We start from the raw sequence: 70,344 nt of genomic DNA, 5'->3' as shown, positions 1-70,344 counted from the left end.
CATGAGAGATGGTGGGGACACGGCTGGGGAGCTCTGGGCCACCACGCTGGGGCACTGAATCTGGGGAGGAGAGCCTCATGCATCATGAAGTCATGGGAGTGGAGGGCATGGGCAATAGGAAGGGGGGACAAAGAGCTACAAGGACTCCCCCTGGGGCTGCAGGCTCATATAAGTGAGCCCCGAGTCCTATTTCTGTCTGCCTCTGTCTCATTCTGTGACCTTGAATAAGACATCTCCTGCTCCAGGCCTCAGTTTCCCCATCTAACCTTTATTCTGCCATGTGAATCAGATCTGTGCCACAAGTGAATTCATTGAAAGCAAGATGTGGAGCTTCCAGACTCTCTAGTCACTGGCCTGCCGAGGCCAGCTGCGGGCCAGGGTCTCTGTTCTGGGTCTCAGGCCAGCCTGTACTTTTAGGCCCCAAATACTGGGAGGTTCTGGGCTGGCAGGGAAAGCCTTGCTCAAACTAGTGGTGGGCAGAGCTGTGCCCGGGCCGCTGGTCAGTGGGGAGCAGCATGTGTGTCTCTGGGGCAGTGCCTCCCCCCACTGTCCACCTGCTGCTGCCACCTGGGCGTTGGGGGGAGGCAGGAAGCACCAAAGAGGGACAGAGTGGGGTCAGGCTGACCAGCAAACTAGGCTGAGAGCCCCATGTCTGGTAAGAAACTGAGCAGACTGACCCACTCCCTCATTCATTCAGTCCCTCATTCATTCCTCTGTCATTCAGCCAGCCCTGGGCGCTGGCCTTCCACAGCTGGTGCCTTCCTGATGAAAGCACTGATGATGGTGTGGTCACCGTCTCAGGACCCTTGCTGAATGAGTGGACACCACATGGCTCCCAACCCATGCTGCAAGCTGACTACACCCAGCCCTGCCCTCACGCAGCTCCTGGCAGTGACCAGACCACAATGGATCCCCAGCATATTTGCCAGGAGCCAGGCGCTGTCCTCAGGCCCTTGAACAAGTTGTCATTTAAGTCCCTGTGCAACACCCTTGTGGTAAAGCCATCATCTCCGTTTACAGGTCACACTGCTCCAGTAGTTTGGCTGCAGAGCAGGAGCCGAAGCCTGGTGTCCTGCTCCCAGCTCTGGGTTCCTTCCCCAAACCATGTGGCCTCTCATCTTTGTTATGCAGTCCCCTTCTAGAATTCAGACTTGGTGCACTGCAACCCTCTGCCCCCCTTCTCAAAATGTTTGACTAATATCTGAGGACGCATGTCTGGTGTGCAGAAGAGGAACTTGCAGCAACCAGGGGATCTGCGTTCCAGCCCTTACTCTGCTGTCAAGATGCTGTGTGACTTGAGCAAGTCTCCCAACCTCTCTGGTTTCGGCTTCTTCATCCGTCAGGCAGAGGGCTGGATCGGGTACTTTTGAAGGGCCGCTGGCAGGGCTGTGTCTCAGGGCAGCTCTGGAGAGTGTGGGGTGGGTTAGGGTGGGCTCCCTGGGGGAGGTATGGGTGGAACCAGGCTTGGGGAAGGGCAGCTGCAGCCTATGGGTCATTTTCCAGGAGACACTGGAGACTTGTCCCCCTCCCCACCAGTTCTGGCTGGCTTATCATTCTCCTGTCTCGAGTGGCTCTTCCGAGTGGCAACTCAGATTTCAGCCTGGAGTCTGTGATAGTGAAATCGTGGGAGACCTGGGGGCAGGTGGGTGGCCCCGCTGCTAGTAGGGCTCCGGGCACCCCATCTTCCCCAGGTTATCTCTGGTCTGGGACGGGCTGGGAAAGTGAGAAGCTGCGTTATCTCCTCCACTTCCCTCCGGAGATAAGGCTGCCTCAAAGCCCTCTTGTTCTGCCCCCCTCCCACCCTTGGGCCCCCTGGGCAGTTGGGGGAGGTCCACAGCGGCACCGAGGCCATGGTCGGGGGGCAAGAAGTGAGCCTGAGTGGACTGAAGCCCAGGCAGGGAGTGAGGGGCTGCGAGGCTTTTCATACTTGTTGAGTACCTACTATGTGCCAGAGCATGGGAGAGATTAGAAATCGTTCCCAGTGTGGCCCAGGCAGCAGCTAATCAGGTGACCAGAGAGGGCAGGTCCAAGGACCCACTAGTTACTAGCTCATGAGGTGGTCAGGGGGAGGGTCTGAGCAGCGTTGGGGGACATTTGAAGGCCTGACGCCGAGACTGGTTACCTTTGGTTTGGTGTATTTCAGGATTTTAGCAAACTGTAAGGCCTCCCGGTGACTCCCAGTCTACAGTGTCAAGGTGAGCATCCCAGGGCAGAGACACCTGGGCACTAATGTACCACCTTTGTGGCCTCAAGTTCTGTAAAATGGGTCTGGGGGTGGCTTGTTCTCCACAGACAGCGGAGGTGGAAGCAAGGCTCTCTGTGCCTGCGGCCACAAACTGTGCCAGCGCAAATTAGGGAGACCTGATGAAATTCCTATTTGGCCATTTTTGACAAAAACAGCCATTTCCTGTGCTCAGGCTGTTGTGAGTGCTGGTGAACGTACAGATTCAGGTTTCCCAGGCCTCATTTCAGGTACTGGGGACACAGCAGTGAGCGAGCCGGCCGGGCCCTGCACTCAGGAGCCCAAGGCCAGTGGGCAGACAGGTAACTGCGGGTGTGAAGCGGCTGGCAGCTCCCAGGAAGGCGTGGCAGACAGAGTGACAGCCCCACGGCAAGGATCACCACATCCTAAACCCTGGAATTTTGCCTAATGGGAGAAGAAGGATTTCGCAATTGTGATTAAGTTAAGGCTCTTGAGATGGGAGATTCGCCTGGATCACCCACAAGGGCCCTGGATTTTTATGGGAGATGGGTTGTGATCAGTAATGTCTGTACTTTATCAGAGGGAGACAAACTGAGCTGAACACTTCAAAGTGGTTAAAATGACAAATGTTATGTTAGATATATTTTACAGCTATTTTAGAAAATCAATAATGTAATCAACTCCAAATTATGGAATTATATACTTAAAATGGATGAATTGTATGGTTTACAAATTGCATCTCAATAAAGCTGCTTTTAAAAACCCAAATGGAGGGACATTCTACAAGATACCCAAGCAGCATTCTTCAAAAGTGTCAAGGTCAGGGAAGTCTGAGGAGCATCCCAGCTGGGAGGGAGGAAGGAGACATGAAGCCCAAACGCCACATGGTACCCTGGACGGATTCTGTAGCAGGGAAAGGACATGGGTGGCAGAGCTGGTGACATTTGAATAAACACTGTAGCTCACAGGGCTGTGTCAATGTCAACGTCTGCACTTTGCGAGGAGCAGCACAGCCCCATCAGATGTTAGCACTGCGGGAATTGGGGTGAGGAGTGTGTGGGAGCTCACTGAATTTCCTTTACAACTTCTATAAAGCTAAAATGAGTTTTAAATAAAAAGTTAAAAAAAAAAAAACCGAGGGAGGGAAGTGGGTCACAGAGAGGAGATGTGATAACAGAAGCAGAGATGAGAAGATGCTGTTGTTGGCTTTGAACGTGGAGTTAGGGGTCACAAGCCACGGAACAAGGACAGTCTCTAGAAGCTGCAAAAGGCAGGGAAACAGATTCTACCATAGAGCCTCCAGAAGAAACAGCCCTGCCGACATCTGGGTCTCCCAAACTGTCAGATAAAAAAATCTATGTTGTTTTAAGTCACCATGTTAGTGGTCATTTGTTACAGCAGCTGCAGGAAGCTCATACAGGAGGTCAGGAGGAGTGATGGTGGCCACAATGATGAGTGCTTAGAAAAGACCCAGCTCTGGTCTTAAAGCCTTTTATGAGCATTAACTTAGTTAATGCTCAAATACTCCTCTGCAGAAGGACAATTAGTATGCCCATTTTACAGATGAGGAAGCTGAGGCACAGAGAGGTTAAGTAACCTGCCCAAGGCCACACAGCTGGAACAGTGGAGGGGGATTCTCCCCCAGGTAGGAGGCTTCACCTTGTGTGTGAATTCTGACCACACCTGCTCAGCTTTGAGCCCTTTACAGAAAGGATTTGGTTAGTTTCACAACTACCCTATGGGGTCGATGTTTTTGTCATTCTCCATTTTACAGATAAGGAAACCGAGGCCCAGTGAGATGGAGCCCCTTGCCCAAGTCACAAGGACAAAGCTAGGGAGCGTTACTCAGACGCTGCTGCCTCCAGCTGGAGCCTGGAGCCCCCTCCTTTCCCCATCTCCACATTCCCTGTGCCCCTGAATGGGAATGGCATCCTAGTCAGATGTCCCCACACCCCTGCATGCCAGAGACTGAGGGACATCCCGGCCCCATTGTTCAGGCCAGGAAGCCACCTCCTCCCTCGATGGCCATGGGAGGCGGTCTCTTGGGGGAAGAATTCCTTCCCAGAGAGGTGGACGCTCAGGGAGCAGGCGCTGGTTGGGCCCAGGACAGAAGGCACACACTGGCCCTTTAAGTGCAGGGCTGGGGTCACTGAGTCTCTTCTTATCATAAACCTTTTCTGGGGGTACCCAGGGCCAAGGGCAGTTGGTGACAACTGGGGTGGGGGTAAGAGGCTCTTGTTGAAGGCATGGCCTCCTTCCTCCCTGAGCTCAGTTTCGTCAGCTATAAAATGGGAGAGTGGGGCTGGGGCTCTGTCAGCCCCCGGTGTTCTGTGAGCCTGTGGCCCATGGGTGCCTGCTCCCCTGTTCATTCATAACAGCTGAGCGAACGCTTATCGGGGTGGCCACACCAGGCCTGTTCCAGTGAAGTCTCACCATGTCTGGGAGTGAAGCATTCCATCACAGTCTGTTTCAGAAGTGAGGAAACTGAGGCCAAGAGAGGCTCAAGGTCACCCAGCTGGTGAGCAGAAAGCTGGGCTCTGGGCTGGACCAGGGTTCAGGAGCCAGCTGCAAACCCTCTCCTGGGTCAGAGAGGGCTTCCTGGAGGAGGTGGCATCTCAGCTGAGCAAGAGTAAGCATTAAGCAAGTAAAGGAGTGGAGAGAGGGCATTCTGGGTAGTGGGAAACCCAGGTTCAAAGAAATAAGAGAACTCAAACCTGGCTATCAGTTCCCCTCCCAGGCTCGTCTTCCCAGGGCTACCTCCTGGCCCAGTGCTGTCCTGGAGACCCTTCTGAGCTTCCTCTGGCAGAGGCAGGGCAGTCCATCCAGCTGCGGGCCCTTGCAGTACCTGGCAGCTTCCGCACTGGACTGTCAGCCAGATGCGGTAGAGAACCTGGGCTCAGGAGCCCGACTGCCCCTTCAAATCCTGCCTCTGTCACTTGCAGCTCTGTCACCTGGCCTGAGTGATTTCACCTCCTTGTTACTTGTCTCAGTGTTACTGTCATTACTGTTCTCAGTACTGAGTCCCTCCAGCCTGGCTGATGTCACGAAAGGCCTGTGGACTGAATGTACGTGAGAAGCACAACCGAGGAGTGGAGCACATGCGGGGCAAGGAGACAGGCGCAGGCGCGGGTTCTGGGCAACAGAGGTCCTGGGGAGCAGCAGTCCCCAGCGACCATCTGGGAACCTGGTCCAGCCTGGTCAGGTCTGCAGAGTGTTCAGGAGATGCCAGAAGTCCAAGAAATCTCCCAATTTTTAAGGGGAGGCTAAATTTTAGGAAGCAGTTTGGTCAAGGACAACTAGGCTGGATTCTGCCCTCAGGGCTGCCAGATATCACCCTCTGCCTTCTTCTGCTCTGACTCTAACATACAAATGAACACCTTGATTTACTTATGCAAATGAGCACCTTGATTTGCATAGAGCCAAATGCCAAGGCAATCTTCCTGTTTGATCCTTCCCTCCGTGCCTTTGAGTTGGAGACATCTTGAGGGCAGAGGTTTTGCGCATTTTGCTCACTGCAGTATCTCTGGGACCTAGACCGGAGCCTGGCACACAGTATTTGCACCTTTTCTGTTGAATGAATGAATGAATGAATGAGTGAATGATTAGAGGAACGCATGATGGTGGAGGTAGATAAAGTACTGAGGAGGGATTGCAGGCACTGCTGACTGGCTGAGTGACTGTGGACAGTTCACATCACCTCTTGGGGCCTCCCTTTGCTCATCTGTAGAATGGGTGTGGCTCAGGGCCTTTGAAAATCAATTCGACCAAGAGTGCCAGAGACCTGTATGACTCACTGACCCAGTAATTCCATTCCAGCCAAGGAGATATCCCTAAATATGGAAAAAGAAAGCCTTTATGTCCAAAGATCTACCAAAATATATTATTTATAACGTCGAAAAACTGGAAATAACTGAGATGTCCAACAATAAGGGAATGGCTAAATAAACTATGGAACTTCCACTTGACAAAATACTAGGCAGCCAATAAAAATGAGGTTCAGAGAAGAGGAAAAAGAAACGAGGTTACAGAGAGTGAAATAACCAGAAAAGTGCCCATGATATAATGGCAAGCAAAAAGGCAGGATACCACCTTTTTGTTTTTTTCTTTTAATATGCAGTATGATCTCAGCCATGTTTAAAAAAAGGTCCCAAACAAAAAACTATGGAAGGAAATACATCAAACCTTAACAATGATTGTCTCTGGGTGGTGGGGCTGTGGGTGGTAATTTTTCTTCCTTATTTTGACTTTTCTGCATTTTTCAGATTTTCAGAAGTGAACATGCATTGTTACTTTTATAGTAAAGACATTAAAAATGAAAAAGAATTAGAATTCGGGAGTGGGAGTTGATGCTGTCTAAGATCTGCCCAGGTCTCTGAGAGAGAAGGTCAGTCTCACCTCTGGGGAGTCAGAGAATGTTCTGGGCTTGGGGTGGGCAACCTGAGTTCAGAACCAGGGCTGTCTGTGTGACCCGGGGCAAATGGCTCCACCCCTTTGGGCTTCAGTGGTATCCTCTGTCAAATGGGGTGTGGTCCCCTATTTCACAGGGGTGTAGGAAGAGCAGGACAAGGACATGCCTTTCTTAGGCCTTCCGGAACTCCGACCAAATGAATGAAGTGGCATCATTACTATGGGAAGGCCAGTTCTGCTTTCAGACATCTCAGTGTCCTTGTCAGGGAGTCCTTTGGAGTATTTTAGTCTCCTAAGGTACAGATGTTTCTGAGTCATTTTGGAAAGTAGAACTGGGGTGATTTCCAGAAATGCATCACTGAATGGAGTAGGAGCAGGACCAGGGGCTTAGACTCCTGGTTCCTGGTCCCAGCTCTTCCCTCACTGCTGTGTGACCTTGGGCGAGTCACTCAGCCTTCCTGACCTCAGCCTTCCTTTGCCCAGGGCTCTGAACACACAGATCACTAAGAATTCTTAACTCTCTCTGTTCCAATGAGGCCATCTCACTAAGGGCCGGGGACACAGGAGTATGAGAGGCAGCCCTTTACCGGCTGAGGTCCCCGGAACCTCCCACGTGTGGCCTGTGACCTCACGTCCAGTCCATCAATCCCTGGGAGAATGTGGGGATGGGGGGTGGTTTGGGGGACATGTCCTAGCGGGTCTCTGGAAGCTCATGATAGGATTTTCCCAACACCCACTGTCATATTTGGTCTCTGGGTCCAGCAGTGGGAGAAGGGCGGAGGCTGCGTTAGGGCGGCACTGTGTACATGAGAAAACTCCTGTGTGCACACAGCCAGCAGATAAGAGTGGTGCCTGGCTCATTTCCAGCCAGGGGTGACAGTGGTCCCCATCCCTGGTGCCACAAGGGACCTCAAAACCTCAGTCATGGACACACCCAGCTTCCTACTCTGACCCATCATAGATGTGTCCACACAAACCTGTCACATCCCTGTAGACGCCGATCAAGGACCTCAAACCTAACTATGGTCTAATTAACCTTATGGTTAATGTGTGTCCAGTGCTTCCCGCAGGAGCCATCCCAGTGAATCTTCAGACCCATTCTGTGACACAGAGCCTGAAGCTCTGCAGCACTTACAGATGGGGAACTGGGGGCTCAGAGGGGTTAAGAAACTCACCCATGGTCACACAGCTGGCCAGGGGACATGGCCAGGATTTGAGCCCGGGCTGCCTGGCTCGAGGCCACACTAGCGACCATGATGCTCTGAGATCATTGAGCCTCTTCCAGTTGCTGCTTTGGCAAATGAGGAGAACCTCAGCACAGGTCAGTAACTTCTCAAGGTCACAAAGCAAATGAGTGCAGAGCCCAGACCTGCTCCAGACCCCTGGCTTTGGGGAACTGGGTTTTCGTATGTGAATGTGCATGGGTCTGTCTGTCACAGTGATTCCTGATTTCTGTGCCCAGCACAGTGCTCAGCACGCAGGTCAGCAGAGAACGCGCCAAGTGGACCCGGATAACTTTCCTGTTTGTTCGTTCACATATTCATCTATCTACTAAGGTCTTTCTCAGTGTCGGGCCCTGTGCCCCACTTGACAAGACCCGTCTTCTGCTCAGAGCCTGGGGAAGATGACAGCTGAGGTTGGGTCAGAGGGAGGAGGGGAGAAAGGACATCCTGGGCCTAAGGAATGGCTGATGCCATTGAGGGTTGGAGGAGGCTGCCAGGGTCTGACATTGCTGGGGCCAGTGGGGGAGTGAGGGGTGAGAAGGTAGATGGCAGTCGGAAGGGAGCCACTGCCACCAGTCTGGAAGTCTGAGGTCCGCCCCTTGGCAGGGAGTGAGGCAGGGGAGATGTAGTTTGGGAAAGGATGCGGTTCCTGCCTTCCCGGGTCACAAATGGAAGGGGAAGTGGGGGCTGGGGGCTGCGGCTGGATGGGGCTGAAGTCACAAGGCAGGAGGGGCAGTGGTGGAGCAGCACCCGAGCTCAGGCCTCGGTGGGAGGGTGGGGGTGGGGGAGCAGTTCTGCAAGCGCTAGTCCAGCAGAGGAAGGAAGGGGAGAGGGAAGTGGACCCAGCACCCGGGCTCCTCTGACGGCATCTCCCGCTGCTGGCTTCCTTACTCACTTCCCCGCTGGCCTTGTTGCTGTTTCTCCAATGTATCCAGCTTGTTCTCACCTCAGGGCCTTTGCACATGCTGTCCTCTCTGCCTGAAATGGCTCTCTTCTTCTTTTTTTTTTCAGTGGAGGTATTCGGGATTCAACCCAGGACCTCATGTGTGCTAAGCATGAGCTCTGCCACTGAGCTATACCCACTCCACTGGCTCTCTTCTTTTAATCACTCACCTTTTACATGCCACCTGCTCAGAGAGGTCTCCCAACCCTTATAAACTGCACTGCCCCCTCCCTGCCCATCTTCCCTGTCCCAGCACCACTTGATTATTCATTACTGTCCTCATCACTGCCTGTCATTTAATCACCTATTTATTCACTTGTTCATCATCTATTCCCTGTCTTGGGACATACACCCCATAGGACAGGCACTGGGTCTGTTTTGTTCATCACTGACTCCCCAGCTCCAAGCACAGTGCCTGGCACAGAGTGGGCCCTCAACAACACACCACTGGGCACTCACAATGTGCGGGCACCATCCTGTGGGCAGTAACTATTTAATTCTGAAAATACCATGGGCAGGGGCCCAATCCTGGATTGGTGGGGTCTGAGGCTAAATCAATCTCAGGACCTTTAAGGAAAACATGATGATTAAGATTATGAAATAGGAATGGTGCCTCAGATGCGGCCCTGCAGGTGGGTGCCAGGGTTTTAAGTTCATTTGTTGCAGGGCAAATGTGTCCTGCCTCTGGGGTGGGGGATTATCCCTATGTTACAAGTGAGGAAACTGAGGCACAGAGAGGTGAAGTAACTTGCTCCTTAGGTTTGCAAGTGGCATCCCTGGGATTTGAACTCAGGACATCTCGACTCAGAAGACTGCAGTTGCTATAAAGCTTTTACATCTATTGATTATGTAAATGATTGATTGGACTTCAACCAATGATTTACCTTCTCAGGCTTCAGTTTCCTCATTGGGAGCATGAGGGTGTACCCTGGACAGGCAGGTGGGCAGCTCAACGCCCCTTCTTTCACCCTCTTATTTATCAGAGTTTCAGCTGAGTGGAAGGGTTCTGGAATCATTCATTCATTCATTAATTCATTCACTCTTTCACTCTTTCAATAGATACCGGAAGCTCTACTACATCCAGGCCCTGCCCCAGGCCCTAAGGATAAAGCAGCAAAAACAAAGTTGCTGTTGGCAGGGAGCTTGCATAATAATGAAGAAGGCACACGACAAAAAACTGAGATCTAATTTATCATCATCATTGGGAGGTGGAAATTCGATGGAGAAAAATAAAGCAGGGAGAGAATGGGGAGTTTGGGGGGCAGAGTGGTCAGGGAGGCTTCACTGAGTAGGTGGCATGGGGGCTGAGAGCTGACGCGGGTGAGGGAGCAAGCCAGGCAGACAGCTGGGAGGAACAGCAATCCTCGGAGGGAAGAACAGCACGGGCGATGGCTCTGAGGAAGGGATGTGCTTGATGAGTTTGGGGAAACGGCTGGAGTGGAGTAGGGGAGGGGAGAATGGGGAGAACTGAAGTCAGTGAGGTTGTGGGGGCAGACTGTGTGGGACCTGCAGGTCGCCGTCAGAACTCAAGGGAGATGGAGGCCACCAGAGGACTTTGAGCAGCGGTGTCTGCCCCACAGTTTCACTCTCGCTGCTGTATGGAGAACAGACTGCAGGGCTGAGGGCAGAAGCAGGGGGACTGGTCAGAAGGCTTCTGCAGTTGCCCAGGCAGGAGGTAATGATGGCCCAGATTAGGGTGATGGGTGGAGATGGGAGAAGTATTTGGATTCTGGATTATTTTGAACATCAATCCAACAGGATTTGCAAAGGGTTGTGTTCAAATTAGCTATGGCTACATGACAAACCAACCCCACACTTAGCTTTAAACAAGTATTTCACTCTTTCTCATAGTTTCTATAGATTATGGATTTGGGATGGGCTTGGCTGGGTGGTCTGGCTTGGGGTCTCTCATGCAGCTGCAGCCAGTGGCTGCCGTGTGTGCTGGCAGGGCGGCCTCCTCCACCTGTGCTCTCAGTGCCGTTCCTTCTGGTCTCTCCCTGTGGGCTGGCTGGGCTTCCGCACAGCATGGCCGTGGCTCAATGCTCCAGAGGTGAGCATCCCAAAAGAGCCAGGCAGAAGCTACAATGCATTTTCTGACCTAGCTCAGAAACCACAGAGCATTGCTTTTACAAATTCCAAGGCTATTCACATGGGAGGAGCCTATCTCCTAGCGGGGAGAAGGGTCAACTTCATGCTCTAAGAAGAGCAAGTGGGATGGAAGATGTGCTGTGGTCCTGTCTGGAAAGTGCAACCTGTCCCAGATCGAAGAGGCTGCACTTAAGTGCTTGTCACTGGGCGAGGAGACCAAATTGCTCAGCCTGTTTACGCCTGCCTCCTCCACTTCCTCATTTGTAAGGGGGAGCGGACACCAGCTACATCCTAAGGTCGGGATTCCATACGAGCCACGCCTCTCACAGGGCCCAGTGAACGAGAGCTTCCCCTCCCCATCCCTTACTGACCCTGTTCACTCCAGTCTGTGCAGCCTGGAGAGGTTCTCCGCAGAGAAGAGGGAAACAGGCAGGCTTTGAGTGACTGTGCTTCTTGGCAGCTGTTCACTCGGCGCCATCTGCCCTCCTCCTTGCGTGTGCACGCCCATGGGCCCACGCACACGCATGTGTACAGGTGTGCTTGTGCATGCACACCCACGTACACATGTGCCTGTGAGTGCATCTCTCTCCCAGGCAAGCCGGCAACGTCTCCTGAGCTCCTACTCTGTGCTGGCCACCTCAGCCTCAGGCCAGCTGCTCCAGCAGGAAACCTCGCCTCAACCACCACAGCCGGGTGCTCACCTGGTCCTGAGGGTTCTTCTCAAACTCAGTTCTCAGGGCGGCCTCAGCTCCTTTCCTGGACTAGGCCTGTCACTGTCACCTCCATCCTGCCAGGTCCCTTCATCTCCCTCAGCCCTCCTCTCTAGGGCCCACGCAGCAATCGCCTCACATGCGGACGTGATCACATCCCTCTCTTGCTTACATGGAATTCTAGAAGGTGCAACATTATAGAACTAGAAGGCAGCCCAGTGGTTGCGAGAGGCAAGGGGTGAGATTTACCAGGAAGGGTCCCGTGGGTCCCTCACCTTTATGGTGAGGAAGCGCTCTACGTCCCGAGGGCGGTGCTGGTTACACCACTGTATACATTTGATGTTTAACTGGTGACTTTCATTGTGTGTACATGACACCTTGATAGAGCTGACAACACCTAAACCACCCATTCACAGGCTTGTGGAGCACCTACTGGGTGCCTGGCACTGTCCTAGACACTGAGGCACAGCAGTGGACCAAACATAAAATCTTGGTCCTCTTGGGTGTGGGAAGATGCCAGATGAAATGACTCCAGGCACTAGAACAGGCAGTGTTGCTACCGGGAAAATCAAAGCAGCCTAGGGGACAGGAGAGACAAACCCATTTCCAGGCCTTCGGTGACCTGTCCCCTCTCCACCGCCCATCCCCGAGGTCTCCCTTTGGGGCCGTTGCCCAGTGGCCTGGGGTTAGGGCCAGGATCTGGGAGTGGGGTCCCTGATGGCCTGTGCTTGCCGGCCCAGCAGGAGGAGATGCCCGCAGGAGAAGACATGTGGACACACCCGTACGCCCACCTCAATGGCGGGGCGAGGGGACACAAGCTGTTTCAGCTCTTTGTGAGCATGCCCCAGGCACACACACACTTCTTGGACGCTGGTGCACACACACAAACACTGGACTCCGGCCTGTGTGCAAATCCACACCCCGATTTTGGTGCCCATTCTCTTTCACACATATCCGGGAGCACAACCTCCGGCACACACACAGGCTGGTGCACATGCGCACACAGTGCCTCTTGGCTCTGCCGCACAGGTGGTAAGAGCTACTGCTAATCAAGTGCTTACTCTTTATGTGTTTTTATCTCAGCCTTCCCAACTGTCCTTCGAGACAGGTACTCTCATGATCCCATTTTACAGATGTGGAAATGAAGGTGCCAAACAGGTAACTACCCTACCTAAAGTCTGAGCCTGACCGTGGAGAGCCGGGGCCTAAAGCTAAGCTGTCTAGCTCTGGGGTCTGCTGGTTGTGGCTCTTCACAGAGACCAGCGGGTGTTGGGGACACTGTTTCCAGTGCCTCCTGCCCATCCAGAGGCCACATGTGCAGCACCTCAGAGCTGACAAAGCCGTTTCCCACCCAGGATGGGAGTAGGGTGGATCTATTACCCCTGTGTTGCAGAAGAGGAAACTGAGGGAGAAAGGATGGCTATGGGTCTTGCTCAAGGTCGTGCGGGGGTTGGTGGCAGAACCAGGACTAGACCCCATGTCCTTGACTCCTGGTCCATTGGTCTTGCCCCTCCCTCCAGGGGTGTTGAGCTGCAAGTCACTGCTAAGTGCAGTGCCTTCCCACTGAACAGACGTGGGAATTTTATGAGAGCTGGGAGCAAAGGGAGGTGTGAGTGGGCTCAGGGCAGGAAGGGGAGACTTTTGGAGGGTGCAGAATGTCCAGCCTAGTCTTGAGGGGGCTCTAGGGTGGAGCGGGCATCTCAGCCAGCCCCCAAGAAGAGCCAGATGCCTGGGTCCCACAGCCACTCTTGGGACCGGCTCCTGCAGGGATCCAAGCACAGCAGGTGTGCCTTATCCAGGCCTATCTATTGGGGGTGGCTTGTCCTAGCCAGGGAACAGACTACAGAGGACTCTAGAATCCGGACCCCCTGAAGGACAGCAGGGTCAAGGCCAGAGGCGAAAGGAACATGAGCAAGCTCTGTGCCCCTGTCAGTGGGAGGACATAGTGCCCCCCACCTCCCCTACCCCTGGCACCTGTCTGGGGGTGAGGAGTGCTGGCCCAGGAAGTGTGGCTTCCAGCCCATCCTCGCTCTCCGTCCTCTGCAGGAGGCCATGCCCGGCCAGGCATTGTTACCAGGTTTAAAAATAAAGGCATCTTGGCCTGGGCCCTGCTGGCAGAGGGGAAGAGGGGGCGGCCCTGCCCCAGGGCTGAAGGGCGTCTGGCTGGAAAAGGAGGCCTCACCCAGCTCCACCACTGGCATGGCTGGGAGCATGGGGGGTCCCCAGAGAATCGCTGGCCCCTCAGCTTCTCCTGCTATGAGAGGAACAGGAGGGCAGATGTCTGGGTGCTGGCTGCCCTCTCCTCACTTCAGCCATCAAGTCTGCCTCTCACCTTCACCAGAAGCTTCCAGTAACAGGGCCACTGAAGGACACGAGCTCCCCCCAATACCCTCTTCCCCCCACCAGCTGATAACACTAACAATACAGCTATGTCTCAATAACCCTGGAAGGAAAGGTACTATTATTATCACCACTGGACAAGTAAGGCAATCAAGGCTCAGAGAGGTTTAGTAACTTGGCCAAGGCCACACAGCCGGTCAGTGGAAGAGCCAGGTCTCAACCGAGATCTGTCGGATCTTGAGTCAGGACCCTAACTAGGTACTCCACTGCCACATAAGGAGCGCTGGAGCGGGCCAGGCCCTGGGTGGGGCAGGGTCACCTTATTAAATTCTCACAGAAAGTCGTTGTACAGGTGGGATCATCTCCATTTTGTAGATGAGGAAACTGAGGCCCAGAGAGTCAATCATTGTCCAGATGTGATCTGAACCTAGATTAGCTTTGGTCCAAAGCTCTTTTCCTCACTCCCAATATCTGAAAGGTTAACAGGAATTTCACAGAGCACTACCTCCTTCGATTCCCAACACCCTCACCAGGGTTCTGTGTAAACCCAGAGGAGCTGAGGATGTGGGCCTAGAGGGCAGAGTATGACGGAGGCACTGTTGCTAGGGAACCAGCTTCCCCACTCCTGGAGGGACGGTGAGGAGAGAGAGCAGGTCAGCAGTTCAGGGAGCCCAGGGGGCAGCTCCAGGGCAGGATAGCCCCCACGTGAGAAGTGGCAGGCAGGACCCAGCCCTGGCTCCTGGCTGACAGCCTCCCCATTCCAGACAAGATCCGGTGATCACCCATCCATCCCTGAGGCCTCTACCAAGGTTGGCACACTGGTGCTGGCACCTGAAAGCGACATTCCAGAGGCCCCCCATGACTCCCTGCCAACCCCAGATTCTTGGCAGAGCAGGAGAGTGGGGGCTTCTGGGAAGGCAGGAGCACAGGGGAGAGGGTTGCAGTGGGGGAAGATAGTGGGAGCGGCCCAGCCGTCCCTCAGGGACCCTGTATCTCTAGTTTGCTCACTCCACCCCAACAGGAGCCTGGGCAGGGGCCATAGTATAGCCTACAGCCTGGAAGAACTGGGCTGAGGGCAGCATCTCAGGCAGGATTTTCTTGAAAAGACATACTCTTTTCAGGTGGCAAAGTACCTCCTACCACCTACTGTGAAAGGTTTTCCAGGCAGCACTCCAACTTGCTCTGTGACCTTGGGCAAGACACATACCCTCTCTGGGCCTCAGAGACCCAGGAGAGGACTAAAGCAGGTAAATCTTTTCTTTCTGTTTTTTTAAATAATTTTTTTGAGGTGGGGAAGTAATTAGGTTTGTTTGTTTGTTTGTTTGTTTGTTTGTTTATGGAGGAGGTACTGGGGATTGTACCCAGGCCCTTGTGTATGCTAAGCATACGCTCTACCACTTGAGCTATACCCTCCCCCACTAAAGCAGGTAAATCTTGAAGGTGCCCTCTAACAAAGGTTTTATTATGCCAAGATGTTATGGCTTTAGCCTCCTCCCTGGCCTCCTTGCTGTTCCATCTCTACACAGCAGCCAACAGAGCCTCTTAAATCTGAGTCAGGCGCGTGGCTCCTCTGCCCATCACCCTGGGCAGGGGTGGGGACCGCCTCTCACACAGAGAAGGCTACCTGTCTTCTTCCCCATCTGGCCCCCGCTGCCTCCTGATCCCCACCTGCCCTGCCCTCTCCCTCCTGGGACTGGTCTCCTGGCCTCCTAACTGCCCCAACCAGACAAGTTTCTTCTCTCCTGGACAGCTGCCATTGTCTTTCCTCTGCCCGAAGGGCTCAGCGCCACCCAGATCTTCTAATAGTTCTTCCTGGTCATCCAAGATTCAGCTCAAAAGTCACCTCTTGAGAGGCCTTCTCTGACCCCTTTCTCTAAACCAGGGTCCTCCACCCTCCCAGGTTTCGCGATCACATCTCTCCCATTTATTTCCTTCATAACATGTGTCATGACCAAGACAATCTTAGTCATATATTGTTTACTTGCTGATTGTCTTTCTTCCTCCGTCCTGTCTCCTCCAGGATGGCAGGGTTACATTCTTTCCCCGGCACTGGGCCCAGCACACAGCAGGCGCTCAATAAGTCTTTTTTGAATGGAAGACGGTGAGACTTTGTGTTTCTTCCAACATGTCCAGGCTCCTGGTTCTTCGACATGAGCCTCTTCCCTGGGTGCTCAGTGCTCCCTCCCTCTGTGACCTCCCCCAACCCAGGCTGGTGGTAAAGTTCCTGGGGACTCTGCTCTGGGCCAGGCAGCCAGAGGGGCTGGGCAGGATGAAAGGGAAGGAGGGAGGGAGGGAGGACCCATGACCCCTGGTCCCCTGGTCCCCTGACATCTTGTTCCCCAAGAGCAAGAGAGCAGCCCTGGCCCTGGAAACCCCCTGGGTCTGGCCGCTGGGGCAGGCGGTTCCGGGGTGACCTCATCGCCTTGAAAGGAGGGCAGCAGGGGCAGGAAGCAGAGGACGCATCAGATGAGCTAAATTTAGAGCGTTTGATTCAGCCTAGGCAGGACAATATTCCTGGAGTCCCCATTGTTTGTGAGGGGCCAGAGGGCAGGCTGTCCACTGAATGGCTGGGCCTGAGCCATGCCAAGCTGTCTCGGCATGCAGGGGTTGGGGGCGGCGGGTGGGGTAGCCCCCTCCCTACTGGGGCAGAAGCCAGGCTGAGGGTCAGCAGGGCAGAGCCAAGTGCGGTGCAGACACTGAGGGTGCTGCCCTTGGTATTAAGGCCAAAGGTGAGAAGGATGCTTCATAGATGATAAGCGGGTCTCTGGGTGGCCCTGATCACAACTGCTCAGCTGTGTGACCCTCAGGACAGCCATTAGTCCTCCCTACTACTCTGCCATTTTATAGCCAGGGGTGTGGCTCAGATCCAAGGAATGAGTTGCTGAAGGCCACACAGATGCCCTGTGGCCTGACTCCTGTCCTGGGTCCACAGCAATCCACTGTGTTCCTGGCCTGCAGCCCTCCCAACAGGACAAGTGCTGTGGGCCTGCACCCGGACACAGCCCACTCCCTAGCAGGCCAGGCAGCCACAGGGGGACAGGAGAGGGTGGCTTAATACGCAGACTCCAGAACCTGTTGCCATGGCAACATGGGGTCCAGGCCTGCCCTGCTCTGGAGCTAAGCCTGAAGCTGAGGATTTCCTTGGGTGAGCAGGCAGGGGGGTTAGGGCTGCCTTCTGACCCTAGCCTGCCAGGGCCTGGGACAGGGCCAGCAGCCCAGCCTAGCTGCCTGGGCTGGTCACACTGCCTAAGCCAATAATCCTTGAGGGTGTCCTGTTTCTGTACCCATGCCTCCTGTCCACACTGTGGCCAGGCAGCCAAAGGAGGGTGGGGATTGTCTCTGGTTCAGGGCCACCTTGGTGGGGGAAGGCTCAGCTGGCCAAGTGTCCAGGAACCTTGGGCTCCCATCTAAGCCCCCACTGCCCATCCTGCAAGTCCCATGAGGCCCAAAGAACTCCTTGGGCCACCTGTCTTGGAAACAGGGGGATGGGACCAGAAGTTCCAACAGACCTGCTCTTGCCACTGACTGGGACAGGTGAAGGGAGAGAGCCCAATTCTTAGATGCTCACAACTTGGCCCCTGCTCTCTGTCCTCTTCCCAGCTCAGGGAGGGCTTTGGGAAGGAAGCCCAGTCCACCCCACCCCATGTTCCGGGTGAGTGAACTGAGGGTCCGAGCTAGGAAAAGGCTTGCCTGAGACCACACATGGGACAACAGCTTTGCCGGTCCTCCTGGGCCCTGCCCATCGCGGGTCCCCAGGCACCAGATCTCCTCTGCCTGCAGCCCCACTGCCCTGCCCAGGGTGGCGGCCCAAGGCTGCTCACTGCTCCTCTTGATTTCACATCATGACTCATGTTATCATGTTCTCAGGAGCTGAGTAACCACCTGAGTTATTTATACCCTGGCTTAGCAGCCTTCCTTCCCTCCTCCCAGAACTCGGGCAGGGAGGATGGGTGGGGGTGGGGAGGAACCTGGGAGGGGGGGATGTGGACTGGGAAGAGGCAGTTGAGTGCCCCCCTATATCCCCTCCCCTGGAGTACCACCCCCATAAAGTGCCCAAAAATAGCGGTGACTATCCCAGCACAACAGGATGGGCCTGTATCTATGGCATCGATTTATAGGTATTATGATGGTTTGGGGAGGGGGGAATTCCTTTCCCGAGCGAGTCACCCGTCTGGAAAAATAAAGAAGGAAAAAGCTGAAATTTTTTCCTTCCATCAAAACAGGAAGGAGCTGGGGGAGGTGGGGGATGGACGGAGAGATGGTGGGCGGAGGCCGAGATGCATCCTCCCCCACGTGGTGGTCTTCAGGGACGGAAGCCCCCCAGCGCCTGTACATAGGGGCCCAGTGGCTCGGGGGCTGGTGCTGAGTGTCCCCTGTATGGGCCATCCCCGGCTACCTGGGGCATTTTCGTCCTTTCTTACTCCCAGGCCTGTGTGCTTCCATGGACACACACAGATGCCCGCATGCACGCAGCCCCATGTCCCCACCAGTTCCCTCTCACAGTTACGTCACACAGACACACACACCCATCTCCACACGACGCCACCAGATCCCACACAAGGAAAGATCTTACTCTGGGTGGGTGGGACTTGAGGAGGGGTCTGCCTTTCTGACATTTGCTTTTCCTTCCTCTTGAGCGCTGTCGTGGGAGTCCTGTGACTCAAGTTCAAATCTGACTCTGCTCCAACTCTAAACCACAGGGTGATCTTAGGAAAGTCAATTTCCCTCCCTGAGCCTCAGTCTTCTCAGCCGTAATAAGGGCTTGGTCGTTGCCATGGCGCTTCCCTCTGGGGCAAATTGCGGGGACCGCCTGGTCCAAGTGAAGGGAGTTGTAACCACGGCTCCCATTTACCGAGTGCGCTCTGTGTACTAAGCAGCTACATTCAGTCGCTAGATTAACCTCACGACCAAATGTGGGAGGTTCCAGAATTATCCTCATCTACGGCCCAGAGGGCAGGCACTGGCCCAGGGTCACACAGCTGGGTTGTAGGGGAGGCTGGTTATGAACTCTGGGCTCCTCAGCACTATTCACATCTAAGGAGGAATAAAGGCGATCCCGACAGAGCCCTGAAGAGGAGGAGGAAGGGGAGGAGTGCGGGAGGAGGGAGACCCAGCTTCCTTGGGCCTCGAGCTCCCACCTGGGTCCATCAATGACAACTCTGTGGCTTCAGCAGGGATGTGCCTGGGCCGCGCATCTGTGGCGAAGGAGCATTATGCCTGCTGCTGTGGTGGTTCCTATTAAGATGATTAGTCACTCCCGCTGGGCCGCCCTCTGTTTGCTTGACTTATATAAGCACCACCTGAGGGTGTTTGTACAGTTGTCTCAGTCTTTCTGTCTTCCACCTGTCTGCCTCAGCCTGTAAGCCCCTGAAGGGCAGGGGGCTCCAGAGAGGTGAGCTGGCACCACACAGGGCACATCTGCACATACTCCCCACAATCAGATTGTGTTGGGACCCCATTCTGCAGATGAGCACGCTGAGGACTGCTCTTCTCCAAGCCCAGCACCGGACTGGCCCAGGACAGCTATTCCAGCAAGTGTAGCTCTGATGCCGATGGCACTGGTTTACATGGCTTGGCCACTTCCTGATCATGTGAACTAGGGAAGTCATGTGATCACTCCAGGACTCAGTTTTCTTGTCTGTAGAATGGGAATAATGTACTTTGCTCCCCCTGGACTGTCAGGTGGTTCAGGGGTTAAGCCAGACAAACTCATGATGTTGGACCATTCTTGACCTAAGCTTTAGATCAGGGCTTCTCAAACTGTGCACAGGGGTCCCCTTAAAATGCAGATTCTGACTTGGCAGGTCTGGGGTAGGCCTGACACCATACACATCTAACAAGCCCCCAGGTGATACGGCTGCTGGTGGTGGGTGGACCGCACTCTGAGAAGTAACGGTGTCCATCTAGACCATGATGAGAAGATGTTAACTGCACTGTGTGTGGACCAAGTGCGCGGTGCCAGGGGATCACCAAGCAGGGTTCTCGTCCATCAACCCAAACCCTGCACAGGTTCGCAGTCCCTGCCTTTGAGACACTTACAGCCCTGGGGAGGACCTAAGATACACCCAGGACGTGGCAACACCCTCAAGTGGCCACCAGGCAGTGGTGTAAAAGGACAACATGCTGGCTCTGGGGACTCACCCCTAGGAAAAGCTCCCAGTGGGCAGGCAGGCCAGGTGAGGAAGGCAGTGATCCCTGGGCTGGAGAGGAGCAAGAAGGGTACTCTGGGAGCAGACAGCGCATGTAAAGATGTGGTTTGGGGTAAAAATAAGCCATCGGCTATTCCCCCCACCTCACCCAGTCCCTTCCCTCCTACTCATGGCTTCCCACCCTCTTCCACAGAACACTCTTCCAGAGTCACTGTCCCAGGGGCTTGCCCCACTGCAGAGGAAGGCCTGGGGTCCCTGGACTTAAAAGAACTGAGGGTCACCCACTTCTGTCCCTGACTCACTGTGTGAACTTGGGCAAGTCACATGATGTCTCTGAACCCCAGATGTCCCTTCTGAACGCCCTTGGCTTGTACTGCTGGGACAGGACCTTGAACATCGAAGCTGTGTCAGAACTTCTCCCAAAGGGGAGCTTTCTAATGGTGGTGGTGGGAGACGGGGGCTTGAGTGTAACCTGAGGCGAGGGAGAGAGGACCATGCATACCTCCCATCTGCGTTTCCTTTCTAGCAGACTCTGGGGTCCCCTGTCCAGCGTCAGCCTGGCCTGGTGGGGCACCACTCATTTCAGCGAGAGGAAGGTCCTTCAGCCAGGGGTCCAGACCAATGCCCACCAGAAGGCTCTCCCCAGGTGGGGGTGGAGTTGGGCCGAAATCTACCGGTGAGTGAGGGCAGGGCCCAGGTGAACTGGGCACTGTGTGTTTTCCTCTCTGCCCAGCCTGGCAGATAGGCAGAGACATTCAGGGAGTGACGCTGGCACTGGCCACCCAGGTTCAAATCTCATCCCTGACCTTGCAAAGCTACTCCAGATCTCGGTTTCCCCACCTGTAAAATGGGGGTGATCATGGCTCCTCTCTTAAAGGTATGTTGTAAGGCTTAACTGAGTTAATACACCTAAAGGGCTTGGAGCAAGCTGTCAACAGAGTGAGTGCCATGTAAACATTTGCTCTTATAAATATTGATGAAAAATTTGTGACTTTTACACTGTAGCTAGGTTCCCATTCTGACAGGCCCATTATGTTCCCTTCACTTACAGATATATCCCTCTGGAGAGCTAAGGAGGGTCTGTGTGTTGTCCTGGCTGTGCCCCCACCAAGGGGGGCTGCCTGCCCCCATCCCTTCCAGAATCCCCAATCAAATCTTCAGAACGCGGCAGCGAGGACACCCTGATTTGGAAAGGGCTAGCTAACCCAAATCCAGCACTCCCCCCAAGGGTGGTCGGTGGGTTCTGGGGGCCCAATGCCTCCAGCCCTGCACAGCCTCCTGCATCTGGCTCAATTTGTTTACTCTTCTGCATGCAAAGTGACATGAAAAGCTGGGCAGCTCTGATCCAGGCCATGCAGGGAGGCATCCTGTAACAGAGAGACAGCAAAAGCATGGGCTTTGGCATGACAGCGCTGGATTCAAATCTGGGTGCTGCAGCTTCCTTGCTGGGTGATGCTGGGCAAGCTAGTATCCCTCTCTGAGCCTCAGTGCCCCCTCCCTCAGGTATAAACACGAAGATAAGAGCACCAGCCCGCAAGGGAGTGGGTGAGGGCTCGGCCAGCCTTGTTCCTTTGCTGGTAAAATAGTAATAATTGCCGGGCTCCTGTCAGTCCCGGTAGCACTCCTGGCCCAGGGCAAATGCTCTGTAGGTGAGGATGTCACGGTACCAGGTGCTCCAGGTGCTCCAGGTCCAGCAGGTGAGAAGCCCACGGTGCAGTGAGGATGAACCTTCTCTGGGGAGAGCCGACCAGCACCAGGTCCCAGACTGTCTGGCCCAGCTCCCCTCACCCTGGGAGGCTTAACTCCATTTCCAGCCAGCTTCCAGGACAGGTAGATCAGAGCTGCCCGTCCAAACATCCTCTTCCTCGTCTGGAGGCTGGAGGAGCTAAAAATGCACCGCCTGGGCCCAAGGAAAACAAACACTGCGTTTCCCTTGCCTTTGTATACAGGACTCAAGGCCCAAGGCCACAGAGACAGTGTGGTGGGCTCCTCCAGGCCTCCCTAGGCCTGGGGGTCTGTCTGCCTTCCTGGGGTCTCCTCTCCTCCCTGGTACTCACAGCCACAGTGGCCAAAGCCTCACCTGGGTGGGGTGGGGTGGGGGGGTCTATGTGAGGACAAACCCCCCTCCAGGTGACACGCTTATAGCCTTCCCAGCCATGGGTTCCTCTCCTCCCCTGTCTCTGGAGTTGGCAGGTGGGTGCGTGTGTGCAGCTTGGAGTGGCAATGATGATCACTGGGTAACTGACTTTCTTGGGGTGCCCTCTCCTGCTTTCAACACTTAGGGTGTATCAACTCATTTGACTCCATGAGGTAATTACTACTGTCATCTACATTTTCCAGGTGAGGAAACTGAAGCTCAGACTGAAGGTGGAGTGCCTTGTTTCAGGTCATGAGCTAATAAATGGTAGAACGGGGCTTTGAACCCCGGCAGTCTCTGCTGGGAAGCCTTGTCCCACGTCCTCTCTAAGCCTCAGTTTCCTCATGTGTAAAATGAGCACCATTTGTGGCCTGACCTTGGACTGTCCCCAAGTTGGAGGTGCAGCTCCTCCTCCATCAAGCCAGGAAAAATGACTGTGCCTGGCACGGGTGTTTCTGGGGCTCTCGGCAGAGCAGGGATGCCCAGGACATGTCATTCCACCCTTCAGAATTTGAGGGCACAAGTCTGCCCCTGGGATTGAAGCCAAGTCCTTCCTCAGCCCCTGGCCCCACTCCCAGGGTGTGAGGTGTTTTTAATGGATGAGAGCTTAGATTGCTCTAAAAAGCCTAAAAAGCCCCCGCCTTGGGCAGGCTCTCTCTGGCACCTAGCAGAGGGCTGTGGCCCCTCAGTTTTCCACTTGGCTCACACCTATCGGGGATGGAAGGGTGAGAGTTATGCAAGTGTGGCCCCCATCCCACATAACCCGCTCCCTGCTCTCCTGGAAAGCCTGAGTCCTCAGCAGCCTCCGTGTCAAAGATGGGCAGGGGCCTTCCCGGGTCTGCGAGGGAGGTGCCCCTCAGATACCCTGTGCATCTCAGTTTAGAGGCTCATGTTATAAGCTCCCTCCCCAACTGTTTCTACCCTTGAGACAAGTGGAACCAACAGGCTAGGAAGGAATAGGCAAGATGTTTTCTCATTTATTCATTCCTTCAGCAAGCATTTATTGAGCAACTGCTGCACTGCAGAAGCTGGAAGGGATCTCAGTCTAGTGCTAGACCAATAAATGGGCAATGGCAATACTGTGGGGGAACATGCTGTGAGAACCCAGAGCAAGAACCAAGCCTGGGGGGCTTCCTGAAGGAGGTGCCAGCTAAGTTGAGCTGTTCAAGAGGAAAAGGAGGAGGTGTTCTTTCCTTCACACATTGACATGTTGTTTGCAAGGAGAGGGTGCAGGCAAGGGGTTCTCCATAGCATGGCATTCAGGCCCAGGTGTCATGTGGTCCCTGCTGCCTCCGCTGTCCCTGTCCTGCCACTTCTAAGCAGTGCACAAAGACATCTAGACTGTAATGATTTGTGTCTACCTCACTCAAGATCCTGGCAGTCCCAGAGAGCCAGGACTGGCTCTCCTTCCTCATTCTATGTCCTAGTGCTTCACACAGGATCTGCATACAGTAGGTGCTCAATCATGCTGCTTCCTGTAGCCTTCCCCCATCACTTCCCTCTCCTGGGGCAGAGCTGTGTGCTCCCTCTCTGTGCTCCTATGGCACTGTGTATGGAAGTCAGAACTCCTATTGGTACAGCACTCTTAGCTGGCAAAGTGCTATTGTGTGTATTCACGTGTTTGCCACGCACAAAAGCACTGTGTAAGACATGTCACTGCTGTCACTGTTACCTGCCAGGAGGCAGCACAGCACGGAGGTGTAAGCGTGTGGGCTCTGCAGTGGGACTGCTTGGGTTCAAGTCCCAACTCCACCACTATGTGACCTTGAACCTTGTGGCTATGTGACCTTGAACAAGTTGCTTCTTCTCTCTGTGCTTCAATTTCTCCACGTGTAAGACAGGAGTACCATACCTCACTGGAGCACTGAGAGATCACATGCAGAGTAAGAAGGACACTACCAACCATAAGTTCACCTCAATAATAACAGCAGCCATTGTCAATTATAAAGAAGGATTCAGAGGGTCAAGGTCAAAATCACCCAGCTGTCCAGTGGAGCAGTTTTAGCTCTAAGTCCCTATGTTTCAAATCTAGTGTTTGGAGATTACCTTCCCATCTCTCCCCACCCCATCTCCCTTGTCACCCTATCTCCTAATTTTTCTGCTTATGCATCTGTCTATCCTTCCTCATGGGGGCTCCTCCAAAGCAGTATCAACATTATGCCATCTCCCCGGTGCCTGAAACAGTGCCTGGCCACCAGGGAACACTCGAAAGCCGTAGCAAAGAAACGATGCACTCTGGGTGCCAGGCATCCCACTCTGTGCTTCCACGTGGATTATTTTATCTGAGCCTCCAGACCACTCTATGAAGTAGGTACAAATTCTTCTACAACTGGATTGAAATAGAATAAAGCACTTACCAGTCTAGATACATGTGTCTAGCCTGAACCCATCATCACCAGCAAGGATGACAAACATTTCCATCACCCCTAAAAATCCCCCATGTCCCTTTGAAATCACTCCCTCCCTTCAATTATAGATTTATCTTGTATGTAAGGAAGGAAATCAAGTTACTGAGAAGTTAAACTTCCTAGAGATGCTTGGCCAGCAAGTGGTCACACCAGTATTTGAACCAAGGTGACCTGCCCCTGACCTGTCTCTTGGCCACTGTGCCACACTGCCTAGGCAGTAATGAACAGACGGTGGTGTGTGTGGCTGTTTGTAGAGGGGCCCTCCTGGGAAGTCCTTCCTCCTCCTCAGCACCCCTACCTATTCAGGCCCTAGAAGATGATTTATGAAGAGATGATGAGTGCACCTATCTCAGTGACTAAGAGTGTGTGCACTTGTGAGGAGCAGACTGCCTCTCCATAGGGATGTGTGGGTGCAAAGGGCAGACAACAGAGACAGCACAAGGGGACCAGATAAAGGTGTCCTCGAGCCAGGAGCTGGGCGATAAAGGGAGCCTGCGTGTCCTGTGTGGGTGCTGGGCTCAGTGTGCAAGCGTGTGACTCTGTGACTGTGACGGTGTGACTGCTGAAGGCAGGGACATAGCAGCTCCCAGAGCTGGGGGGCTGAAGGTGTTAACTGTGTGAATGCTGGCGTGGATAGGGTCCTGGGCCACCAGCCTGTGGGCTGAAGGAGGCAGTAAACATCAGGGTGACTGGAGGACCATGATGGCGGCCCTGCAAGGATGCTGCAGGGTTGTGGGGGGTGGGGGCTGTGTGACTTTGCAGTTCAACAAATTCAAATTCAGCCAATGCCGGCAGCGCCTGTTGTGTGCCAGGCAACCGGCGAGGAGGAGGAGATGTGCACCCAGCTTTCAGCTGAATGGTACTGGCTGCAGGGTTTGTGTGATCACCTTGTGGCTGGTTTGGGGCTGGGTGCTTTTTGCCCTTTCTGGCATTAAGGCCACACAATAACTCTACCCCACTTTGAGGTGAGATGGAGGAGCACAGAAAGGAAGTGACTTGCCCAAGGTGACCCAGCTACTCAGCACCAGGGCAGGCTCTGCAGAGCCTGAGTCCTTCACCTGAATACCTGTGACAGGGTGCAAATGTCTGGTCCTGAAGGTGCTGGGCTTGGACTCCTGCAAGCTGGGGGCCTTGGAGACACTCCCCCGACCCTGCCAACCACGTGGGCTAGAAACAAGGCCACGGTCACTGTGTTGAGGGGCCCAGCAGTTGGCTGCCCTTAGTTCTTCCTTCCCAGCGGCCAGATTCCTGGCAGAGGGGCTGCTCAGCTTTTGGAGACCCCTAAGCGCCCCATCCTTGCCTCAGGCCCTCCCGGAGCTCCCGCCCCTCTACCCCCCCTCCTGGCGCTGACTCTCGGCCAGAAGAGGAAAGGCTGTCTCCACCCACCTCTCGCACTCTCCCTTCTCCTTTATAAAGGCCGGAACAGCTGAAAGGGTGGCAACTTCTCCTCCTGCCGCCGGGAGCAGCCCGCCTGCCTCCCTGTGCGCCCGCAGCCTCCCCCGCTGCTTCCCTGAGGGCTCCCCTCTGGCCGCCAGCGCCCATCTTTCATTCCCGAGATAGAGATATTTTGCGCGCACACATATACACACACGCGCAAAAAGGGGGAAAAAAGCCCACCCTCCAGCCTCGTTGCAAAGAGAAAACCGGAGCAGCCGCAGCTCGCAGCCCGCAGAGGACGCCCTGAGCGGCAAGCAGGCGGGCAGACGAACAGACCGACTCGCGCCGCGTCCACCTGTCTGCCGGGCCCGGCCCAGCGCGCAACGGACACGCCGCGCGCGCGGAGCAGCCGTGCCCGCCGCCCGGGCTCCGCGCCAGGGCGCACACGCTCCGGGCCCCCCACCCGGCCCGGGCGGGAGTTTGCACCTCTCCCTGTTCGGGTACTCGAGCCGCCGCTGCAAAGCCAACTTTGGAAAAAGTTTTTTGGGGGAGTCTTTGGCTTTGAGGTGCCCAGCTCCGCGCTTTCCGACTTCGGGAGCCTTTCCAGAAAATGTTGCAAAAAAGCTAAGTCGTTGGGCAGAGGAAAACGCCTTTAGCTGGAGAGTGAAGACGAACCATCGACTGCCGTGCTCTTTTTCCTCCTGGAGGTTGGAGTCCCCTGGGCGCCCCCACACGGCTAGACGCCTCGGCTGGTTCGCGACGCAGCCCCCCGGCCGTGGATGCTCGCACGGGCTCGGGATCCGCCCAGGTAGCGGCCTCGGACTCTGGTCCCGCTCCCAGGCCCTCCCCAACCCCCCAACGACGGAGCCCGGGCCGGGGGCGGCGGCGCCCGGGGGCCATGCGGGTGAGCCGCGGCGGCGGCTGCAGCGGCCTGAGCGCCTGATCGCCGCAGACCCGAGCAGAGCCCACCTCCCTCCCCAACCCCCGCCCCTCACCCTGGCCGCGGGGGCGGCGCGCTCGGTCCACGCGTCCGGGGCCCCGCGGGGCCGGGCCCGGAGTCGGCATGAATCGCTGCTGGGCGCTCTTCCTGTCTCTTTGCTGCTACCTGCGTCTGGTCAGCGCCGAGGTAAGTTGCGACGGCAGCTGGGGCTGTTTCGCTTCATTCATTACCCCTACCTCTACCCTCTGATCGCCCCCTCTTCTCGCTGCAGTGAACTTTGGATCCATGCAGCCCCTGGGCCTCGCGCAAGGCGCTAGGTAACCTACAAGGGCTGGGACGCGAGGTCCGGGAGGTGCCAGGCTCTAAGGGGAGCGGGCAGCGGTGGCTTTCTTTCCTGCGGTGCGATCCCAAATCTTCCAGCTTTTAAGCGTCAGGGGTGGGTGTGCGTGGTCCTGTTTCCTACCCCTCAGGAACCCGAGAATAAGCCCCCTTCCTGCCAAAGGGAGAGGGTGGGGTGGTGCCAAGGCAGCAGGCAGCGCGTCCTCCCCAGCCCACTTCGGTGCAGCTTAGGTCCTGTCCAGGACCCGGCTTGCATGGGAGATGCGAGCTCGCGCACCAGTGGCAGCCACGCCAATCTTGGGCGGGGGTTTGCGTCCCACTCTGGCCCCCACTCCGGGTCGGGGTGTGTGTCCTCGGACCAGTGCAGGTCTTGCCCGGCCCCAGAGTGAGGTGCAGGAGCAGCTTGTGTCTTGGGCGCGGTGGGTGCCGAGAGAGATTTTGGGCACTTGGAATTAGGGGAGGAGTAGGGGCTCTTAGGGAATACAGACCCCGGGGCGGTGTGTGCCTGAGGTCGCGCCATACCTGCGCCCGCGCCCTGCGAGAAGACGCACCCCTCTCCCCCGCTTGCAGGGTGCGGAGCGCGCCGCCTGTAAAAGCATAGCAGCAAGGGAGGTGGAGTATAAAAACGTCTGCGGGAGCTATCAGGTCGGATGAATGCCCCGCACCCCTCCCCGCCTCACGTAGCAGTGAGTTGGCAAGTCTGCCCGGAATCCAGGTGGGAAAGGGGGCGGGGCAGGGAGGAGGCGCGAGGTGCTGGGGAGAAGAGGGCAGCCGGGAGCCGGCGTGCCTGGGTCCCGTCCCGCCTCCGCTCGGCCGCAGCCGGGAGCCCGCATCTCGCCCGCTCCCGGGGAGGGCGGGCACCTCTTGGCCTCCAAAGAGGCGCAGAAAGGAGGCGGCGGCGGCGAAGGGGTTAAAGTGAAAAGCTCCGAGGCCGCGGCCGGGCCTTGGGCCGCCGCCAGCGCAGGTTGTTTTGACCACGGAGGAGCCGTCGCCGTCTCCTTTTGTTCTCGGGGCTCCTCGAGGGCCGCCGGCCGCCCGCCCTGGGGCCCCGCCCTTCCGCGGCCAGCCCCTGCGGCCAGCACCCGGGAGGGAGGACGCGGGGCTCGGCCTGGCCCCCTGCAGGCCCCTCCCGACGTCCCCTCCTCTTTGCTCCCGCAGCCCCCCGGGCCGCGGCCAGCTGTTGGGGAGGGGGGCGCCGGCCGGCCCCAGCTGCCGTCTTTCCTCGCCGCGGGGCCTGGGGGCTGGGCCCGGTGCCAGGGCGTCCTGGGAACGGCGGCGCCCCCACCGCTGCTCTCCGCAGCCCACCCCGCCCGGCCCCCCGACTCGCTCACTCACCCCACGCATGCACACTCTTGGCCGGAGGCGATGCTGCGCTCCGGCGGGCGGGCGGGTGCGCAGAGCAACGGGCACGCATTACCACGGCCGGGTCGCGCGCCCGCCGCCGCCACGCCCGTGCACACGCGGGGCACACGCGCGCGCACCGCATACACACACACGCACGCACGGCCCCCGAACACGCATCTTGAGCACACGTGCGCGCACACCCACGCACGCGTACAGGCACGCACGGCCCCTACACCCTCTGCACCAGGTGCCCACCCCCGAGCAACAGGTGGGCCCACCGTGGTTCCAGGAATCTCATTACCTCTGGAGCGATCCCATTTCCTTCCTGGGCCCTATGAGGGAGAGGAAACAGGGACCCTTACATCAGGTCCCAGGTCCACAGCACCCACTTGGTTTTTGCCTAATTAGATCAGCTCCATGTCTCTCAAGCATTACCCCTCTGTGATTGCTTTTTTTAAGCCATGCTCATGTGGCTGAAAATGGTGTTGATGTGACTGGGGTCGCTGTGATGTCCCAAGCATTTATCCCCTCAAGTAAGTCCTTCTTTAAATCTCCAAGACTGGAGGCCCTGAACGCCTGAGGGGGCTCCCACCCCTGACTGTTCTTTTTTGTGGAGCCCAGCATGCTCTGGAGAGGCTGGATGACAGCTGCATAAGGCTTTCCCAGGCCTGCCCTCACCGTTTCCAGCTTCATCCAGCACCTCCTCCTCTTCTTCCACAGCTCCATGGGTTTGGTGGGGTGGCTATGGTACAGAAGGTGGTGCCTTTCTCCTCACTTTAATCACAGCATCCTTAAACACATGGCCTTCAGGAACCCACAGTTGTGTAGTGCTTTGCAGTTTACAAAGCACTTTCCTGCAGAGCCTGAGTAAGCTTCAGGAGGCGAGAACTAAAGGGAATACCTGTCGACATGGGGGCCAGTCCAGGAAGGCTTGCTGGTGGAGGTGGCCTTCGTCAGGTCCCCTCCATGCTTGGACTGAGCCTCAGGTAGAGGCCTCAGCAGCTGGGAAGAAGGGCTGGGGAGCTCTGAGGTAGGTCCTGGCTTAGGGTTGGCCATGAGGGCCCATCTCCATCAGCTGAGCTGGCTTCCGGGAGGGTGACTCCCATTGTCATGTGATGCCTCTGGCCTCAGCACCCTTCTACTGAGAAGGAGTGAAGGAGCCCATAGTCCTTAGCACCCAGCTTCTTTCTGGTTTGCTAATGGCCTTAGGGAGTGAGAGACTGACTTGCTGGGATCTCCAGGCCCTAGAAATGTCTTAGGATCAAACAGAATTTGGAGGCTCTGGTGAAAGACCTCGGAACAGTGTGTGTGTGCGTGTGTGTGTGTGTGTGTGTGTGTGTGTGTGTGTGTCTGTGAGAGAGAGAGAGAGAGAGAGAAAGCTATTGGTTCAGTAGGAGTGGTAGAGAGGTGCTTGCCATGGGCCTCGTAAGTCCCTCTCAAAGTCTTCCATCACCCGCCATGAAATGCCCCTCTAGCACCACAGTTTTCATTTTCTGAGTTATTTAGTTGTTTATGAGTTGTTTTTCCTCACTTGAGTGCAAACTCCACTAGAGAGCTTTTGTCTTGGTCACCACTGTCTACTCTGCTTCGAATGGTGCCTGTAATCTGTAAATATTTGTGAAAAGGACAGTGAATCCTGGAGGGTAGGGGTAGGGCTAGGGAAGGACCAGACACGTGTCCAGGGCTTGCTAAGTGCTTTACAGACATGGCCTCCTTCAGTCCTCACCCAGGGCAGCCCAGCAAGGCCACACTGCCCTCCAGCAGGCATTTTCATTTTGAGTGCCCCTGTTCCCCTCCACCCCTCCATCCTGAGAGAAAAGCATGTCTTTCTTCTCTATGTCTTGGGACTTGGACTGGACAGGGGAGAAGAAACAGAAGGAAAATTAGATTTCAAAGGTTCTGTGTGTCTTGAGCTGGGCCTCAGTTTCCACCACCTAACAAAACAAAATGAGAAGGTTGGGTTAGCTCAGAGTTCCCCCAGAGCAGCAGAATTACCTGGCCTCTTGAAAATGCAGATTCCTGGGGCCCACTCGGTGCTGGGAGTTGGGACTAAGGGTGGCAGTGATTGCAGTGGGCTGCCAGTATTATAATTGCTGCACTGGCCCCTCTCTTCCTGGTCAAAAAATTTTTCTGCTCGAGGGAGAGATGGGAGTCCAGTGAGGGGCTGGGCTGACTGTAGCAGGGGTCGGGGAGTGGGGTGGGGTCCCAGGAGCAATAGGGCAGGGAGATGCTAGGTGGGAAAGGGTGGTTCTAAATGGCTTCTGTGGTCTGTCCAGAGAAGCCTTCTTCAAAGGGCTTGGCTTTGGCATTGAATCTAGATCAGGCCTGAGACTCTGAGGCAGGCGGGCGCTCCGAGGCCCTGTTGGCTTCTCCCTCTGCCCGCTGCTGACAACGCCCCTGGTTGCTTGGGCCGACCCAGTGTCATCTCCGTCGGCGGAGCGGAACGGCAGGCGGGCTGGGGAGTGCGCGTCTGTGTGTGCACTGGGGCCCAGGCAGAGGGTGGGGTCCAGGTCCCTTTAATCTGCCAGCCTGGTTGGGAGCTGTAAGTCACCTGGCCTCAGCCAGCTCGTGCCCTTCCTACCTTCTGCAGCTGGCGTTGGGGGTGGAGTGGGGTGGGGACGAGGCTGTTTGCCTTGGCTCCCATGGCTGGCTGTGCCCCAGCTGCCTTCTGGCCACGCCCTTGCCCTACCAGGAACCCCAGGCCTGAGATCTGGGACAGCTTCATCAGGGTGCCATGCCTCCATTGCTGTCACTGAGGGGAGCTGCCCGCCTACAGAGGCTTCTAGAACCTATGCCTGGGGAAACCCAGGCTCCACCGGCTTGCTCACCCTCCCACACCACGACCCCAAGCAGGTGCCCCTGTGAGTCTCCCCCAGGGCATTGCATCCTGGAGCTGACCACAGACTGAATTTCCCCACCCCTCAGCCACCCCCGGCCCCGGAAAGGAACCACCCACCAGCCCACATGGCCCCAGGCAAGTGCCAGTGTGGGGCTCAGGTGCCATTTCCTGTGGCCCAGCACCGGGGATAATGCAAAGCCACATTCTCTCCTGTGGGCAGGCAGCTCACCACCCACCTACTGTCATCCTTAAAAATGTCCTGCACTGCTGGCCCTGCACAGGCGTGCCCTCCAGGAGCCACACTGAAGGAATGGATGGTGACCACAGCACAGCTCACTAACTATCATTTGCTGGATGCTCTGCTAGGTGTGATTCCCCAATAACCACCCCCTCCATGAGGTGTTATTAGGCCCATTTAAAAGATAAAGAAGCTGAGGTTTTAGGTTGTTAAAGACTCCAAGAACCGAGGTTCCCCTGCAGCTGAAGCCCTTGCTTGTTTGTCTGGTGCAGAGTTTCTCCATCTCTGCGCTGGGGACATTTTGGGCCAGAGAATCCTTTATTGTGGAAGGCTGTCCTGTGCATACAAGGATGTTTTGCTGGCCTCCACCTACTAAGGCCTGTAGCACTCCTCTAGTTGTTACCACCAAAATGCCTCGAGACATGGCCAGTGTCCCCTGGGGGCCCATTCATCCCTGGTTGAGAACTTGAGAACCACTGCTTTATGACATCCACAGGGTGGGGAGCAGACAGGAGCTGGGAGAGAGGGGCCTGCCCTGCCACTCGCTAGTCTTGTAGACCTGTAGCCATTTACTTGATTTTTCTAAGCCTCACTTCCTCATCTGGAAGATGGGAATAAAAACAGTACCAGGCTCTTGGGATCCATAGCATTTAGCTTGGTGCCTGGCACATAGCTAGCACTTCACAGAAGTTAGCTGTGGTGTTAGTATCAAACCCAGGGGCTCTCAGTGCATTCTGGGCATCCAGTGGTCAAATTACTAAAAACAGGTGCAGGAATGGTCTCTTTACTTAGAATAAAGTCCACTCTCTAGGAGACAATTTGCTTGGGGGTAGGAGAGAACATCCCAGGTGATCCTCCTGGTGGAGGAGGTGGGAAAATCATACAAGAGGGAACCCCAGGGAGAAGGGGAGAGTCCTTCTTCATGCATTTTACCAGTATTTTATGAGCACCTACTATGTGCTTCTTCCACCTCCCCAGTATCTCACCTGGCGTTTCCCCACCAGCCTGGGAGCTTCTGGGTTTGTTTCCATAAGACACCATCTCCTTTGCCTCATAGGCTAGGTCTGGGGCATCTGCAAGGCCTGAGTAGGGGGTCTGCCTACTCTGCCATGACTGGCTGCTGCAGCCATCTCTCCAGTGGGCAAGGAGGTCTTGGCATGAGCGCTATGTGCCATTTGGTACTGGACCTTCTGGCTGCTCTTAATTGAATCATTACCCCACAAGCAGCCTGGGAGACCTGACTGGGTACCCCATCCGTGGCTTTCCTCTGCTGTTTCTTCTGCCACCCCCTGGCAGAATTAGAATTGAATCAATTGTTTTCAGCCCCTTCAATTCACAAATGAGACCCAGGACCAGAGAGGGGTGGTGACCAGCCTGAAGTCACAGGGAGGTTAGTAGCAGGATGAGGTGGATTCCAGCTCTCTGAACTACCAGATCTGGGGCAGATAAAACCCTCAGGGTGAGTGGCCTGCCTTGGGCTTCACTGAAGACCAGCTGCCTCCTTTCCATTCCATGGTTGGGTCTGGTGTTCACATTTGGTGACCACCAGAGGCGTGGCCTCTCTGAGGTTGGATGAGGCGGGGCACAGTGGAGAAGAGAGAGGAGAGTGAGGGGCCGCTGAGTCGACACCCCTCCTCCATCTCACACATGCAGCTCCTGGCTCCCCGGCTGTGCAGCCATGGACCCCAACTCCTAGCCAAGCTGACTACTAGACCCCCACCCTTCCCTCCCTCACACCTCCCGACAGAACTAGGCACCAGGCAGGATTATAAGCTCCACGTTCAAATGCAGAAACTGAGCTCAGGGGTCTCAAGAATTCATTGGAAAAGCAGTCACGGCCACTGTCCACCTTGGGTCTTCTGACTCCAGGCCAACTCGGGTGGACAGAGCTGCACATGGTAGGACCTCTGAAGGAGGTGTTGATAAGTGATGAGGAAACAGAACTTTGGGGGAGGCTAGAACCTGATCAGTCACCAGGCTCCCAGCAGACCTTTCAGGGAGCATCTCCCAGGGCTGGCCTTGAGGCAGGATAGTCTCTCTGACCCGTCAGTCAGGGAGAGGGCAGCGTTCCTTCCTGGAGGCAGCCTGTGCTGAGCTGCTCAGCTCTCCAGGCAGTGGAATGTTCAGTGAACCAGCTAGAGCAGGAGCACCTCCCCTCTTAGCCCAGGAAAACCGAGGCACAGAGTTGTGTAATCCACAGTCAGGCCGTAGTAAGTTGGGTCTGCGTGTGCCCTCGCCAGGGCTCCTTCCACAAGACACAGCCCTCCTCTGTGTGCGCGCGCGTGCACGCACGTGCGCGTGTCTACATGGGTGTGAGTCCGGACACGCAGCAGATCTTAGGCATTTTCTTTGCCCAGAGGCACTGATTGTTGGATTATGCTTTTCAGCCTCTCATCTGCCCTCACCTCTTTCTCAAGACCTTTGGCATCAGCCCCTCGGGTCTCCCCGGCCTGTGGGACGTGGCCGTGCCCTTCCTATTTGAGCTGCTCTCATGTTATTGTGGGACCTGTAATTTCCCTGGAGGAAGCCCGGCTCAGAATGGGGCCTGTTAAAGTGCTTATTAAGTTTCAAGTGTTTTTGGTAACAGGCCAGAGGGGCTCTAAAAATAGGGTTTGGTTGAGCATGGGGCATGGGTGAGCTTTCAGGTTTCCCGGCCATATCTGAGGATTCCCTTCTCTTCTCTTTGAGTGAGAGGCTAAGTAGATATCACTAGTGCACATGGCCTCCTGAGACCGACCTACTCCTCAAGCAGTTATTAAACACCTCGTGTACCCAGGAAGCTGGGAGTAAGGGTTCTGCCATCAGAAAGACCTGGGTCTGAATGCAGGTTCTGCTGATAAATCAGTTGTAGGACTCTGACCAAGGATGTCACCTATTTGAGCCTGTTTTTTTCATCTGTAAAATAGGGATAATTAGATCTCCCATGACAAATGCTGGCTGCCTTTAGCTGTCAGGTGTGGAGGGGAAGCAGACAGAAATCAGATTGTTGGAGCCTCCCAGAACCTGGGTCTGATGGGGAGACAGACACATACAGTCAAATCTAACTTAAAGCGAGCTGGGGTTCCTGTTAGGGGCTGAGGGGTGCAGATCTGAACTGGGTTTTAGGGGCTTGGGCAGGTTCTGGCCCCAGGCCTTTGTGCTCCTGCTCTCATCCTGGCCGTCTGTTCGCCCATGGCCAAAGGTGCCCTGCGGGAATGTTCTATAGGACAAAGTGTGTATGTTTGGAAGAGAACCACAGCTGGAAAGCCCTTGCTGCCAGCTCACTTGGTCCCATATGTCTGCCTGGCAGGGGGACCCCATTCCCGAGGAGCTCTACGAGATGCTGAGTGACCACTCGATCCGCTCCTTTGATGACCTCCAGCGCCTGCTGCATGGAGACTCCGTAGGTAAATTGAATCCTCATCCGGTGCTCTGGCCCTCTGCCGAGTTCTGGGGAGCCAGGCGAGCAGGGCAAGGACATCCCCTCTTCCTTGACATCCAGAGAACCAGAGCCTGTGGCAGCTCATGGAGGGCTGAGCCACGCCCGTCCAAGGCAGGGCTGAGTAGGCGGGCGGGTTGCTACCTGGGATGTAGGGTGTGGCAGGAAAAGCTCCCACATGTGGCTCTGGCTTGCTGCAGAGGGTGGGGTACCGAGAGGAGGGGGCAGGGAGAAGGTGCCCAGGGCATCTGCTGAGTGTATATCCAGGTGTGGACTCAGCCAGGGAGGGTGGTGCAGGAGGAGCCATCTATCTCCCTGCCGCTCTGGCTGAGGGCCCAGTCTCCAAGGTCTCCCAGGGACACCTGGCCCGGACCAGTGGGCAGCCCTGCCCATGCCCGAGAATGCGCTCAGCGCATGGGCACGTGCTCGGTGGCACACACGTGGCGGGGCTGGTGGGATGGGTCGGGAATGTATTTATAAACGCTGTCTTCAGAGCAAATTCCATTCTATTCTAACCTCTGGCCTGTTCCCTGGAGCCCTGCTCGGCACCCCCCCCTGCACCCCCAGCTCTCCTTCCCTCTGGGGTTTTGTCTCTTTGTCACTTTGTAATCCTTGCCCAGACTGCTATCTACGGGGGACAGCATTTCCTGCCTTTGTTTCCTCTCCCCGTTGGGCCCCTGGCTCCCTCTCAAAAGCATTCCCGGGCCCTTTCAAACCTGCCTGTGCCGGGGGCTGGTGAGGCCAGCAGGAGGGGGCCCCAGCTGGGCCCACCTATTGTTCACCAGGCCCCCCACCCCACGTCTCCCACACCCCCCACCCCATGCCCGACTGGCCAGCCCTGGTCAACACAATGGGGCAACTTCCAAATTTAGCCTTTCTGCTGTTTCTTTCCAAGGCCCTTGGCCCCCACCCTCGGGCAGCCCCTACGCACCCCGGGTGGGGGTCGGGGTCCAAGATGAGGTTTTCAATAGTGGGCCTGTTTCAAGGCAACCATGTGGCTATTTTTTCCTAATAAATTTAACCTTTCCACAAAGCACATCTTTTCCCCATCTCCTCCCCACGAGGGACATTCCAGAGATGGCAGAGAGAAAGGAAGGGAGTGAGAAGGACAGACAGACAGACTGGCTGACGTGGGAGCAGCAGGCTAGACGGAAAGGCACCAGTTATAGCACAGCCTCCTCCAAACAGGACCCCCTGGGAGTCTGCACGGATGAGCGGGAGCTTTGTCAATGGCAGAGTCAGCAGGCGGGGTACACAGCATGAGCCGCGAGGTGCCACGTGGAGTGGGCAGGACACCCTGTAGCTTCTATGCTGGCACTTCAGCCATCAGAGAGACAGAAGGGTCTGCCCATGATGCAGTGTGGCTCCAAGTCCTCTCCCACCCTCACTTCCCGCAGCGGCTTCCGGCCGCCATCTAGAGAGAGGGATGTCTCTGAGGAGTGCTGATGACGCTGAGATGGATGAGGGCCGCCCAGGCTGGAGGAGGGAGCTGTGGTTTGTGAACTCAGGAATAAATGGACAACTTAGGGCAGACATGGGGCAAAAGGTTAGAGGGAGAGGGACAGAGACGGTGGAAGACTGGGGGCTAGAGAGAGACCCCCCCCAGCCCCCACCCAGCAGGCCTGGCTCCCCACCCCTCTCCCTGCCTTCAGCCCCCACCCCTTCCCTCTCCTTCTCTCCCTCTCTCCCGCCCAACTGGGCCATTGTCCGGGGCTCCAGAGGGGCTGTGTCCAGGGCACGCTGGTCCCCCCTGGGGATTCTGGGAATTTCTCCATTCAGCACTTCCTATGGGAACGCTGGGTGGAGGGGCACTGGAAACTGGCCTTCAGAGCTCTGGGTCCTCACCCTGCCCTGGAGGCCAAGGAGGGTTCTCTTATAGTAGCAAAGGGGATGGGCTATTTTTAACTCCATTGACATGGGTTCTGTCCAAATATGTGGCTGAAGGTCCCAGAGAGGGGCTGATGATAAGTCAGGGCTCCACCACCCTCTGAGCCCCGTGGCCACCCCAGCGTTTGCCTGGAGAGGCCACTCCTGGTAGCTAGGACCCTCAGGTTTACAGGGAGCAAAAGGGGAGACTATTTTCTGGAGTGGTGTGCCAGTGAAGGGTGAGAGGCAGTCCTCCTACCTGCCCCGGAGCCTGCTCAGAGCCCCCACCCCATGGTCTGGCCAGCCAGCAGTTATCAGAGCACGTCTGACCTCCTCTTACAGATGAAGACGGGGCTGAATTGGACCTGAATTTGACCCGGTCCCATTCTGGAGGCGAGCTGGAGAGCTTATCCCGAGGGAGAAGGAGCCTAGGTAAGGCTGAGGGTGACAACGGTGGCCCCTCAGAGGTGGGAGGCAGGGAGGGAGAATTGGGGATGCAGCCAGCCCGAGGCTGGAAGGCTGGCTGTTTTGTCACTTAGGACTGAATGGAGCTAAAAGACTGTAACGATCCTTAAATTACCCTCTATCAAGGAGTTGAGTCACACTGTTTTCTGAATATAGTCCTTTAAAACCTCATTTGTTCATTAGTTTCACCTTGGAGGTAGATACTGTTAACCCCATTTTATAGTGTTGAAAACTGGGGCCCAGAGAGGGTGAAGAAGTAGCTGAGGTCACACAGCTAGCAGGTGGTGGGTTTGGGATCCCAAGTAGCTCTTCTCACTTGAACCGAGTGCCGTTGGCAGGCTGCCTATGTCTGCTGCTGCAAAGGGCTGTGCCTGGAACAGCAGGCGTGAAGCAAAGGAGGATAGAGATCACTGGGTCCCACAGAAGCCTTCCCAGGGAGGCAGGTGCCCACTCCAAGCCCCTCCTTCTCTCTGCCCACCTGCGGGGCCCAAAACACTGTGGACAGTGGCTGGGGGGCCTTCTACATAAGAGTCGAGTGGCCTGAGTTTCACTGCCCGCTCTGAATTTGGGCGGCTCATTTAGCTCTCGGAGCCTCAGTTTCTGTACATGTAAATAACGACAGATGACAATATCCCCAGCATTGACTGTGTGCCCGCTGTAGGCCAGGCTTCACTCACATTACTCCTTTGATAGGCAAGTGCAGTGTAGGCACTGTTATCCCATATCATAGGTGAGGAAACTGAGGCTTGAAAGAAGCAACAAGGTAAGAATAGATTACAGTGTAAACAGCAATGTGAGAGTGGCTACAAGATAATATACAAGTAAAGGCCACATGCTGGGCAAACCCATAAATGTATGAAATCATAGAATAAAATGGCTGAGGGCTGGTGGAAGGAAACTGACATGTAAAACATGCCAGTGCTCTCAGAATGATCTCACTGATCCTTACAATGTTTCTTGGGTATAGATCTCTTCATTCCCATTTCACAAACTGGGAAACTTAGGCCTTAAGCCCATCAGCAACCTGCCCAAGTCCCATGGCTGGTAACAGCCAGGACTTGAACCCTCCACCCCCAGGTTGAAGGAGGTGAGAACAGGCCAGCCATTTCTAAGGGTAGGCAGTCCCATAGTGGCTCCGCCCTGGGCTTTCCTGCTGGTGGGGGGTCTGGACAGGCCCACCTCCCTGACAGAGGTCCCCGCTCCCTCCAGGTTTCCCGACAGTCGCTGAGCCAGCCGTGATCGCTGAGTGCAAGACACGTACTGAGGTGTTCGAGATCTCCCGGCGCCTCATAGACCGCACCAACGCCAACTTCCTGGTGTGGCCACCCTGCGTGGAGGTGCAGCGCTGCTCCGGCTGCTGCAACAACCGCAACGTGCAGTGTCGCCCCACCCAGGTGCAGCTGCGGCCCGTCCAGGTGCGCAGGCCACAGCCAGCCCCGGGGATGGGGGTGCGGAACACGCTGACCAGGCTCCTGGCGGGTGAAAGGCCTTTCTTGCAGGCCCCAGGGCTCTGTCCAGACAGGGCCACTCGTGGGAAACTTCCTCCAGACGGGTGTGCGGAGGCCACCCATGGGTCCACCGAGGCCACCCAGGCTGCTGTGAACACGAGCCACAGACAGGCCCCCCGGGCAGGGCTGGGTGTGGGGCCAGATGTAAAGGATGCTGCCTCCTCCTTTATGGGGAATAAAATCCCCAAATATCCCTTGAATAGACTGGTTCACAAGTATATTGTACACTCGGAATGTTGTGGGCAGCTGCTCCAGTTCCCCCAAAGCTCTCCCCTATTCAGGGCTCTCATTCCACCCAGAAAAAGGCTCGGTTAGGTGCCCCAGCATCTCTAAGGCCCACTCATCTCCCTTTGACAAGTCATATCTTTAACAAGGAGGACAGAGACCCCCCCAACTAAGAGACGTTGCAGGAGCTGGGGCAGCCCCTAACAAAGAGTCAGAATGCTGAGTCCTGACCCTTTCTTGGAAAGGTTGGGTATACACTCTGACTCAAGGGAAATTTTAGAGTAGAGGCTGTTCTGGGGAGCTCCCTGTCTCACATGGGGCAGGGCAGGGCCAGAGAAGTCTCAGCTGTTTTCTGATTCATATGGAAAGGTTTCTGCACTCCTTGGGCCAGCCTTGCCCACACACCAGGTTAGGCTGGGCTGAGCAGCTGGGTGGTAGGCACACCTCCCCAAGGCTCAGGACTGGCTGGTGAACCCTACCTACCCTTGCCAAGTGCTCTGCCTCCTTCTCCACACTCCCCTCCCCTGTGGTCAGCTCTGGCCTGTCCTAGTGTCCGCCTTCCATCCCAGGCCTGGGCCCTGTGCCCAAGATTACTGATGTCACTCTCCACCCAGCACCCACTGTCATGGTATCTCCTGTCCCCAACACTGCCAGCTCTGTGGATGGACACCTGACAGCTGACCTGCCCCTTCCCGCCTCCCTCCTGGATAAAGCCTCCCCCCACTTCCTTCCAGACAACCATCTCCCCGCCTCTGCAGCAGCCCCTGACCTTGGCTGGCGCTTCAGGAATGAGGATACCACAGGCCCCATGCTCAACCCGGAAATGCCTTCCTCCCTCTCTGGGGGTTCCAACGGGGACTGCAGAGGCCAGGTCGGGAGGGCTTGTTTTGATGGAAAAGCTACGAGAAGGGCAGAGGGCAAGGTCCTGCAATTGTTTGGGCCAAAGTGTCTGCCCTGCACTCTCCAGGCTTTCGAGGAAAGATCCACAGGGGATGCTGCGGGGAGGAGCAGGCAGGTGGCTCCCTTGGCCCCTATCCCTGTGGTCTCACAGAATCACTTTGATCTTCCAGGTGAGAAAGATCGAGATCGTGCGGAAGAAGCCAACCTTTAAGAAGGCCACAGTGACCTTGGAGGACCACCTGGCGTGCAAGTGTGAGACGGTGGTGGCACGACCTGTGACCCGAAGCCCGGGAAGTTCCCAGGAGCAGCGAGGTAACTGCCCATCCAGGGCCTGACTCTAATTGCTCAGCCCTGCAGCCCCCTTCTCCAGTGGCAGCTGCCAGGGGCACATGGGGATCAGGCACGCCCCTGGTTACATTCACTTGAAGCTTTTCATATCACTGACAACAATCCAGATTCCTCCCCTACCTGTGAGGCCTTATGGGAGAAAGTAGCCCACCACCTCTCACCCAGTTGGCCCTCTGGCCTTGCTGCCAACTATTCCCCCTTACTTGTACCACCCCAGGAAGGTTGGCTTTTCTGAGTGGCCAAGTAGGTTTCTGCCTCAGGGCCTTTGCACATGTCACTCTGTCTGACATTCACTTCTCCTAGCTCTTCACAAGTCTCGCTCCTTCTCTTCACTTGAGTCTAAGGTCAGAAGTCACCTTCCTTCTTGAGATCTGCTGGCCACCCCATCCAGAGCAGCCACCATTCCAGCCTTGCTACCACAGCCCCCTACTTTGTTCAGTGGGTGTATGAAATGGTGGGAGGAGCCATGGCCTGGACCAGAGAACAAACACCTCACACATATTGTCTTCAGATATTTAACAACTTGTCCTGGGGATGAGAAATCACACTAATTCCTTGTAGCCTTGGTGGAAAAATTAGGACCAGTGGAGAAAAATCACCAGAGACAGACTGTAACTCCATACACACAAAAGCTGGTAATCAGTCAGGGGTCCAAGATGGAATTGTCTGTCTTACTAGGTGATGAGTTCCCCATTGCTGGAGCTATACAAGTAAAGGCTGGACAACCATGCAGCTGGGGTGTGACAGACACAGCTCAAACATCGGATGGATACATGAAACTGGAGTTTAGTTCCTATCCTTAGATTTCATGAATTCACAATTTCAGGGGCATAGTTTGACTTAAAAAGTGGAAAGGGACTGAAAAAAAAAAATAATGTGGTCCAGTTGCCTCCTCTACATTTTACAGAGACAGTGCCTGAGGCCCAGACAGGCTGAGGACTTGCCCAAGGTCACACAGCCAGTTCCAGGCAGGGGCATAGCTAGAACCCAGGTATCCTGAAGGTCTACGCTTGGCTCTTACCTCACCCTGACAGCTATCACTGGCTCTTAAACTTGTCTCATCATTTTCTTTTTTTTTAAGATTTTAAAATCTTAGAGTTAGAATGGATGACGTGCAAGTCAGTCCTTCAGTGTTAATGACAGGGCTGCTGGAGCACAGAGAGGTTAAGGAACTTAATGAAGAGTGCACAGTGGCAAAGCCTAGCCCAGAACCCAGGTCTTGTAACATCTAGTTTGGGGTTCTTTTGACTGACTCCTGCTGCATTTTCTCCCTTGAATGTTTGCAGTAAGGATCAAATGAGAACCCTTAAGTTAAGAGGATTAAATGAGTATAAAAAAATCACACAAGTAACTGTTTTGATTAACTTTCTCTGGTTAGGGGACAGGACAATCTTGCTGTCATTTTTTCTTAACAAGCCTCCTGAAGGTAGGGCCATCTCTTAGCCTCTTCCTCCTGTTCTCAGAGTTGAGCTGAGGCCCAGTGCCTTGGGAAGACTGAGAATTTGACAACTTCAAATCAATGTGTTGTAAATTATTTGTAGCATTAACATGGAGAATGATTTCTAGTCAGGAAAAATTACATCTTCTTTATGTTCAGAACGGGGTTCTTTTCCATGCCTTTGTTTCATGTGATTTTCTAAACCAGTTTCTTGGGCAGTGTGTTCAATCACTTGATATGTAGGCAGCAGAGTCTCGCCACTGTAGTTTCAGCATTTTGGCCCCGGATGCTGATTCTTCCAGCAGCTGTCTGCGGGCAGGGCTAAGGCTTGGGATGTGGCCCGTGTGGTGGTCAGTGTCAGACCTCCTGGGCACAGAGCTCTGCTCCATATCACCTAAGAGCTAAGTGACAACCTTGAGCTTGCTCCAGCTCTGCCCAGCCCAGTGTCCTGCTGATGGCCCTGTTTCTGGAGCGGAAACTCTGGCCCTTCAGTGGCCCTCCTGGGTAGCCTCCCCCAAGGAGGAACTGAGACCTGCCTGAGTCCCTGTATTGCCTGTTTTCAGAGATGAGTGGCTGCCTAATGGGAGCTTGTGTCTGTGAGGTAGGAGGTCAGGTGCTGGCTCCAAAGAGCTGGGTGGGCCGGGGAGAACTCGGAAGGCTCCCAGGAAGAGGTGGGCCTTGAGCTTGGCAGACAAAACTTTCATTGCCAGGGTGTCTATCTGGGCACCCAGGAGGAAGAGAGACATAAGCACTAACCTTGACTGAGACTTGCAGGTGAAGAGATTTCCAGCCCAGTGGTTAAAAGCAAGGATTCGAGGAAGATCCCTGGGTTCAAATCCCAGTCTTTCTGTCTCAGTTTCCTCATCTGTTAAATGTACATACCTGTACCTGCTGTGAGGATAAACAAGCTTAGAACTTTGCCAGGTGTGTGCTAAGTGCTAGCTAAGGGTTTCTGGCTGTTTCCATGTATTATCTCCTAACACGGGAGCTGCTGTTCTCAGTTTTACAGATGTGGAAATTGAGGCACAGAGAGTGTACATGACTTTCCCAAAGCATACAAGTAACACTTGGGAAAGCCCAGTGTGGATCCAGGTGGTCTGCCCACAGCCCGAGCTCTGGCCTGCCCCCCACTGTACTGCCTACAATCGGGGAAAGGGGTCAGGGACGGCCCAGGTCAGAGGCAGGGCATGTGGTTCCTCCAGAAGCCCAGTGGCTCCCTCCTCCTGTGATGAGAAAGGGCTGAGGTTGGTGGCAGGAAATCTCAATAGAGGGTCAAGCTGAGGGAATAAGAAATAAGTGAATAAGAGCAGCTGCTATCTGCGAATCATCTTTTCTCTGAACGTAGTGGCTTAAGACAATAGCCATTTTCTATTCTCCCCCCATTGTGAGTTGACTGGGCTCAGCTGGGCGATCCTACTCTTCCGTTATCTGGCGGCTGCACTGGGACAGCTGGGCCTCTATCCCTGTCCCTGTGGTTTGCAGCCTCCCCTGCAGGGGAACCAGACTTCTTAAGTGGCATCACAGGGCTCCCCAAAGTGCAAAGTTGGGAACTGCCAGGCCTTCTTAAGTCTTATGCCTGGAACTAGCCAGCATCAGTCTGCCTCCTAATATTGGTTAACAGATCCAAGTCCAGGCCAGGTTCAAGGGGTGTAGAAATAAGGGGCATAGCAGTGGGGTAATGACAAGGAGCTTGAAGCCATAGTTCACCTGCCCCCGCTCCGTCTCTGCCAGCATACCGTCAGCTATTCCTTCCACCAGTCCTATGAGGCAGGCAATCTTATTATCCCATCTCACAGGTGGGAAAAGAGACACAGAATGGTTCAGTAATTGTCCCTAAGGTACAGCTGATGAGCGGTGGAGCTGGGATTCAAACCCGGGAGGTCTGGCCCCAGCCTCCCCTCCCACCCCTCTCTCAGCCCAGAGGATCTGGGGAGGTCTGTGGCAGGGCTTGATCAAAAGGGATAGATTCCTCTGCTTCCTCCTCGTCACCCGTGCTCTTCCTCCTGCTAACAAGACCTTTCTTTCTCTCTTGCAGCCAAGACACCCCAAACTCGGGTGACCATTCGGACGGTGCGAGTCCGCCGGCCCCCTAAGGGGAAGCACCGGAAGTTCAAGCACGCACATGACAAGAAGGCACTGAAGGAGACCCTCGGAGCCTAGGGGCATCGCAGGAGAGTGCGGGCAGGTGAGGGCCAGGTGGGGAAACTGAGGCCCAGCACTGCATTTCCTTCTCCCTGGCCTGTGGCTTGGGCTGAGGAAAGGGTTGGGGTAGAGGCATTTTCCTATACAAAGTCCAGGCTTGAAGCCTTGATCCCCTCTTCCTAGTTATCAATGGGGATAACCATGGGGACCCCAGCCCAGCTGTGTGCCAGCATACCCTAAGGGAATGGGAGGTCTAAACCTCAAATCTCCCAGCACTGCTGGAAATCGGGGACAGCTGGTCGACCCTGGCAAGGTGGGGCGTGTGAGCGTGGGATGGAGCCCCTGGGCTGTCTCTGACCCACTGTGTCCCTCTGCTTGGCCTGCAGGGTTATTTAATATGGTATTTGCTGTATTGCCCCCATGGGGTCCTTGGAGTGATAATATTGTTCCCTTCATCCGTCTGTCTCGATGCCTGATTCGGACGGCCAATGGTGCTTCCCTCACCCCTCCACGTGTCCGTCCACCCTTCCACCAGCGGGTCTTCCCTCAGCGGCCTCCAGCATCTTGCCCAAAAGCCCAAGAAGGAAATGAAGGACCTGGACTCCATTGCTGTTTTCCTCTTCTGACCTGGAAGAAATGGGATAAGAGTGCAAGAGAGACTGATGGGGTCGCTGTTGGTTGGGGGAAAGGGGCTTCCTTCGCCCGCGCTGTGGACTGGCCCGAAACTCTGCATGTGGGCCTGAGGGCCTCTCAGCATGGCCTGCCTGGTCCCTGGACCTTCAGGTAGCTCTGCAGGGAGCACTCCCAGGCAGGCCGGGGTACTCCTGTGGCTGAGACTATGTGGGGGAGCAGAGACTGGAGAAACCCCCTCCTGCAGTGCCCAGGCCTGGTCAGCTCTCCTTGGTCATCTCTGCTCACAGTGGCTTCTTTTCATTTTATATATTTGAATTCTTTGAAGATGTGGACTCTTCTGGGCGGGTATGGCCAGAGCACCAGGCAGCCAAGTGCCCTCTCAGATGGGTTAGAGATGAAGTTTGTTCTGGAGGTGGTTGTAGATGGTGACCTGGGCATCCACTGCCTCCTGCCACTCCCCCCTTCACTTTTTCCTCTGTTTCATCTCTCTACCTCCACCCTATGTTTCCTCCTGTCCTGGCCCTACAGTCTGCTCCACCCAGGGGCTCTTGGACCCCTGATTGAAGCCTCAGATAATCCCAGTCACTATTCTGTAGGACAGAAGACCAGCAACCAGGGCAGCAGGGGGCCTGCCCATCAGATCCCAGCCCAGCCAAGACTGCCATGTAAGGATGTACAGGGTGTGCACTGCACAACGGCACTGCATGCAGGGATCACAGTTCACACACACCATAGATGTGGCCAATTTGTATATTTATTATGACAATTTTCTGGCATATGAAGGTTAAGTGTCTTGAGGAAAGAGATCCTTTTCCTAATTGACACAAAGGCTCTGTGTGGACTGGCTGGGCCTCTGACCCAACCCAGGACTTGGAGAGGTTGGACAGGAGTGAGCCCTTGGTGGGGGGCAGGGAGACAATACTTGTCCACGTGGCCTCCATTTCCCCAAGTCCTCAGCTCAGGCAGTCTCCCTTCCAGACAGGTGCGGAAAAACCCAAGAGAAAGTCTTCAAGGGAGAGAGCAGCCTTGCCCCGCCCCTGCGTGCTTCCCCCATCTTAGATCCTTTTGAGTTCCATCTCTGGTGGCTCCTCCCAGGAAAGCAGCTCTTGGGCTGGGAGTCAGGGAGAAAAGGGAAAAGATCCCCAGGGCCCCCTAGGGGTGGGGTCTGAGCTCCCACCTCCCTTTCCACCTTCTACTGCACTTTCCCCCCTCCCCCTCTCCAAAATCTGCTTCCTTCTGTTTGTAAAGTTGGTGATTATATTTTTGGGGGCTTTCCTTTTATTTTTTAAATGTAAAATTTATTTATATTCCGTATTTAAAGTTGTAAAAAAAATAACCACAAAACAAAACCAAATGAATCCGCCGGAGATCTGTCTGTTGGCACTGCTGTGACAATTACCCTTTCCGCGTTGGCAGGATTTGCCGACAGCTTGCAACGTGTTCCTCTCGCCCTAGGAGGCTCAGGCTCACACTCACGCACGCACACACGCACGCACACTCACACATGCGTGCGCACACGCCAGCCCACTGCTCTGAGGGAGGCCTCTGTCGGGGAGAGCCACACGGCCCACTCTGTCGGTCTTGGTCCTGCTGCAGCTCCGGATACCTGGACCCCACGTCCCAGCCCTGTGCCTGTCACTGGCAGGGACAAGGGATGGGTCTCTAACTTGAGAGTCTCCACAAGTGAAATGAATCCTCAGCATTGTGGGGTGGGACTGGCTGTGGGGAGGGGATACCCGATGTGGGGAAGGCTGGAGGGGTCCCAGAGGGGCTGTGGGGTTAAGAAGAACACAGCTGAAAGTTGGAGCTAGGGTCTGATCTTGGCTCAGCCCTTAGAGAGCTGTGTGGCCTTGGGAAAGTCACAGCCCCTCTCTGGCCAGTACCTCATCTGAAACACAAGAAAATGACCAGGAGACCTGTGGTCGACAAGGTCCAGCTGTGGGGTTCTGTGCTTTCCCTCATCCACAAAGACTTGGGTCCCCTCCCATTAAAAAGATGCTAAATGTGTTCTGGGTCTTAACTGCAGGCAGATTGGAGCTGATGGAGAAACCTAGGAGTGGAGAATCTGACTCATCATAAGGACAAACTAAAACAGCAGAACTCTGCCCCAAAGCCCCCCTCTTTACCTGCTATATTTATCTCTGTAAGACAGATCCTCTTTTGGCTCACTCTACATATATATTTGACCCTTGAACAACACGGGGCCTAATCCACATATAATTTTTAGTCCGCCCTCCCTGCCTGTCTTTCATCTGCAGCTCCTCCTCTGTGGATTCAACCAACCATGGACTATGTGGTACTGCAGGATTTAGTATTGAAAAATATCCGTGTATAAGTGGACCCGCATAGTTCAAACCCAAGTTGTTCAAGGGTCAACTGCACACATTTCCTTGACTCCTCTCCGCCCCCCACTTAGAGTTATTTTGTTCACTTCTCTGTCCCCAGAGCCCAAAAAGGGTGTCTGGTATATAGTCGGTGCTCAAAAGACACCCGCTGAATGAATGAATGTAAAATGTTACTGGAGCCATCCAGTACGTCTGCCCCCAAGTCGCAGCTTGTCTGGCTGTTCTTCATCACACATGCTATGGTGTTGCAGGGAAACTGCACACTCTGAGGGTGTCACTAACTCCAGATAAGGTATTTCAACTTCTTAGCCAGCTCCATGCTCAGCACTGCATCTTCTTTAATTGGAAGATCCTTGAGAGATGGGGGCATGTCAAATCCACCTTCTAAACTATCCAGCCATCATCTCTCTTCATAGCTACATCTCTCTCTCTCCATCCATCCATCCATCTACCTACCCACCCACCCACCCACCCTTCCATCCACCTACCTATCCACTCATCCATCCATCCACTTACCCATCCATCTATCCATCCAGCCACCCACCCGTCCAGCCATCTCCCTCCTTCCTCCCTTCTCTATCACTTTAATCATGTTCCAAGCTCTGTACTTGCCACTTCATTTTATTAGCTTCTGAGGAGTGTGGTGCCTGTGAAGGGAACAGAGATTTAGCACAGAACACAGCCAGCCCCATCGCAGCAACGCTAACCCCCCTGCATGGCTTTATGGAGCAGCTGCATAGGTTAGAGACACGAGGGCCAAGCGCAGCTCTAGGCATGGACTTCATCTCGGTCAATGGCAGGGGTGTTATTTTTTAACTCTCAGCACCCAGCAAATGGCTGCTCAGACTCCACTGTGGTGGAGTAAAGAGAAAAAAAAAAAAAGAATGAACACAAAATCACAGAAGGATTAAAAGTTCCGCTGCAGCCAGTGTGTACATTTATATTCCAGGCACTGTTCCATTATTCTACTCAATTAACCCCATAATCCTTTCAGGCGGATATTATTGTCCTTGTGTCACAGATGAGGAAACAAGGACTCAGCGAGGTTCAGCCCTCCCTCCCTCCTGGTCCCCAGGGCATAATTCTCCCATAAATAGCCACAGTCCCCTTGGGGGGATGTTGAGACTCATGGGGCGGACTTGCAACGTAATGTCAGGACCTTGTCTCCCTTAGGGAGCTCTGGTCTGCAAACGGACTCGAGTCTGGGATGCAGGAGGGACCACATGTCTCTGTCTAACCCATTCACATTGTCTCCTGTCAAGTCAGACGTCTGTTTACCAGACCCAGATCATTCTGGTTATAAAAGCCTTAGGTCCTTGAGGGTCGCTGATCTGTTTTTGCCCTGGGGACTTTGTGGTCATTAGCCCCACCAGTCCCCCGCTGGTCAGACCACCTGGTCCCGCTGCTGTTACGGTAATGTGGCCATTCCGCCCCTGCCAGTCATTGCCGCCATGTCCTCGGCCCTCCCAGGGGCTTGACTCGCGCCCAACCCAGGAATCAGGAGTTGGACCACTGGCAGGACTCCCTGCCTGGACACTGAGGCCTTTGAAGACTGTTGGGCTGCCTCAGCTTCGCGGTTCTCACCGTCTTGGTGAAGGCAAGATGGTGTTTTGGGGTGGTGCTTAGGTGCGTTGGGTCACCCATGGTTAATTCATACAACTCTGTATCTCATCTGGGGACAATTGTGTCATCCCTGCTTCAGTGAGCGTGGGCCACCGCTGAGTCAGGCTTCAGCATACCTGCCAACCAACACACCAGCCCCGGAAACAATTAGAGCCACCCTAGCTGATGAGGCTGGCACCCCTAATCCAGAACTGCCGTGTGACCCAGCTGGATTAAGTTCAGCTCAATTGGTTCTCTCACATGTTGCCTCCAGAGTTTTGATAATATGAAACAGCAAAGTTTTGCCCAGATTTTGATTTGGGGTTGACATTCAATCCTGCCCCATCCCACTGGCCATCTGGAGACCCAAATGTGCTCTGAAGACACTGAGGGATGGTGGGACGTGGAGGACCCATTAAAGGGGCCCTGGGCAGGGCCAGCATCACCAGACAGTGTGGAGAAGCTGCTTCAGCCTGCTCAGTGAATATCGGGGTTCAGCTTCATCCCATACCCTCCCACGTGGCTCCATGCAAAGGCTGAGCTCACTCCTTCCCAATCAATGGTGCAGCGTCCACAGAGCAGAGCTGGTGAAGCCATGGCATCAGCTAATGATGTAACTGGCCATTCTGCAAGCACAAATTTTGAGTTTAATTCTTTCTATCCCAGCCTTATGGCTGCAAGAATTAAGAGATACTTTTAGCACAGAGGTCCTCTGGTTTTGATCTGGGTCTTGAGCCAAGAATTTAGGATTTGGGAAATTGTCTTCTGTTTCTTCAACTGTAGCACTGTCGGAACCAGCAGCTCAGACCCGCAATCTATTTCCCCATTCCTTTCATTCTCTTCTAAGGCAATGGAGTCTCAGTCTCAAAACCTTGCCCTCAGCGGGCTCTTCATTCCACGTGATTCCAGGTGGCGAACTGGAATTCCCATTTCCCTCTGCATGCCGTAGGATTCCAGATCTGATCCCTTGTTATGCTCTGAATTTTTACTGTCTCCAGTCCCAAGTGGTCCAGATAACCCATCTCAGCTTCTCTGAATATCCTCCAACATCCATTGCCTGTAACCCCTCCTGGCACTAATTTCTATATAAGGCAGCATTCTTAGTTGGGGGCAATAGAAACCGACTCAGTTTAACTTAAGCAGAAAAGGATGATCAAAGAAAGATATTCAAAAGGATATTCAAAGAATGTTGGATGACTCATGACCATGAGTGAGCTGGAGACCTGGGCTTGTGGTATGCAAACAGGATCGATACTCTCAGACACCCATGAGATCAGCTCTCCAAACAGCTGCAGGATGCCACAGCCCCATGACCAGCATGTCCCACACCTGATGCCAGGCACCGCTGTCCTCAGGGCTCAGCAGGGAGGCGCTCCACTTCTTTGCAGTGGGAGTTTTGTTTTTAGATCTTGGGTTGGCACATCTGATTGGTGAGCCTTGAAGGCTTCAACTGCAAGGAAGTCTGAGAATGTGGCTGGCTGGTATTTTTAGTTTCTATAGGGGGGTGATCCATGGGTCTGAGACCCACGAAGAGGGGGTTCAGAGAATGGATGGGCAAGACTTTGAAGCAAAACAAAAGCCAAATGTCAATCTCATTCTCTCCCATACTTCCTTCATCTCTTTCAGGTTAGCAGGTTTGAGTCTCTATCTCCCCTGACTTCTTATTTCTATTTGGCCTTAAACTTGAGGACAGAGAGCTACAACTATTTCACTGACTTTTGGATCCCCACATCCTAGCACAGTTACGGGCAAATCACAGGCACACAGTAAGTACTGTTGGATAATGGAAGGGAAGTCTGTCCCACAGCCCAGGACTAGGGTGGGAGGAGTGAGGTGCTCACCTCAGGTACAAAGTTTCAGGGGGCACCAAAAACTCTGTGATCAAGATAGGTAATATTTCAACACAATTTTTTTTAAATCAAAACAAAATCAAAGAAATCCATGATGGATCAAATATCACACTTCAGTTAAAGTCGGGATCCCACCCTGCACTTGCGTGATGCCTTACTTGCTTCACCCTGAACTTGCCCCTGTCAGATCCTTTATTTAAATTAAATATGAATATCCTTATTTAAAATTTTGCATGCAAGGTGAGTGCATCCCTTGCCTCACCCTAGTCATGGCCCTGCTGTCCCAGGTCCATTTTCATTGCATTTTCCCCTCCTTGACGGAGGCACTGAGGATTGAACCCAGGACCTTGTGCACGCCAAGCACGTGCTCTACCACTGATCTGTACGCCCCGCCCCCCTCACTGCTTTTTCTTCTTCTTTTTGTGGACTTGGCTTCATACTATCACTCTCTGTTGCCCTAACCATCAAGAGCCTCCTCCTGGGTTCCCCACCCCCAGAACATTCTGCCACAGTCCACCTTACTCTCAGCTGCCCCCTGAGGCTTCCCAAGGGGCAGAGTGGTCAGATCACTCCTTTGCTCAAAGCCTTCTGTGGCTCCTGTTCCCATAAAACGTGAAGAATCCTCTACCCTAATCTACATTCTGGCCCCTTCCTCCCTGGCCACCCTGTGCGCAGCCTGCCCTCCTCCCCACGGTTCAGGTGGTACCTTCTCCATCCATCCCTGCTGAGCAGTGCCTTTCCCCACAGCCAAACCTCACTGACCATCTTCAAGGTCAAACTCAAATGTACTGTAAAGCTGCCCATGCAGGAACATAAAGTAGCGCGGCTGCTAAGGAAAACGGTACAGTGGGTCCTCAAAAAATTAAACAGAATTACCATATAACCCACCAGTACAGTACCACTTCTGGTTTGAAGTGGTTGCTTTGAAGAATTGAAAGCAGAGTCTCAAAAAGATATTTGTACCCCCTGTTCATAGCAGAATTATTTCACAATAGCCAAAGGTTGAAGCAACCCAAGTATCCAGTGATGGATGAATGGATAAGTAAAATGTGGTACATATATACAATGGATTAGTATTCAGCCTTAAAAAGGGAGGACATACTGACACATTCTGCAACATGGATGAACGTTGATTATGTTAAGTGAAATAAGCTGGTTACCCAAAGACAAAAACTGTGTGATTCCATTTAAATGAGGCACCCAGAGGAGTCAAATTCATAGACAGAAAGTGGAATGGTGATTGCCAGGGACTGGGGGAAGGAGGGTGGGAAGTTAGTGTTTAATGGGTACAGACTTTCAGTTTTGCAAGATGAAAAAGTCCTGGAGATGGTTGGTGGTGATGGTTGCACAACAATTTAAATGTACTTAAAACCACTGAATTATACACTTAAAAATGGTTAAGATGGCAACTTTTATGTTATGTGTATTTTACCACAATAAAAAACACTGGGGGGATAAAGATTGTCCCTGTGGCCAGAAGTGAGCTTTCTCTCCTCTGTATACCTGAAGCATTCCGCCCAAGATTTCTCTGAAGTAGGAGAGACTGGGTGGCAAGATCTCTCCATGAGGGCAGGATCCGTGCTGGAGCCACCAATCTGCTCTCCCAGAGGTCTGATTGGATGCCTGGCACCGGCAGATGTTGCCTGGATGAAGGAACAAGACACAGGGACTCAGCCCAAGCTTCCAGCCAAAGCTTGAGAGAGCACGTGTCTGCAGTGAGCTCCATGGGCACACACGCCTGCCCTCACCAGACACTGGTGCAGTCACCTATCAACACCTGGGCACTTGGGTACTCTGACCCCACACACTCGGAGCTGAGGGAGGGTAGGTGTGTGGTGAGGTCAGGGGTGAGTGGGGACTGACTGTGGTCCCAGTGGACAGTCTCCTGCCTTCCTGGCATCTTAATCCCTCCATGCCTGGCAATCTGGTAGAATGGCTAAGAATGTGGACCATCTCTGCTGCTCGCTGGCTTTGTCTTTCATTTGCTAAATTGGCATAAAACCGTCTGGACTTTATAAGGCTGTGTAAAGACGATGTAGGTAAAGTGCTTAGTGTGGTGTCAGGGGAGCACATCTTGCCTATTGCCTCTCCTAACCAGTAACCATCCTCCCTTTTCCTGATAAACAGAACCCTGGTCTGCCTATCAAGATGGCAGAAATGCTGTGCTTTTGTGGGTGGGTATAGTTCAGTGGTAGAGCACACACTTAGCAGGTATGAGGTCCTGGGTTTGATCCCCAATATCTCCATTAGAAAAAAACCTTTTTATTTAATTTTATTTTTTTAAATTTTTATTATTTTTTAACACTTTTTTTTGAGTTATAGTCATTTTACAATGTTGTGTCAAATTCCAGTGTAGAGCACAATTTTTCAGTTATACATGAACATAAGTATATTCATTGTCACATTTTTTTTCACTGTGAGCTACCACAAGATCTTGTATATATTTCTCTGTGCTATACAGTATAATCTTGTTTATCTATCCTACATTTTGAAATCCCAGTCTGTCCCTTCCCCCTGCCCCCCACCCCCTTGGCAACCACAAATTTGTATTCTATGTCTGTGAGTCTGTTTCTGTTTTGTATTTATGTTTTTTGTTTTTTATTTTTTAGATTCCACATATGAGCGATCTCATATGGTATTTTTCTTTCTCTTTCTGGCTTACTTCACTTAGAATGACATTCTCCAGGAACATCCATTGTGCTGCAAATGGCGTTATGTTGTTGGGTTTTATGGCTGAATAGTATTCCATTGTATAAATATACTACAGCTTCTTTATCCAGTCATCTGTCGATGGACATTTAGACTGTCTCCATGTCTTGGCTATTGTAAATAGTGCTGCTGTGAACATTGGGGTGCAGGTGTCATCCTGAAGTAGGGTTCCTTCTGGGTATATGCCCAGGAGCGGGATTCCTGGGTCATACGTAAGTCTATTCCTAGTCTTTTGAAGAATCTCCATACTGTTTTCCACAGTGGCTGCACCAAACTGCATTCCCACCAGCAGTGAAGGAGGGTTCCCTTTTCCCCAGAGCCTCTCCAGCATGTGTCATTTGTGTACTTTTGAATGATGGCCATTCTGACTGGTGAGGTGATACCTCACGGTAGTTTTGATTTGCATTTCTCCGATAATTAGTGATAGTGAGCATTTTTTCATGTGCCTATTGATCATTTGTATGTCTTCCTTGGAAAATTGCTTGTTTAGGTCTTCTGCCCATTTTTGGATTAGGTTGTTTGTTTTTTTCTTATTAAGTCGTATGAGCTGCTTATATATTCTGGAGATCAAGCCTTTGTTGGTTTCATTTGCAAAAATTTTCTCCCATTCTGTAGGTTGTCGTTTTGTTTTGCTTATGGTTTCCTTTGCTGTGCAGAAGCTTGTAAGTTTAATTAGGTCCCATTTGTTTATTCTTGCTTTTATTTCTATTGCTAGGGAAAAACTTTTTAGATAATTAAAAAAAAAAAAAGAAATGCTGTGATCTCAGCACAAGAAGATGAATTGTGATTAGTCAGACCCAATCATGGACATCTGATTCCCATGGACCAGTGATTGTCTGTGGCGATGCGACCCTATCCTGATTACTGAGAGGTAACAATAAGTTTGTTGAAGGGAGGGTGACAGTGAAGGCTCTTCCTCAGTAAAAAGACAGAGACTTCCAGGAAGATAGCCCTTCCCTATTCTCCCTTCTTCCTGCTTTGAATGCAGATATGATTCTTGGAAGATGATGACGAGGTCAAGGGAAGAGCAGGAAATCCAGCCCTGACATTGTCGAGCTACAGGACAAGGCCAAGGTTACTGTTACGACCTCCTGATTTCTTATGATAAAATAAATTTAAACCCTCGTTTTTCTTCCATTACCCTATGTAAATTGGATTTTTCTTTTTTTACTTACAACTGAATTTATTCCTATAGAACACACTGTCACAAAGCCCAGTAAATGTTAGCTTTTATCTAACTACATATTCTTTTCCATCCTTGGACAAGATGTACAATTCTCTAAGTATCCCATCGTGGATAAGATGGAGCTGAGACACCTGTCACCCCAGGCGCTTGTGAGGATTGACTGAGACACAGGCTGTGAAATTACTCTGTGGATTGTGAAGTCTTCAGCTGGGAAGGAGGGTTGCTGCGGGCCTCTCTCCTGGAGACCAGGGCTCCCCTGGGTGAAAAACAAGTGTATCTTGTTATCAAGTGTATGCAGAGAAAGAGAGATGTATATGTGTATGCATTTCAAGAGAGAAAGGGGACCCCAGGCCCCAGCCACTGGGAGACCTCACCCCTGTTTTGGGGCAGGAGGTTTGATTACTGATGGGATAGCAGATGGGGTGGTTAAGCTCTGGAACCTAGCTGCTTCTGCTCCTCCCTTAGGCCTCTCTGTGCCTCAGTTTCCCCTCTGTGTCTCAGTTTCCTCATTTGAAAAGTGGGGGTAATGATAATGGCGAATCAAATAAGGTTAAGGAATCAAGTGAAAAAGTGCAAGTAAGCTTCAGCCCATGTCAGCTGTTTCAGTCAGCAATTCCCCTGCTAACACCACGTAACAAACTCCCAACTCAGTGGTAACCATATCAAGCACGGACGTCTCCCTTATGGGTCTGAGGGTCAACTGGGCTTGGTTGCAAGCTGCAGGGTGGGTCTAGATTTGCACCCCCGTTTCTCGTCCTCTTTGGACCAGTGACCATCTGGTCTCTTGGTGAAAGGCAGGCACGCAAGAGGATAATTGTCAAGCATGTTTCAGACTTTTGCTCAGGTCCTGTCCACTGACATCCCTTTGGTCAGAACAAGCCCCGAGGCCAAGCACACAATCCGATGTGAGGAAGCCATGGCATGGGGCATGGGGCAGCCGTGCAGCCCTACTCCAGGACAATACGAGCTGAGGCCTGCACTCCAGCCTGGCATGTTCGCTGCATCATACAGGTCATGGCATGCGGTGGGCCCTGAAATAACAGGAAGCATCTGGTGACCAGGTGAGAAACAGTAGCAGATACAAGATTAAGTGAGGACTCCGTTACTCTGCCCACTCCTGAGGCCCTGACAGCAATACTGATTTAACTCCACTATGTTCCGAGCCCTGGGTAGCCTCGCTGGTACCAGGGACACGGAGAACAACAAGACAGGGTCTTGTCGTCAAGGAACTCATGGGCCACTAGAGTAGACAGGCAGGCAAGCCAACTCAAGATGGAGTGGCAGGACTGTGATGGTGGGAGGTGAGGAGGTGTGGGAGCATCCAGGAGGTTGGGTACCAAAGGATGGAAGGGTGGGAGGAAATGGGAGATAAAAGACTCCTGGGCTTAGGCCTTTGGTGGGGGGTGGGGGGTGGACATTCAGCAGGTGGACAAAGGAGGAAGGCATGGACAGCACATGCAAAGGCACCGGAGAGGGAGAGGAGGAGAAGAGGCATGTTCAGGAGCTCGGGGAACAGAGTCCTGCATGGCCGGAGGGCCGGGCGTGGGAGGAGAGGTGGGAGATGCGGTGATATCCACAGACATGTGCAGTAGGAGCTCAGCAAGGCAGCCCACAGGAAGAGCCAAAATAACTGAAGGGAGCTGTCTCTGCTGGGTGTCACCACCTTGGGGCCCCCACAGCTGCCTGCAAGTCCCCCATGATGGCCCTCAGCTGCATCCTGTGTTGTCATGGCCCATTTGCACTGGGACCCAGAGACAGGGACTGAGGGTGTCCTGTTCTCCACACAGGGGAGTTTGGAGCCCCGAGGGAGGAACTGACATGACCTGGGTTGACTGGGGAGGATGCCTTGAAGGAAGGGAGGGGTGAAACTCACCTGCGGTTTAGGCCTTCAGGGGAAGTGAATGTGGCCAGGGCCAGGGAGGTGGGCTGGGCAGGACCGTGTCCTAGGAGAAGGGTTGGGGGCAGGCAGGGAAGATGAGGATAGAGGAGTTGTGGGGATCGGATGGCGGCACCTCTGAGTCAAGTGAGGGAGGAGGGGCTGGGGCAGCCTGGGTTTCTGGAAGGTGGTGAGGTCACATCTGCCCTCCTGGAGAATCAGGCCGCTACTTGAGAGCCTGGCCTGGTGATGAAGGCAATGACCACAGGACTTTGGGTGGTGCTGGGCCCACGGTGGGGCTGCCCAGACATTCATTCAACAAACACATGTTTACTGAGCACCTACTATGTGTCAAGCCTTGTGTTAGGTGCTGGGATACAGCTGTGAATGGGAGAAAGATCCTGTCCATGCGGAGCTCATATCCTAGTGGGGGGAGAGGGCAATGGAAGCAGGTGGAAGAAACAGGTACAATCCTTTGGAGGTCGAAAGGTGAGGCCTGCCAAAGGACCACTTGATGCGGACCTACTGTGTGCTACTGCGTGCCAGATACGGGAGAGCTGAGGTCTTTGCTGGTGGGGGACAAAACTGTGTGTGCACGTTTGCACCCCCTTCTCTGTGGGTTTGTGGTCCGTTGTCTGTGTGTCTGTGCGAGTGCACAACTTTCTGTGGGCGTGGCTGTAAGTGGATCCGAGTTTTGCTGGCAGCTCTGTGTATTCCTGAGTGTGTGTGTGTGTGTGTGTGTGAGTGTGTGTGAGTGTGTGTGTGTGTGTGTGTGTGTGTGAGTGTAAGGAGAGAGGCGTGACTCAGAACTTCCCTTGCTGCGGCAGAAGCTGAGGTCTGGGGGGGCTTTCCACACGCCTTCCCCCTTGGCTCTGGAGTGGGGGTGAGGGCCCCCAGGCTGCTCGTGACTTTGTGGGAAGAAGTTCTGGGCGCAGCCGGAATGTGTTTGCGTTTCCTGGGTGATTGACGACGGGGAGCAGGCTGTCTTCCCGTGACAGATGTAGGAATGTTTCTGCTAATCAAGGCGGAAAGCAGGGGCGTGGGGGCCGTCTGAGCATCACCCACCCCCCAGCCCTGCTCCACCACCACCTGTTTGGGGCCTGGGAAGCAGCTGGGCAATGCTAGGGAGAAGCTCCCAGGCCTAGGGCTGACTCCACTGCCCACCCCTGCCTCCCTGCTCAGATAGCCCTCACCTGCCCCCAGCTCCCCACAGGGTAGGTGGGAGACTGGGGTCGAGGGTTCAGCCCTGAGGACAATCCCGAACATGGAGGGGGTTTTGAGTAGGGGAGCGGGACATTGGGTCCCAGTCTCTTTCCCAGAGGCTGGGGGCAGGGCAGAGAGGGAAATTGTTCATCTTTCCAAGGTTTCTCCACGTGAGCCCCTGCTGCCTGCCAGTCCCCGTTTGTTTTCTGAGTGCTGGGATAATAGCCCCAAACAGTCAGTGATGGTGGGAAATTACCCAAATAGGGAACCTGGGGTGGCCCCAGGTCTCAAGGGGGTGGCATGGTCATCCCACCCCAGCGGCCCTGCCCCTGGCCGCACGTTCTCCCAGCCACTGCCCACCTGCTCCGGTCACAGGTGAAGCTTCCGTCCTGAGGAGGGGGCGGCAGATCGCATGCTCATCCAGACCAGTGTGGTCTAGGCTTCTGACACTAGCCTCTGAAACGGGGTGACCCCTGCCCTATCTGCACGCATCCCTGGGGACAGATGTGGGTCCAAGATACGTGAGGACTTTGTAACTGATGGCTGGGGCCCTGGGGGTTATGGGTGATGGTTGGCTGCCAGTCTGAATGGCTCCCACCCCTGGAACTCATGGGGAGGTCGTCCTGGTGTCCTGTGTGTTCCTGTCTTACCCGTCGCCCTCCCCCCACTCATCCAGTGACTCTCTCCACACAGTCCTGTGGGCTTGTGAGGGCAGGCAGGACTTCCTGACCTGGTGACTTGTCTGCTTTTCCAGGCGGGAGCCCTTGGGACCCAGCCCCAGCCCTGACCCTGGCATTCCCTGGGTCTAAAGCCACTTTCTCACGTTTGGCTCTGAGACACCTCTTCTCCCTCTCCCTTTCCCAGTCTCCACTGTGAAGATCAGGGGTGGGGGAGGTGCCTGTGAGTCACCCTATGACTCATGGAGACACAGCCAGGGCCTGGGAGAGGTGTGTGCGTGTGCGTGTGCGCGTGTGCGTGTGTGTGTATTCCCGCAAATGTGAGTGCACTCGGGCAAGTGTGCTTTGTATGTGTGTGCACTCAGGAAAATGTGTATGTTCGCGTGTTAGGGGGAGGAGTCTGAGCTGAGGTGGGGAGGGGACACGCCTTGGCTTTCTCACCTCTAAAATTGTTGAGATCATTGCAGCCACACCATCACGGAGTCACTTGGTCACAGGACAAGAAAGTCACCTCCAGCAGATGGATAAGTCCTGGGTACCAGGTCTGTTTTGACTAGAGAGAGTCTGACCCTGTGTACATGGGAGTCCAGTGGCTGCTTGGATGGTTGCCTGGGGAAAACTGGATTCGTCCCCAGTGGGAGGCCCCAGCAGCAAAAGGTGTTAGCATTCATTTAACAAACATTTTACTGATTGAACAAATACGATCCAGCTGTGTATGGGGATTAGGGCTTCTATGCTCTAAAACAGCACTTCTTGAACATTAATGTGCAAAATAATCCCCTGAGGATCTTGTTAGAATGCAGATTCTGCTTCAGCAGGGCTGGGTAGGGCCTGAGCCTCTGCATTCTAGCAAACTCCTGGGTCAGGCCAATGCTGCTGGTGCAAGAAATCATACTTCAAGAGACAAGAATGGAAGAGTGTTTGGAAGGGAAGCTCTGGGTCAGCTCAGCAAAGTTCCTGGCCCTGTGAATCTTCTGGGCAGGCCCTGCACCAGAATTGCGGGAGGCAGTCACCCAGCTCATGCCTGTGGTTCAGGGGTCCCGGCTCAGGAGCCATGAAGGTGACCAGAGTTCCCATAGAAAACTAGCTTGTCCTGTGACTGGGCCTTAAATGCCAGTAGGTTAGGTAACTTGGAAACTCTGTGTCCTGCACCTGTTTCCTGAAGACCTACTGTATGCACCTGAGGGGCACAAGTTGGGGAGAGTCAGAACTTGAGGGCTGAAATCTGGTAGGGGAGCTCATGCAGTCCGTGTTGAAAGGAATCCTTGAGGCCACCACCCTGCTCCCATTTTACAGATGGGGAAACCGAGGCCACAGGGGGCGGGAATGGACTCAAAATTCTCATGAGTAATTGACAGAGCCAGAACTTGAACCCTAGCCCTCTTGCTCTCAGGGTAGGATTCCTTCTGACTCCCCTCTCAGAAGAGAGTGAGGGGAGGGACAGGGAAGCATGGCAGAGGAGGCTGGAGCCAGATTAGGAGGGAGCTGGGGACCTGGACCCCAAGCAGGTCCAGATAGACCTAAAAACTTCTATTTTATTGAGGCTTTTGGTTATATTGAATGCATGAAGAATATCCAAATAGGGTTAGCAAAGTCATGCTATCTTTTAAAAATCGTACATCAATCAAACTAAAACTTATGACACAATCCACCATGTGATGATTGCACCTAGATCCTTATTTAGAAATAATCTCAGAAGTCACTGCAGGTCTTCCCTGAATAAGAGGCCCAAGCCCACAGGCCTCCTGACCACCCCCCGCCAGTGACAGTTCCCTCTGGGTATGACCTGGAGCCTTGGGTGGCTGCAGATGGAGGATGGAGGTGGGAGGACAGGATGGAGGATGGGAGGAGGGACCAGACGCTCAGTGTGAACTGAGCTCCAAAGGGCCAGGATATCTGTGTCTATTCTGTACAGTGCTCTTTCCTCCGAGTCTAGAATAGTGCCTGGCACACAGTGGAGTCTCAACACATATCGTCAGCTGAGTAATGACTGAGCCGTGGTGTGGCTGTGGGGTTGGAGAGAAGGCTCAGGGGCAGAGGACTCAGGGCATAATTCCTCTGGGAGCCGTGGGGACTCCAGTTTCCTCCAACTCTGACCAAGTGAAATTGGGCAGAGAGCCTGATGCCTGGGTTCTGACCCAGCCTGCTGAGTGATGGGGCAGGCCTCTTCCCTTCTTGTCTGTAAAACGGGGGTATGTCATGGCACACTTCCAGGGTCTCAGCATCTTCAATTCTTTGAGGTCCTTTCTAATAGGATCCAGAGGAAAGGTTTGGGAAGGGGAATTCTGAAGGGGGGGGGGGCACAGAGACAAAGGGGACAGAGGGATAGTTTGTGCCCCAAACCAAGCATCTTCCAGATGCAGAAGTTTTACGGTAATGATTAACGGAGAGCTTGTGTGCAGCCCACATGAACCAGCACACACCGTTCATTGCTACAGTTTCCAAACCATCCTCACAATTAAATTGCACATTTCAATCACTTATAACCCCCACCCGGACCCCAGGCTGGGCATTTGGGGCAACCCCAGTTCTTTGTCTTAGCACAAGGAAGTCTGAGAGTGACGTTCACATGTTATAGCAAAATTTCCACACAGAGTCCCTCGCTTTTCCTTGGATTCCCCAGCCAGCTGGCCCTGTACAAACCCAAACGTTTGGCCTGCCCCCCAGAACCCACGTTGGCTCCCATGATTTAGAGATTCCCCCTCAGTCCTCATGCAGCTGGGAAGTCAGCCAGGGCTTATGTCAAGCCCTCCAGTTTATGTTTTCTCATATCATTTCCCCTCTTTTCATTTGCCTGCCTTTACCATCTGGCTTCAGTCTCGGTTCTCTAAGTTCCCTCAGAGATGATGGCTGTGGCTCTGGTGCTCAGCTCCCCAGCCACAGCTGGTCCCCGGAAGATGGGCGTCAACCACAGTTCTCACGGAGTAGGGGCTGGGGGTGTGGGAAGAGGGAGGCAATTCTGGCTAAATGTCTTTTTCATTTAAACTTTTTGTTTTGAGATGATTGTAGATTCACATGCAGTTTTCAGAAATAAAACTGGTTTCACCTGGTTTCCCTGAATGTAAACATCTTGCAAAACTGTAGGACATCACAACTAGGATGTTAACATGGATACAGTCAAGTTAACGAACATTTCCATCCCCGCAGGGATCCCTCTGGTTGCCTTTCTATGGCCACGCCCACTTCCCTCTAATCCTTACCCTTCCTCAACCCCTGGCAAGCACGAATCTGTTTTCTTTCCATTTCTGCCATGTTGTCATTTCAAGAATGTTATATAAATGGAATCATACAGTATGTAACCTTTTGAGGTTGGCTTTTCTCACTCGGCACGATTCTCTGGAGAGTCATTCAGGTTGTTGTGCATATGAACGTGTCATTCCTTTCTGTCCCTGAGTAGTTTTCCATAGTGTGAATGTCCCCCAGTTTGTTTAACCATTCATTCATTGGAGGACATCTGGGTTGTTTCCAGTTTTTGACATTTATGAGTAAAGTTGCCATAAACATTCCGGTACAGGTTTGTTTGGGAACATAAGTTTTCATTTCTCTGGGATAAATGCCCAAGAGTGCAATCGCTGGATCATATGGTAACTGCATGTTTAATTTTTAAAGAAATCGCCAAACTGTTTTCCAGAGTGGCTGTACCATTTTACGTTCCCACCAGCAATGTGTAAGTGAGCCAGTTTCTCTGCATCTGCACCGACATTTGGTATTGTCACTGTTTTTTATTTTAGCCATTCTGATAGGTATGTGGTGATATCTCCTTGTGCTTTAATTTGCATTTTGCTAATGGTTAATGATGTTGAACATATTTTTATGTGCTAGTCTGCCATCTGAATATCCTGTTCGATGAAGTGTCTCTTTATGTGTTTTCCCATTTTCTAATTGAACTTTTCTTTCTTTCTTTCTTTCTTTTTTACTGTTGACTTTGGAGAGTTCTTTATATGTTCTAGACACTGGTCCTTTGTCGGATAAGTGGTTTGCAAATATTTACTCCCAGTCTGTAGTTTGCTTTTTCATCCTCTTAACAGGTTCTTTCACAAAGGAAAAGTTTTAAATTCTGATAAAGTCCAATTGATCAATCTTTCCTTTTATGGATTACACTTTCGGTGTCAAGTGGGAGAACTGTTTACTCAGCCCTAGATCTCAAAGCTTTTCTCTTGTGTTTTTTTCTGAGTGTTTCATAGTTTTATGTTTTGCATGTAAGCTTATGGTCCATTTTGAATTAATTTTTGTATAAGGTGTGAGACTTAGGTTGAACTTTTTTCGGGGAGGGTTTGTTTTTTTTTCCCCCTATGGGTATCCAATTGCTCTGACATCATTTGTTTAAAGTTTGTGTTTCCTCCATTGAATCGCTTTTGTGTTCCTGTTTAAAAAAAAAAAAAAACAGCCAGGAATATTTGTTTGGTTCACTCCTGGGTTCTCTAACCTGTTCCATTTATCTATGTGTTACTTGCTCTGCTGATACAACACAGCCTTGATTACTGTGTATATAAAAAATCTTATATGCCTTATAAAAGGCTACAGTAAATCAAGTAGACTTGATTACAAAATGATTCCTCTCATTTTGTTCTTATTTTTCAAAACTGTTTCAATGATTCTGGCTCCTTTGCTTTTTCATATAAATTTTAGAATAATCTTGTTTATATCTACAAAAATCTTGCTGGAGCATTTAAAGAAATTGCATTAAATCTGTATGCCAGTTTGGGGAGAATTGGCATCTTTACTATGTTTAGTCTTCCAATTAATGAACATGGTATATCTCTCCATTTATTTATCTTCTTTGATTTATGTGACAAGCATTTTGTAGTTTTCAGCATGCAAGTCCTGTATACATGTTTTGTTAGATTTACATCTAAGCATTTCATTTTTTTGAGCTATTGAAAATTTTAAATTTATTTTATTTTAAATTTTGGTGGCCACATGCTCATTTCTAGGATATAGGAATACTGTTGATTTTTGCACATGTATTTTGTATCCTGCCACCTTGCTGAACTCACTTATTCCAGGAGTTTTTGTTTTTGTTTTGGGTTTGATTTTTTTTTTTCTTTTTGGTAGATTCCTTAGGGTTTTCTATGTAGGCAATCATGTCATCTGTAAAGAGAAAGAATTTTATTTTTTCCTTTCTGATCTGTATGTCATTTATTTATTTTTCTTGCCTTATTGCATAGGTTAGAATTGCCAGCACTATATTGAATAAGAATATGTTCCATTGACCTATGTGTTACTTGCTCTGCTGATACAACACAGTCTTGATTACTGTTTATATGAAAAATCCTATATGCCTTATAAAAGGTTACAGTAAACCAAGTAGACTTGATTACAAAATGATTCCTCTCATTATTTTGTTCCTGATCTTAGGGGAAAAGCATTTAGTCTTTCATCATTAAGTATATTAGCTGTAGGGTTTTTGTAGATACTCTATCAAGTTAAGGAAGTTCCCCCTCTAATGTTATTTTTTTTTTGAAAGTTTTTATCATGATTTATCATAATTTTGTCCAGTGTTTTTTCTTCGTCGTTGATATGATCATGTGATTTTTCTCTTTAGCCTGTTAGTATAGTGGATTTTATTGATTGCTTTTCAAACATCAAACCAAAATTGATTTCTTGGAATTAACCCCACTTGGTCATGATGTATAATTCTTTTCATATTTTGTTAAGGAATTATGCACCTATATTTGTGAAAGAAATTGGCTTGTAGTTTTCTTTTTTCATACTGTCGTTTTCTGGTTTTGGTATTGAGGTAATACCAGCTTTGTAAAATGAATTGGGAAGTATTTCCTCCTATTCTCTGGAAGAATCATGTAGAGTTGGTGTTAATTAAACATTTGGTAGAATTCTCTGGTGAAACTTTCTGGGACTAAAGATATTTTGAGTTATGGGAGGAGTTTTAAAATTACAAGTTCAATTTCCTTGATGGTTATAGGATTATTCAAATTATCACTTTTATATTGAGTGAGTTGTGGTAGTCTGTGTTTTTCTAGAAATGGGTACATTTCATCTAAGCTGTCAAATTTGTGTGTGTAGAGTTGTTCATAGCATTTCCTTTGTTATCCTTTTGATGTCTATGGTGTCTGTAGTGACATCCCCTGTTTTGTTCTTGATATTGGTAATTTGCATCTCCTTTTTCCTTTTTTCTTTCTTTGTCAGTCTCGCTAGAGGCTTGTCAATTTTATCTATCTTTTCAAAGAACTATCTCTCTGTTTCATTGATTTTCTCTATTGTTTTTTCTGTTTTCAATTTCATTGATTTCTACTTTTATCTTTACTATTTCCTTACTCTGTTTGTTCTGGGTTTTTTCTTCCTCTTTTCCTGGGTTCTTGATATGGAATACTTCCCCTCTTTTCTAATGTGTACACTTATTGTTATAAATTTCCCTCTCAGTACTGCTTTTGCTGTGTCCCACATTTTGCTATGCTGTATTTTCATTTTCATTCAGTTTGATGTATTTTTGGAATCCCTTTGAGACTTCCTCTTTGATCTGTAGATTATTTAGGAGTGTTTTGTTCAATTTCCAAGTGTTTGGAGAATTTCTTGTTATATTTCTGTTATTGATTTCTAGTTTGATTCCACTGTAGTTAAAGAACAACTTTGTATGGTTTTAATTATTTTAAATTTACTGAGTTTTAAAAAAATGACCTGTCTTACGTGTTCTAAAGTTACTTGAAAACAATTGTGTGTTTTGCTGTTGCTGGATGGTGTGTTCTACAAATGTTGATCAGATCCTGTTGGTTGATGGTGTTGTTGAGTTCTTCTATGTATTTGCTGATTTTCTATTTGTCCTATCACTTACTGAGAGAGGGTGTTGAAGTCTCCAACTGCAGTTGGGGATTTGTCTATTTTCTTCTTTTAGTTCTGTAAGTTTTTTCTTTACGTATTTTGCAGCCTACTGCTTGATGCACATATGTTTAGGATTGCTATGACTTCTTGGTGGATTGACACTTTTATCATTACATAAAGTTTCTCTCTGCCTCTGGCAGTTTTCTCTGCTTTGAAGTCTACTTAGTCTGATGTTAATATAGTCACTTCTACCTTCTTTTGATTAATGTTTGTATGATATGTCTTTTTCAATCCTTTGACTTTCAACCTACCTATATCATTGTGCTTGAAGTGAATTTCTTACAGACATCAGACAGTTGGGTCATGTTTTTTAATCCACTCTGCCAATCTCTGTCCTTAGGTAGTGTTCTTAGATCATTAATGTTTAATGTAGTTATTGATGTATTAGGGCTTAATTTTGTCATTTTGTTTTGTTTTGTGTTCTGTTTTTAATTTCTCTGTTTTCTTTTCCTGCATTCCTTGGATTACTTGAACATTCTTCAAAATTCCATTTTGATTTATCTATGGTGTAGTTTTAAGTGTACATCTTGGTATAGCTTTTTTAGTAGCTTCTCTAAGTATTACATTATATACACATTAATATATCCCAGTATACTGGTGTCATCATTTTACCAGTTTCAGTGAAATGTAGAAATCTTACCTCCTTTTAAGTCCCTTTACTTTCTCCCATTTATAACACAATTGTCTTAAATATGTCCTTTTGATACATTTAAAGCCACAGCAGATAGTGTTAAAATGTTTGCTTCAACTCTCAAACCCAAGAAGAGTAGGAAATTCTGATGTGTTTACCCATATTTTTGCATGCTGTGTTCTTTTTTCCTTCCTTATGTTCCAAGATTACTTGTTTATCATTTCCTTTCTGTTTAGAGGATTTTTTTCAAGCTATTCTTTTAAAGTGGATTTCCTGGTGACACATTCTCTTGGTATATTCTCTTTCTTTACCCAAGAATGTCTTGATTTCCCCTTCATTTCTATAGGATATTTTCTCTGGATATAGGATTCTGTGTTGACAGTTCTTTTCTTTCAGCACTGGAAAAATGTTGTACCACCTCCTCCTGAACTCCATAGTTTCTAAAAGGAAATCCACTATCTTTCAAGTTGTTTTTTTCCTATAGGAAACATGTCATTTCTCTCTTGCCACGTTTAAGACTTTTTTCTCTGTTTTTAGTTTTCAGAAAAAGTTTGACCATGATGTGTGTGTGTATTTTAATGTTCTTTTTTTTTTTTTTTTTTGGAGGGAAGAGGTAATTCAGTTTATTTATTTATTTTTAGGTGGAGGTACTGGGGATTGAACCCAGGACCTTGTGCATGCTAAGCACACACCCTACCACTAAGCTATACCCTCTCCAGAAGTTTTTTAGATTTCTTTAGGTTTATCCTTTTTGGGGTTCACTCAGCTTCTTGAATCTGTAGGCCTATGTCTGTGGCCAGATTATCAGCTCTTGTTTCTTTGAACAGTTTTTCAGCCCTTCCCTCTTTCTCTTCTTCTTCGGGGACTCCAGTGACATGAATGTTAGATTTTTTTGTCGTAGTCCCACAGCTCCCTGAGGCTCTGTTCCTTTTTTTTCCAGTCTATTTTCTCTCTGTTTTTTAGGTTAGGTAATTTATATTATTCTGTACTTGTGGTCCCCAACTTATGATGGTTCAACTTATAACTTTTCAGCTTTGTGATGGTACTAAAGCAATATGCATTCAGTAGAAACCATACTTCAAATTTTGAATTTTGATCTTTTCCTGGGCCAGTGATATGCAGTACAATGCTTTCCTGTGATGCTGGGCAGTGGCAGCAAGCCATGTGATCACCAAGGTAAACAACCGATACACATACAAGCATCCTCTGGATCCAGACCATTCAGTTTTTCACTTTCAGTACAGTATTCAGTAAGTTACAGGAGCTATTCAACACTTTATTAGAAAATAGGCTTTGTGTTAGGTGATTTTGCCCAACTCTTGGCTCATGTTAAGTGTTCTGAGGATGTTTAACGTAGACTAGGCTAAGCTATGATGTTCAGTAGGTTACGTATATTAAATACATTTTTTTTGACTTACGATATTTTCAACTTACAGTGGGTTATTGGGATGTAACCCCATCATAAGTCAAGGAAGATCTGTCTTTCACTGATTCTTTCCTCGCCCTCTACTCTATGGTTGAGTTTCCTCTTTATATGTTGTATTTCTTTGCGGAGACTTGATTTTTTCTTTTGTTTCTGGCGTGTTCATAATACTTCTGTTATCTTTCTTGACATTTGTGGGTTGTCTTTTTTTTTTCATTTAGTTTGAGATCTTCCTGGTTCTTGGCATGATGAGCGAATTTCTATTAAAACCTGGACATATTTGGTATTATGTTACAATACTCTGTATCTTACTAAACCTTCTGCTTTCGTGGGTTTCCTCTCGTGCTGCTCCAGAGGGGGAAGTGGGGATGCTGCCTCACTGCTGCCAGACAGAGTTAGAAGTCCAAGTGCCCCACTTGATCTCTGTTGATACACGAGGTGATGGGGCTCTTCATTACTGCTTAGGTGAGGGTGAGAGTCACAAGACCCTGCTTGGTCTTTGCCCTGGTGGGGAGATTGAGGAGCTATATCTTTTTTTAAATTTTGTTTGTTTTAGCTTTTTTTGGGGGGGGGGGTAACTAGGTTTATTCATTTATTTATTTTTAGTGGAGGTGCTAGGGATTGAATCCAGGATTTCTTGCATGCTAAGTATGCACGCTACCGCTGAACTATGCCCTCCTCTCTGGGGCACCATATTGTAACCTTTCTATTTTTCTATTTTTCATACTTAACTCTTAGCAAAGACATGGATGGGGCTACAGATTTTTCTGAGGTGTTTGGCTGAAGTAGAACAATTAATGTCTAAAATTTTTCTGTCTTGCTAGGCTCCCTCTTTCCTGTTTTTTGTTTGTTTGTTTGTTTTTTGGTTTTTTGATTTTTCTTTTTTACTGGAGAGAGCAGACTTTTGCAGGGAGCAGGGGAGGGTGACTTTTAATGTCTAGGCATTTCCAGGTTGCTGGCTTCTTCAGCTCCAAGTCAGGGACATAGGAGGCAAATTAAAAGAAAGAAAACAGCCGTGACCAGTGGTACACTCACCACTGTGTCGCTCCTTGGGTTCTTTGACCCGCTAGCTCACCTGCCATCTTCCCCTCTCCTTTCAGAGTCTCCTTATGCTTGTTTTACATATAATGTGTATGGTTTCTAGCTTGACTTAGTGGGACGATAGGGAAAAAGAGTATGTGTACTACGTCTTCCCAGAAGATGTAAACTTTTAAAATTTAAATTTTACTTTTTACCTTAGGTGGAGATTGTTGAATTAATTAAAAATCCTTAGTTTCTAGTATATTTTCATGGTCCATGCAAGGCCTTCTCTTACTTTATATAAAGTATATAGATGTCTGTATATAAAGCAAAATCTTCCCTCATCCCTGAACCAACTCTTGTTCCCCTCCCTCCGAAGACTCCCCATCCAGTGTACTCAATATATGTCCTTAAGTATGTATTCATCCTCAAAAGTATGTAGCTTTTGTGTGTATGTATGTGTTTTAAGTTTACACAAATAGTAACATGTCAGATATCCCATCTTATTTTATTTCCCATTTTACCCCAAATAGATCTTTTTGTTTTGACCCATGTTGTCCTAAAGATGGGCTACTTCTTCTAAGTACTGCATGCATCCACCACCTTTAACTAGTTCCTTAGTTGGGGAAACCTGGTTGCCTCTGTTCACAGCTGCTACAAGCAGAGCTGGCAGGAAGACGTTGGGCATGACCCCTGTAGACCCGGGTGTAATGTGCTCCGGGGGTTGCTGGGTCACAGACACATGCTGTCATAACTGTTCCAAGTCCTGGCATATTGCATCTGGGAGGGCAGTACCTGTCTATGGTCCCGCCAACAGCGTCTGAGAAATTCTGCTGGGAAAACTAATTAAAATTGCTTTGAGAATTCTTTGGTAAAGCAGACATTATTTTGGCAAGGTGAACTCCGTCCCCTGAATCATGTTTGGGCTTGTAAATAACTGGATGGCGTAACCTAGGTTTCCCCTGGATTTTCCCCGGTGATCAGGGCAGAGTCCTGCCTGGCCCATGGAAGGGGACGGAAGTTTGAGATGAGGAAACATTTTAAAGCAGGAAGAGACTTGAATTTCCAGAGATTCCAGAATTTAAAATAGCTGCTGGGAATTTGGCATGCATGGGAGGCCAAGGGAAGAGCCCCTTGTGTGGGGCCTGGCACTTAATTTATATGTATCAACTGAATGAGTGAATAAATGAAGGATTGATTAGTCTGTGCCTCTGCACACTTGCTGGATACAGAGGGCAGGGTCTGTGCTTCTGGGAACTCTAACTTTAATTTCCCCCATTGGCTCTCCCAGCTGAAGGTGCACATTTGTGAAGGGGCAACCTGTGTCCTTGAGGCCACCAAACCCCTGCCTGTGATCACCCTGCGCATCCCTTCCAGCCTCTCGTCATTCATTCATTCATTCACAAAATACTCCCAGACACCTAGGGACCTGTGCTAATCTCCTGAATGGCGCAGTCCCAACCCCTGGACATTCACAGGTTAGCGCTCTCCGGCAGTGCAGTGCCCTCAGCCTGGAGACTCCTCCCACATCATCTTGGCCTGGCTTCCTTTTCTTATCCAGGTCTCTGCCTTGGAGAGCTTTCCCTGATCTTCCAGTGTAAACCATCCCCTCCCACTCCCCTATCCCCTGTCTCATTCTCCACAGCTTATCTGGACTTCCCTTTAGGGGCACTTATTGTAATTTGTCTGCGTCTATTTATTTCTGTGATTATTTAAAAAATTTTTAAAACCTAACCTGTTAACTTATGACTGTTTTATTCACAAGTGTATGTGCCTGGCACGTTGCAAGAGCTCAATAAATATTGTGGAGTGACTGTAAGATGAGTAAGGGCTGGAATGAAGGTACCTATGGCTTTTGGAGGAGGGAGAAAACACCTCTGTCTGGGGCCAGGAGGGAAGGCTTCATGGTGGTGGTGATGACCCCAGAGCAGAGTGTTTACCCACTGGATACAGGAACTCCAGGCAGAGAGAACTACACAACATGTCCAGGGAACTGAGAATAAGCTGGTGGGAACCATCACAGAGGACCTGGGCAATGTAGGTGGGGTTTTTCTTTTTCTTTTTCTTTAACATTTTATTGAAGAGTAATATACGGAAAGAAAAGTGCTTATATTGTAAGTGTCCAGCAGGATGAATGTTCACAAGCTAAACGCACCTGTGTGACCAGTGCTTTGATCAAGAGACAAGACATTACCAGCACCCAAGAAATGCCCCTTGTGCCTCCCCTTATTTCTCTGTTTTCCTCAAAGATCACCACTGTCCTGACTTTGATGCAGTTTCATCTGTTTTTGAAGCTCACATAAATGGAATCACACAGTGTATATGTCTTTGGGTCCAGCTTCTTCCTCCCAGCACCA

General features: G+C 51.9%; 1 protein-coding gene across 2 annotated transcripts; it reads left to right on the top strand.

Annotated features, from left to right (window-relative positions):
* The first annotated feature begins 26,034 nt into the window (after nucleotides 1-26,034).
* PDGFB (platelet derived growth factor subunit B) lies at nucleotides 26,035-45,986 on the top strand. 2 transcript variants are annotated; one of them, XM_010960286.3, is made up of 7 exons: nucleotides 26,035-27,111; nucleotides 34,975-35,071; nucleotides 37,312-37,401; nucleotides 38,644-38,849; nucleotides 40,238-40,379; nucleotides 43,889-44,038; nucleotides 44,531-45,986. In XM_010960286.3, exons 1-6 carry the CDS (start codon nucleotides 27,049-27,051, stop codon nucleotides 44,011-44,013), a joined length of 723 nt encoding a protein of 240 aa, XP_010958588.1. In that variant the 5' UTR covers nucleotides 26,035-27,048; the 3' UTR covers nucleotides 44,014-44,038; nucleotides 44,531-45,986. The 2 variants fall into 2 exon arrangements, with proteins under 2 accessions (XP_010958588.1, XP_010958589.1); XM_010960287.3 differs by having other exon boundaries at nucleotides 44,382-45,986.
* Nucleotides 45,987-70,344: the final 24,358 nt, after the last annotated feature.

The sequence above is a fragment of the Camelus bactrianus genome, chromosome 12 (assembly GCF_048773025.1).
Source record: "Camelus bactrianus isolate YW-2024 breed Bactrian camel chromosome 12, ASM4877302v1, whole genome shotgun sequence".
NCBI lineage: Eukaryota > Metazoa > Chordata > Mammalia > Artiodactyla > Camelidae > Camelus > Camelus bactrianus.
This window is presented reverse-complemented; position numbering and strand designations above follow the sequence as displayed.

Coding starts and splice junctions, on each gene's coding strand:
- PDGFB (XM_010960286.3), top strand. CDS start 27,049: ATGAATCGCTGCTGGGCGCTCTTCCTGTCTCTTTGCTGCTACCTGCGT. Junction 38,850..40,237: donor TGCAGCTGCGGCCCGTCCAG/GTGCGCAGGCCA, acceptor TTGATCTTCCAG/GTGAGAAAGATCGAGATCGT. Junction 40,380..43,888: donor AAGTTCCCAGGAGCAGCGAG/GTAACTGCCCAT, acceptor TCTCTCTTGCAG/CCAAGACACCCCAAACTCGG.